The sequence below is a fragment of the Asterias rubens genome, chromosome 18 (genome assembly GCF_902459465.1).
Source record: "Asterias rubens chromosome 18, eAstRub1.3, whole genome shotgun sequence".
Classification (NCBI taxonomy): Eukaryota; Metazoa; Echinodermata; class Asteroidea; order Forcipulatida; family Asteriidae; genus Asterias; species Asterias rubens.
In genome coordinates this window covers 10728973-10799528 of record NC_047079.1, presented here as the reverse complement: position 1 = coordinate 10799528, position 70556 = coordinate 10728973, and the positions used below count along the sequence as shown (strand labels likewise).

General features: G+C 40.7%; 5 protein-coding genes and 1 long non-coding RNA gene across 15 annotated transcripts; 4 read left to right on the top strand and 2 right to left on the bottom strand.

Moving 5' to 3' along the window:
- Positions 1-11630: 11630 nt before the first annotated feature.
- On the bottom strand, positions 11631-18903 carry LOC117302345. The gene is made up of 3 exons (XM_033786260.1): positions 18776-18903; positions 16798-16881; positions 11631-15289 (listed from the first exon to the last, which is right to left on the bottom strand). Exon 3 carries the CDS (start codon positions 15252-15254, stop codon positions 11652-11654), a length of 3603 nt encoding a protein of 1200 aa, XP_033642151.1. The 5' UTR covers positions 15255-15289; positions 16798-16881; positions 18776-18903; the 3' UTR covers positions 11631-11651.
- Positions 18904-19393: 490 nt separating this feature from the next.
- LOC117302456 (ribonuclease Oy-like) lies at positions 19394-27061 on the top strand. The gene is made up of 8 exons (XM_033786411.1): positions 19394-20069; positions 20910-21000; positions 21545-21621; positions 21902-21974; positions 22239-22306; positions 24973-25086; positions 25982-26108; positions 26634-27061. Exons 1-8 carry the CDS (start codon positions 19972-19974, stop codon positions 26799-26801), a joined length of 816 nt encoding a protein of 271 aa, XP_033642302.1. The 5' UTR covers positions 19394-19971; the 3' UTR covers positions 26802-27061.
- A 4123-nt stretch (positions 27062-31184) lies between these two features.
- Positions 31185-37961, top strand: LOC117302662 (sulfotransferase 1A1-like). The gene is made up of 6 exons (XM_033786645.1): positions 31185-31338; positions 33472-33686; positions 34716-34842; positions 35380-35474; positions 36506-36665; positions 37744-37961. Exons 1-6 carry the CDS (start codon positions 31185-31187, stop codon positions 37863-37865), a joined length of 873 nt encoding a protein of 290 aa, XP_033642536.1. The 3' UTR covers positions 37866-37961.
- Positions 37962-39309: 1348 nt separating this feature from the next.
- LOC117302746 (sulfotransferase family cytosolic 1B member 1-like) lies at positions 39310-47829 on the top strand. Of its 7 annotated transcripts, none has more exons than XM_033786761.1 (8): positions 39310-39567; positions 41032-41075; positions 42504-42692; positions 43515-43729; positions 44126-44252; positions 44827-44921; positions 45502-45661; positions 46527-47829. In XM_033786761.1, the coding sequence occupies exons 3-8, from the start codon at positions 42539-42541 to the stop codon at positions 46646-46648; spliced, it is 873 nt and encodes a 290-aa protein (XP_033642652.1). In that variant the 5' UTR covers positions 39310-39567; positions 41032-41075; positions 42504-42538; the 3' UTR covers positions 46649-47829. The 7 variants fall into 7 exon arrangements, with proteins under 7 accessions (XP_033642652.1, XP_033642654.1, XP_033642656.1 ...); XM_033786765.1 differs by having other exon boundaries at positions 39311-39567; positions 42625-42692; XM_033786763.1 differs by lacking the exon at positions 41032-41075.
- Positions 47830-48050: 221 nt separating this feature from the next.
- Positions 48051-52808, top strand: LOC117302256. 3 transcript variants are annotated; one of them, XR_004520409.1, is made up of 3 exons: positions 48051-48128; positions 49303-49405; positions 52744-52808. It is a non-coding gene; the product is annotated as an uncharacterized LOC117302256 (long non-coding RNA). The 3 variants fall into 3 exon arrangements; XR_004520408.1 differs by having other exon boundaries at positions 48052-48135; XR_004520407.1 differs by having other exon boundaries at positions 48057-48203.
- LOC117302254 (phenolphthiocerol synthesis polyketide synthase type I Pks15/1-like) lies at positions 51251-65401 on the bottom strand. Of its 2 annotated transcripts, none has more exons than XM_033786108.1 (4): positions 65296-65401; positions 62153-62321; positions 54136-61022; positions 51251-53519 (listed from the first exon to the last, which is right to left on the bottom strand). In XM_033786108.1, the coding sequence occupies exons 2-4, from the start codon at positions 62223-62225 to the stop codon at positions 53184-53186; spliced, it is 7296 nt and encodes a 2431-aa protein (XP_033641999.1). In that variant the 5' UTR covers positions 62226-62321; positions 65296-65401; the 3' UTR covers positions 51251-53183. The 2 variants fall into 2 exon arrangements, with proteins under 2 accessions (XP_033641999.1, XP_033642000.1); XM_033786109.1 differs by lacking the exon at positions 65296-65401 and adding an exon at positions 62735-63283.
- Positions 65402-70556: the final 5155 nt, after the last annotated feature.

The window sequence follows — 70556 nt, the reverse complement described above, 5'->3', positions numbered from 1 at the left end:
CATTCTCTACGACTAAGGCCCAATTTCATAAAGCCTGTAAGCACACAAAGTTGCTTAGCATGAAATTTCTTCCTTAATAAAAACAGGATTTCCAACAAAATTTTACGTGATTTTCAAGTTCAGCAAACAACAGCTGAATGCCAGTAACAAACAATTTATGCAACAAATTAAAATTCGGTTGGTAATCTTGTTTTTTATTCCAGGAAGAAATTTCACGCAAAGCAAAATTTTGTGCTTACAGACTTTATGAAATTGGGCCCAGGATTTGGATTGTCATTCGGACTTCTCGTTGTTGTCGGCTTCAAGAACCGCATAGACCGGTGGTTCACATGAAATAGATTGCTGCTGGCGATTAGAACTCGACGCAGTTGGTTTCCCTGGTTTATCAGGGACAGCATAAATGAGCTCTGATTTCTTTGAAGTTTGAGAACCCGAGGTAGTCCCACGATGTCCCTTCTTTGCTTTCGATGAATCTCCAATTAATGCAGGCTTTTGGGGTTTGCATTGTGGCTTATGTGGGACAGCGTACAAAACATCCTGGCTCGAAGGTGTCATAGAGGTTGATATCCCACGATTCATTAAGTATCGTGGTGGTTGGCAAAGAGGCGTGACAACACACACTTTCTTGTCGGAGTACCCACTTGCTCGAGAAGGGCTACCTGAAGAGGTGTGTTTCTCTGTCTCTAGATCCTGGTCTAAGATATCATCAATGCTTATGGAAGCATAGCCACAGTCGACTTGAGTTATTCCACCTGCTGGATGCGACTTGTTGACGGTCTGAGATGATGACTCTGGGTTAATCAGACAATAACCGTAGTGCAGAGGTTCGGATTCAATGTCCTTCTTAGAGCCGCCCTCTCCTGCGTCTTGAACTGCATCCCAAATACCCCACTGTTGATCTTCTCCAAAAGGTTCTCCAAAGAGAGGATCTGATTGAAGAGGTTGACTCGAATCCTGAAGATCATCATCCTCTTGGTGCGTGGTGATTTGTTTCCGATTCCTTTGGCATGATCCATGACAGGGTTTGTTTGAAGCACCACGTGCGTCCAGCAAAGTACTTCCAGCTACAAGGGCGCCACCACACTCATCACCCAGCTCATCGTTCTTTTTACCTCCTTCCCCGGGGTTGCCGCGTCTCTCTTCTTCCCCCTGACGGCTTGGATGCAGAGGGAGGGAGCTTCTCGGAACTTCCGGTGATGATACGTCAACTGGGGATTCCCCACTTCCAACATCCATCATTATGATGGCATTGTCTTCTGAACTTCCAGTCAAGACGTGGATATCATTGACGCAGAGCCTACGTCGTTGTCCCGAAGACCTGCCTTGTCTATCGCTCAATTCTACCCCATCAAATTTGCCTCCGGATGTCTTCCTCCTCTGCAATCTCATGAACCTCAAAATCCAGATGCACGAAACAGTCGTGACTGTGGTAATAATCAAAACCGATAAAACGATCACGACAAGTTTTTCTGTGTCACTCATGTCGATATCTATGGGCGATACCATTGTCGGCATGGCGAGTGTGGTAGGAACGCTTTGATTCGGGACAAATTGATACTTACGCGTATCTGACCCAGTCAATCCCAGTTCATTTGACGCTGTGCAAGCAACTAATACAGGCCTTGAAGCAATGTTCCCGAGTGAGATGACCAGGACAGTGCCATTGTCCGATATTCGTTTGTCGTCACCTTGAAGTTCCACCCAATTATTATCCGAGGAGCTTTCAGCTTCTAACACGCCCCACACGTAAGACGTATGGCGAGGTACGGCTTCTGCGTAACATTTAAACGCAATGGTGCCGTCATCTGTTCCGTTGTCCACAATACGAAGTGTTACGTTTGTTGGAATCTGCAACGGAGTTAACGAGCAGTTTGGCCCGTGGTTATCAGGACCAGCAACACAAGTGAATTCCCGGTAGTTGTCCATTTCAGTGAAAAGGTGGAATGCAGCAAATGATGATGATTTTTCCTCCACACGAACACTCCTCGTGAAAAAAGACCACTTTAATTTTACACTTTCATTGCCTTGAAAAGACTTAATTTGGCATATTAATTGTGCCGTGGTGTTTATGAAGACCTTGGTTTTAACCCTGCAAACTGGGGTTGGAATCGTCAACAAACCGGCTGTGTCTTCAAATGGGCTGCTGCGCTGTCCCAATACATCCATACATCCAACTATTAAAAAAAAGCATATCAACCGAATATAAAGAGCCATGACTATCCAATGCGTGTCCTGTTGATGAATGACCGACTTGAGATGTTGTCTAATTGCAAATATTATGAACCAATAGTAACAATTTGTAGAAATTGTGAGTGTCCATAACTGTTAAAAAAACACCAGAATGTTCACCACTTCAATCACATCGAATAAATTGGCCGTGTTCCCTGTGTCTTGCTTTATATACGGAGGCACATTGTGTAGTGATACATACTAAGAATGTTTTTCTTTGTATCAGATCTACAACACGTGTGAACCTATCCAAGTTATACGTAGTATGTTTCCTGAGTAGAAACTACTGCTAGAGTTTAGTACTCTATTGATGTAAAACAGTGAAAGTTTCACTCTCTTGTCCGAGTGGTGTCAGTTCCACTCTTTTGAACGAGTTTCACTCTAAATCGAGTTGAAAGCAACCGTCTTTCATTCTAAAGAGTTGTCCACCATAGCTCTTTTCAAGTGAGTGGTGTGGCGGACAAAACGAGTGGTTTGCACTCTTTTACATGTACATTAAGAGAGTATGTAAGTTAGAATCAAGTATACGTCACACACACTGTCATGTGGCCATATTGTGTCACAAATGATAATGCGTACAACGTCCTCTAGAGTATGAAAAAAAGGAAAGAAAAACACAGAAAAACAACAAAAACTCAGCAAGGGACTTGTATAATAAAAACTGCAAGCAGGAGAGTGCTCACGTGACTGTGGTGGTGATTGAATGACATGAACCGAAAAGCGAAAGTTGGCATTGTTCAATCCATCATCAAGCAAAACAAAAATATATATGGTTGCATTTTTGTTTCTTTACTTGTGTTAACATTCACAAAGCGAAACGTCAAGATTTGAATCAGCCCTGGTGGCCTTACACTTTCGTATTTTATACTACAGCACAGCAGAGGAAAAGTCCTACCATATAATTGGGCTAGAATTGAATAGGCTTTTGTTTCATTTGCGTGGGAATCCTAGCCCTCCGAATTCTATTCTTTTGGAGTGCAGAATTACGCAATTTTTTTATCACTGATATTTTTGCTGTGCCTTGTAATTGTAAGCTCACCAAATCAAACTCTTAATGTTGCATTGTTGAGAAGACGAATAAACAAAAGACAGGAACAATTCGGTATCATTGTTGCTTCTATTTCGCATTATTTTCCTTTTGTTGATAATGATCAGCACTAAACTACATGGAGTATACAAAACAACATGTGACATCCTTTGCGGCGAACATTGGCAATGCCTATTATTCCATCAGCACGAATATTATGGTACATAACTTGAAATCCCATGCTTACACAAGCAAACCTATCATACTTCCTAGTCACTACTCACGGAACTTAACAGTCCAAATAACAGATGCATGCTCGTCACTTGAGCAAATTCGTGCCAAAAAGTCACATTTTTAATCCCTGAACACGTGGTTGCGCGGCTTGCCCCCCCCCGCTCTTTTAAACACGAGGGGTTATATTAGCCAATAGCCTTTACTTCATCTGACGTCACACATCGAGGCTCGCGATAACGCCAGAGAGTGACCTCTGGCCTATAGGTCAATCCCCGTCCATAATCACCTTCCACCTACACCCATCGAATCCTATACCAACATTAAGTGCAGACAGCTTAAATTGCAAGTAGACGACCGAAAGTTTGATTGGTCCGAGGTGATGTTTGTCAGCTGCACTCACATCACCTCCAGACCAATTAAAACACAGGCATGGAAAGCTAGTGATTCACTGCATGTTTATCCAGTGACATCATTGTATCCAATGAAATACTGGTTCTGAAAAGCAAGTACTTGCCGTTACCGTTATCCTTGCAGATAAAGAAAGGATCGACGTGGGGCGAGGGGGGGGGGTCGGACACCACTGTGTACCGGTGTCGCATGCAATTATGTCCGCTATGCAATACTATCCGGAGGACATTTTTGCATATGCCATTATGTCCGCCGGACGGTTTTGCATATGCAATCGTGTCCGCCCGGACGCTGCTGCATAATGCAATTGTGTCCGCCCGGACACATTTGCATATGCAGTTGTGTCCGCCCCGTGCAAAACCGTCCTTGCAGTAAATTAAACGCCCTTGGTCGACGGAACACGTTCACCTTTTTTTTACAAGCTAAGTGCATGTCATGAATGACATGGGAAATGTCCGGCCGTTGGGTATTTGCTGCAACCATACGTGAATATTCATGCTGCATATACGTAGGTTCAGTGCATGCATGCTCACTTACGTGCGCACATGTACAGTCATGTAAATGTCCACCGGACGGTTTTTGCATAGCCTCGGACATTATTGCATATGCAAAAGTGTCCGGACCGGAGAGTGTTGCATGGCGGACACCAGCACAGTCTAAAAATAGTACAGGTTACCAGCCCAAATATTATGTCACATGTACAAATTTATGACTGGTATCCTGCTCCATTTTGCTAAAGTAGAAAATATTGTGAAGATATTTCCTGCTTCAGCAGCTGTATGAAACTGGGCCCCGTTCTTAAAGAAAGTAGAATTAATTTTGATGAAAGTAAGGTATCCCACTGTGCCGAAAGTGATGTTTGTAATCTCACACACGGGTTCAGTTTCGTCAGTAAAAGGAACTATCCATTTATTTTTGACACCTGTTAATAAGTGAATGTAATACCAAGTACAGGAGAACATGGCTTTTGAAAAGTTATGAGGATATTAATACACTCAATTATAATAATTGACAAATAACTTTTAAAGGTGCACTCTAGTCAGTGATTTTATCGAACAATATTTAGTCAGAGTTTATAAGCAACCTTTGACCACACAAATTTAAGCCTCTCGATCGGGCAAACGATTGATGGGAAATAGAAGTGCAAAACTATTTCGGTAATGAGCTTTTATAATTAAGAAATGTTAAATTGTGTAGACCTATGATATACACCGTCTACAAAAAAGTAACGAATGAACTAATGTACCGTTTGAATATCCACCCGGCACACCTCCGGGTGGTTCAAAATGGACCATAAACAAGTGTACGTTGTAATCTATATACATATAAATTGAAAAGTATTTACCATAACATTTATAAATAATTATACTCTCAATCAATGTTATAATGTGATACAAAGACTAAACGGTTTGTAAACATTCACTTTCACGTCATGAAAACTGCTTTGCCTTTTGCGACTGCTCCTGGTTGCTGAAATGTTTGTATAAAATAAAACCTTGTTTTTGCAGTGCATGGCCCACACTACATTTTGTTCACAATTGTGTCTTTCAGACAAAGTGTACCCACGAATCTGGCTGGTGTGCATATTTCTTTCTCAACGGGTACAGTTAACTTATACAATATATTTCATGGCGTCACACCAAGCGAGTCATCATCAACAAAGTGTACGAGTATACAACTCTGCTCCTTTAAAAGAGAAACGTTCTGCCCTTTAAGGCCACGCGTAATTCCCGATTCGGAAATAGGTTAATCATAAGGAAATGGTATAATTCTTCCGGATGAGATTCTTTATCTCTACCTGTCACAAAATGTCACAGTCCAATTCAACTGATCGTTCTATTAGAATAAATATAGACACTTTACCAACAATTAAGACAACAGTTCGTCTCAGTATACTTCATTCGCGAATTTCAGCGGAACCAATTTAAAAGAAATACTTTTAGACTAGTCGAGTTTTAGGCCTATATACAAAACAATACTTCTTCATAAAGCACTTTATATTTAAGCTATACAACTTGAATTTATTACGGCACGAAAAAAAACAAAAAAAAACAGCGCTATTTCTGTTTCGATAAAATATCATAATTATAACAAAACAAAAAACAGTGGCACTGGTTTTGATTTAAATCGTACAATTATGCAGCCAGGGTTTTCGTAGAGCTCATTAAGCCCCCAAAATGTGCTTAAACTTAAAGTTTGATTGAGGATTATTAAAGTTTTTTAAAATTAATTTGAATGGAATTAACAATTGCCTATAAGCAGAAATGACTAGGCCACCAGCCACAAATTGAACGTACGACATCGTAGTTTGGATGGTATAAAATAATGTTTGTTGTTGAGCTTAGCTACTTGTTGCCTAGCTCTATGGAATCGGGTCCAATCTCTTGTGAAAACTATATACATTATTTTTTTCAAATAAAAGAGCCAACATGCAACTGTGAAATATTATGTCTGTTTGCTCTGGCAGTGTACAACCAGGGGTTACACAAAGAGTTACCAGTCTTATCTCGAGTTGGGAACTTAGGGCTTAACATTAAGTTTTTAATATCTCCTACAGGGCTAGTCCTATAGGTTGGTGAAATTACCCCCGGCTCATATTAGTTGGTTAACATTGAATATTATCCAAATATCGGATGCAAATGATATAAGTACAATATAGCAGAATATAATCACGATGTGAAATTTAGACAGTTCCATTTTTCATGAGGTGAATCCAATGATCGAAGTATTCGACGATACACAAGCATCCGTCGACCGAATATTATTCGAAATGCAAATATTGCGTACATTTGAATCCTTAGAGCAAGGGAAGAGACATTGCTCTTTAGTCCTGGGCCAAATTTTATAAAGAATGAAGCACAACAGTTTGCAAAACACATGAAAGTACCGCTTAACAGAAACATGTTACCAGCCAAAACTCCGTAAAGTTTACATAGTGGCAACTTGTGCCTTACTCAATGTTTGCTAAGCAAAGACATTTGTCAAGCAGTATTTTCTGCTTAACAGCTTTATGTAATTTTGCCCTTACCGCAAATAAGCGCAGGTTAGGCTTGGAATGAGGTAGGTGCATTCTGGGGCCAATTTCATAGAGCTGCAAGCACGAAAATAGCTCCCTTATTTTACACATGTTACTGGCCAAAATGTCATGCCATATACACTGCTTGTGACTGGTATTTAGCTGTTGTTTACTTAGCATAACAGTTGAGTGGAGTCTTGGTCGGTAATCTGATTTTACTAAGCAAGGATTGTTTTGCTTAAGCACAATTTAGTGCTTAAGCAGCTCTATGAGATTGGACCCTGGTTTAGCTAGCGATCAAGTCTGATCGCTAGCTAAACCAGCATGCGCCTCATACAACAGATAGCGTTTGCGCAATGGCCATTTGCGAAAAGGTATGTGCTGATGAGACACACGAAGGATTCATACTGATATTTTCAGACAAATCCAGTCGGGTTTTCTTCTATTGTGAACCCTTTTCAAGCACTGCGTAGATCGGTATACTCGAAGAAGTGTCTACTTTCCGAACGATGTCTGATTCAGCAGGAACGACAGAGGGCGTGCTTGCTTCCAGGTTGTCCTCAGTTGAGGAACTCCTTGAAATAGATCGTGAATCGCTTTGTCTTTTTATAGAATCTCTCAAAATCTTCGAGCCAGCAACTTTGGAACTAGCAGTGCGGTGTGGTTTCTTTGGAGTTATGGAATTACTCCGATATAAAGCTTGGTTTTGGATCTTAGATGGCAAGTCCTTTTCTGAGATTGTACTCCTCAAGTTGGTGGTATCATCTCTTGCATCTTGAGGGTTCACTGATGAGGAAACTGATGATCTGTTTTGTGACTTGTCCGGCATCGCGTAAAGACCTTCGGGAACATTTGTGGTCTTGATTTGATAGAAGGGTTTGAAGTGTTGTCACTATTAGTGGACTTCTTCCTATATTTTTCAACAGGCTTCTTGTGCTTTTTATCTGGCTTGGCGTAGACAATGCCAGCCGGAGGTTCCTGGTCGGTTTTGTTGTCACCATTGTCCATTTTGGACTTTCGCTGTTTGTCTGGCATCGCATATACAACCTGGTTATCAACACCATCCTTCAGGTGACAAGTTGGTGAAACGACACATACTTTCTTCAGCGACGAAGAGTCTCGAACGGAAGTGCGAACTTGAGAGATGTTGAGATCAATAGACTCATATGCACAAGGTTGAGTGGCAAGCTCTGGTGGGATTCGAACCTCATCATGTCGGTCGTTACCGACTGACGCATATGTACTGTCAACTAAGTCTACCTCTGAAGGGTTTCTTCGTGTACTTCCATCAAAGCTTACAGACTGCTGAAAGATATCTGGTCCAATTGTATCGTACCCATCGTGGCTCGACTTGTGAGGACCTGAACTTAAATCCCCTGCTGAGTGACGAAGTCCTGATTGATTGGGTCTCTGTGGTTGGTGAAAATTATCGATTGATGCGTAGGTTTCTCCGTACCCAAGCCCGTCACTCGACGAGGGTGCAACGATCCGAGGAGAGTTGTTCCCGGTTGTCTGCTCGAGACGGTTATCGAGTTGTTGTAAAGATGAATTGGATGCTGCCAGAACAACTTCAGCTTCCATCATGAGCGCGTTGGACTCTGATGTACCGGTGTGACTGCGAAGATCAACCGATCCCATGTCGGTATTATACACTACCCCCGTATCAATGAGATCATTGTCTGTTGCTTTCTTGCTCTTACTTGTTCGTCTGTACCTAACCAAGAAGATACAGCAGATAATAGCGACTATCACCAATAATGCCACTGCAGCTACTATGATCCAGACATAAATACCAATACCATCGTCAGTTCCTTGAGGACGACCTGTTCTTACAGAGCGTGTTGATTTCGCAGTAGTTACCATAGCTGAGGTAGTCTCAGGTAGGTCTTTGCAACGGGTCAACTCTGTAACTATCACACCACTGCTGCACTGAAGTGTACTAACTGGGGCGCTAGACTTGGTTAACCCAATGCTATTTGAAGCTGTGCAGGTGGTCGACAACCTAAGTCCAATGTCCCTTCCAGTGGTCAATACAAGAGTTGCACCCTCGTTTTCTATATGACTGCTATCTATCTGGATATTTGTCCACTCATTGGAAGAACTGTCCATCTCCTGAACACTCCAGTGGTAATTTGTAACAGGGGGTACGGCATCCGCATTACAGACAAACTTGGTTTGAGCTTCACCGAGGATGGGGGTTATCTCAACCGTCATGGGAATCTGCAGTGGGGAAAGCGTGCAGTTTGGTCCGTTGGTAAAGTCTGTACCAGCAACACAAGTAAACACCTTGTAGTTGTCACTTTCGGAGAGTGTGAGAGGTATACTGAAGGTCCGTCCACGTTCGACTATCACGCCTCGTACTGGGCCAGGGGTCTCATGCACCCACGTTAGTTTGACGGTTTCCATAAAAGCATCACGCGGTACCCCACAAATTAACTGCACCTCGTTGCCTATAGACACAACCTCCGGGGTATACCTACAAAGTGGAGTTGGCACGGGCGAGAGGACCGTCAGAAACGCTACCGCCGAGTACTCACTAATTGCGTCGCCTCCAACAGCCTTCGTCACCCAGCAGCTGTAGCGTCCACTGTCTCCGTAACTAACGTTTGTAATGTGCAACCCAAATCTTCCATGTTCGAACGACTGGGTCAGGCGTTGATTCACAGCGCTATCCCAGTAATTTGGGGTCCTGCATGTTCCGATGGTGCCGAATGGATCACCTTCAGTCTTCGACGGTGTAAACACCCAGTTCATGTTAACACAATCAAAAGAGTCTGCAGTTTGGCACCAGAAATGTACGTCTCCACCGAGTGTCACCTCTATGGACATAGGGTTTTCCACGAAGAAATCCTCCGCGTCTGAGGTGTACAAAACTCCAACCAGGAAAAACACAAATCGGCACAACGTCGCCATACTTAACAATTGATTTCTTGACAGTAAATTTTCTAAATGCCAATCTGAAAAGATTTCCACGCTAGAGTTTACAAGATATCCTTGTTACCATGACCATTCGACTACTGAAACTGCGACACAGACAAAATGAATCTAATGATCTTTGCTTTTCCTTATTAAAAGTTAATCCTACAAAGGATGTGCAACTGGTTGAACAAAAAAAATGAACTCTACCCTTTTCCGGCCCAAAACAAAACAAACTGTTTTAACAACGCTTTCCGCCCACGTCATACACTTTATAACAAGTCTGCTGGAACAGTTATTTGAGGGAAGGTTACGGGTTGATTTTGTTATCCTTTTTTTTGCAACGAAAACAAATTAAGCAGATTCATGGCTTCTGTGTGAAAATGCACCGGTGGAAACCAGTGCTTGGCCTGCGGGTTGCGTAATACCATGGGTGTGCCGTGGCCTTGCCCATTTGGCTGTAGTGTTAGAGGGTGATTAATTGCTATTCGTGGGAAAGACTTATACTCTTCAATGTAACCACTTGATTAAAATTATTTAAACACGGCCGTCATTGTGTAATTTGCAAACTCATAGACCGTTTGGATGCACGTGTTAGCTGTGAACAATAAACCGGTGTACGTAATGCTTTAAGGAAAGACACCCCGTCGGTATTGCTTTTACCTTTGAAGAATTATTGTTCTCTTCTATAAAGTGAGAAATAGCTATCTATACATTCATATGTACAAGCATAACAAAACTTAAAATATATACTAAAGTAAGGCCTTGTCACACTAATGTAATTGTGTTGGGATAAATAGGTATTATTTAAACACCCAGGTGTATATTTTCACTCTTGTTTTGGTGTAAAGTAATGACAACACCAATGGTGTGTCATTTTAACACCCCAGTTTTTGCATGAGTGCACTCAGTATACAGTTCTCCTTCAAACAATAATCACAACACCGTACTTCAGACTATTTTTGTTTTGTTTAATAATTTTTTTTTCTTCTTTTTTGTAGACAACCGGGGATGGATGAGTCATATGTTTTAAATGGCATGCCAGTTTCCTCCTTTTGTTTAACGCAAATCAGTCAAGTACTTCCTCAGACCCATAATAAGTGCATTATTTCAGTTATCCACACATAACCATTGACTGACGTGTTATAGCGTGGCAATGTATTGTCCAGCTGCATCCGCATCAGATGCCCTTGGTTTTCTTGACTGAACCACCACTTCCTTCAAATGAAGCCCCTCGATAACCAGAGTTTGGTAGGTTGTATTTTTTGTTTTACTATTAAATGAAAAAACCGGGGTGATCAAAAGTACACCATGGTGTTGTCACATGATACCGATGAGATAATCCAGTTTACACCAAAAAGAAGGTTGATAAAAGTTTACTTGTGTTTGGAGTATAAAGGGAACTTTGACGTCACATGGGTAAACTTCTTACCCAACTGTGCTGTTAAGATGCTGCACCTGTCACTTAAAGACACTGTATACTATTGGTAATTGTCAAAGACCAGTCTTCTCACTTGGTTTATCTATGATGTTTTTTGCTTTATACTTTGATGTTCTGCAACAATTTTACCGCAAGTGAACGGCCAATTTCCCTTTATAAAGCGAAAGGGCAAGAATCTTAGCCAAGGTTGAGCAGTTTTTTTTTAGAGTGTGTCCATACTCAGCTTCTGAAGATGCTGGTCATAAATGCGAAGAATTGTTAAACAAAAATGTCTGCACTCGTTGTTTTACAGTCTATATAATTGCTTAGTGTGCCCAACCCCGCACCCTCTCACTCAAGTAGAGTGTAAGCTCAAAGTTCACACAGTACACGCTTATTAGTTAGTACAAACTTTCGTGAAGTTTTATGCAGCATATCCCACTCAGGCCATCTGTGAAGTACAGGTACCATACTCCCCGATCCCCATCGGATCCTTTTCCTACAGATACTTGCTCAACTCTTCCTGCATCCATGTTGTTTGGTTCATTGAGATGTACAGCGTAAAAGCCATGTGGCCCCTGCCCAATAAAAGGATGAATGCCTCGGATGTGTCCATTTAGGTCAAACCAGTACAGGTTTTCTCGATACAGTGGTAGTTTAGAGCTTTCAAATATCGAGGCTGTAACAATAAAACCTGCCATCCGATTGATGAAGCACGCCTCTGTGGGGACACCAGGCACAAGTACTTCAGTTACAAGTGTTACTGGTCCGGGTGGAGTGCTTATGGGGCATTCCTCATCAGGAGCCTTCGGGGACTGCTTAGCCCGTTGAAGAACAAACACATGGTTGGCAACTCCAAGTATTACCCTGAAGTAAGCATCTGTAGTGGAGGATGAGGAGGGTTCGGAGGAGCGGGTAGAGGAGGCTGTGGAGGAGGGGGCTGAGGTGGGGGAGGATGTCGAAGCAACCTCGTACTTGTACAGGACTTTCATGAAGCTCCTCTCCCCAGTCAAGAGAACACCAACTCCCCGCTCTACATGACGCTGGGAACCAGCCTCATCGGTAAGAGCAGCGTCTTGTACAATTTGGACAGGCTCAAGTGTACTCGAATCAAAAACAAGAATCCGGTCCCTGAGAGAGACAAAAATCATGTCGAAAACAGCGATAAAATGTTCAACGATTCCAAGCGCGCCAATCGGTTTGGTTTGGTGGTGCACAGTTCCTTTGGTGTCCGTCAATATGAGCTTTGATCTGCTACGGTTGGTACCCACCATCATGTCATCATTTCCCGCATTCGTTTTAACACAGACATTTGATACTTGACTAATCTTTAGTTCATCATAGATGTGTACAATTTCTCCTTTATTATCGAAGACATAGACCCTGTCTTTGTCGTGATCATAAATGGAAACCTCTGAAACAATCAAGATATTTCCATCGTTACTTTTGAATCCTTCTTTAACTGGTATCTTCCAGACTGTATCAGGCCTTTGCGGGTACTGAACAACTGGATTCTGAAACGATCCCATATTGGAGCAGTCCAAGAAAACTAATGCATCGATGGACTGAGAACGGGACTGTTGACACAAGCCTGTCGAAAAGGCTAAAACAGCTGTCGACTGTCCAACCAAAACGACCCTCTTGAGATTAAAGACTTCTGGCTCAAGCAAATCATTAAGCTGGTTCTTAGTCATGCTACTCAGTTTGACTTTCACATCTTGAAGGGGATTCCTCTCGTTGGATTCTGCAGATTTGAAGAAGCTGTACTGCATGTTCTTTGTCTTAGAGATACATAAATCAAGAAAATCTGAAGCATCTTTCATCCTTTCTTGATTCTGATCGTTTCCCTCATTTCTTAGAAGCTGCAGAATGACTTCCTTCTTGGCCTTCAAAACCACCTCGGCTAAATTGATTTCACAAAGACCGTCACAACCAGAATACACAAGCTTCGCTGTAGAGCTTTGTGTTTCGGCAACAACCGGAAGGCCATCATCATTAACTGTGGTGTGTCTGTTTTGCCATGTCAGCAGAGAGACTGATCTCCCATCTTTGGAGTCATCAAATGTCAAAATGGGCGTTGGAATAAAGGTTTCAAAACTAAAACGGTCTTTCCTGGAATCACTTCTTCCACCGATATCTTGGATGTCACCGTAAGTTAATACTGTGTCTGCCTCTTGAAACTGTTCAGGCAGGTACAACGCCCCTGTAAAAGGATCTAGAGATACTGAGATCAGTGGGGGTAGATTTTCAGAGAAGGATCCAATCAATCGTCCGTCTGGGGTAAGACGAAGGTAGGGCAAGATACTTTGCACCTCCGCTACGCGACATGAGGCTTCCCAGCTGCTGTTGAATTGGTTTCCATCAAATGTCTCCATATCACAACTACAATGCCTCAACACCCTCCTCCAATGTAAAGGTAGCACAGTGAGATGTTTGTTTGCTGTCATTCTCCCAGATCTCTTACCTGCCCAGTTAGAAAATACCCACCAAGGATGATTCTTCATCTCTGCACCAATAAACATAGACACAGCTCCTGGTATCTGCTGCTGAAATGCTGGGTGATGAGATGCATACTCCTGGACATACGTCATGTACGCATCTTCTGCTGCATTGTCATCACCAAGTATCGCAAGGATCAGCGAGAGATGGAGGCTCACCTTAGGGACTGAAGTGGCCAGAACTTGTAACCGAAGCCTAGCTTCCAGCAACCACGCGGTATTTTGGTCTTCTTCTTCTGTTGTTGAATTATACAACGGGTAACCTGCATGGCAGTGCAGGAATGATTCCGCAGCCATTTGGACTAAATTGGGGTTACACCCCGGCTCTGAAGTAACTCTATCCCACAAACCTGCTGCTCGGGTAGCTTTTAAGGTATCCATCAATCCTTGATCGAATGCGTTGGCTTGGAGCACCAAGCTCTGCATTGTGCAATCAGGAAATATTTCTTGGCAGAAGCCTGAGATCAAATCCACTGCTCCTTTGTAAAAATTTGCAGCTTCCTGTGGTTGGTTGAAGTACGAATGCATACGTCCGATTTCATTCAGGTACAATGCTTTCTGGCGGGTCCATAGGGAAACATCTCCAGCCATATCTTGTCCAACCATGATATCAGATTGAGTAAACAGGTCATTCGGAATCCGGTCAATAATCCTTAGAAACATCCCCTCAGCTTTATTAACATCCCCTCTTCCCCACCATACGTATGCTAAGGCGGGATCCAGGCAGAAGTAGACAAGCTTTGGGCAGATTTTGACAAGAGCAGATCTAACTCGAGCCACAGCTGCTATCAGTTCTCTGTTCAACACATCCTCCACTGTTTTAACACCTCCAGGTAGTACCCTATCCTCTTGGATCAAGAATCTATGTGGAAGCATTAGCTCAACTGTATGAGCTAAAGCAGCGATTGGCCAGTTGCTCGTGTCCCTTCCTTCGACAGCTACTGGGAGGAAGCACCAGCTCATCCCATCATAGTCTTGAAACATCTCGCCATCGTTGAAATTATCATGTGCCTTGACATCTGTTTCCCATGCTGAACGGCAGTTTCGAGGGAATACATTTGTGGTTGCCTGAGTCACTTGTGGTACTTTTGATTGAACATGAAGCCTGGAGGCAAGGCTAGCCTCCTGATGGAGTAGCTCTTTCAGAAGCCATTCAAGTCTTAGGCGCTCAAGGCGTTTCCTTTTTCTCTGACTTTCCAAACGAGGAATGAGCCCAGGAGGTACCTGTTCAAACCCTCCCACGTCATTGGGCAGTCCGAGTATCCTATCAATGCATAAGTTCACTAAGAGCGGAACCTTCTTGGATAAATTAATTCCTCCAATAGGATCATTTGAGCCGATAGTAGAGAAGCTAACCTGCTCATCGCTTATGTGTAGATGCTGAAAGGTTTCTCTGCTCTCAGGGAGACATATAAATTTACCAGAATAAAAATCCTCTTCCCACCACAATAATAGATCCGTTGGGATGCTAGACAAAGATGACTGTGTTGTGGCCACGCGAGACATCTTCAGTTATGAGAACGACTCATCAAGAAGTGGGCCTATACAAAAAACGGATATAGCATCCATTAGATTCAGAATAAAATTTTGAGTGCCTTACAATAGTTATTTCAAACCCCCTTCTCCCCCCCCCCCCCCAAAAAAAAAAAAAACCCACACATTACAGCGATGTTGGTAAACACTTCATCAGTAGATTACATGCTTGCTAATCAAACATACCACCAAACAATGCTCCTGCACCACTGTAACCTTGACCTTTGGTCTTGTGACTTAAATTACCACTGTGACCTTGAACTTTGACCTTTTAACCCCCATCAATTCAACTCAATTCAATTCCTTAATAATCCAAGAGCTACCAGTCATTCAGGTCAGAAGCACAACAAATGTCATTTCTAACTGGAGTTACAGTCCGGAATGGCTGTAACTCCAGTTAGAAGTATAACCTTTGACTTTTCAACGCAAAAACAATCCAAACTTTCCTGTCACCAAGGGCAACTTCACCCAAGTTAAATGGTACTTCTATCTCAAGTTACAATCCGCAAACAAAAGTGCCCAGCTGGATAAACGACAAATGCCAAAGGCAATGAAAATACACTTCATTGGGTAAAAGTACAATGACCTGTTAAAAGAAATAGCTGAGGTCTTATTATAGGTCCTACCACAAAACGCATTTAGGTCCATTTCCAAGCTGTTGCCATTAGGCTAGCACTTTGCATTTTATGTTTTAGTGACACATTGAAATAGGGGTGTTTATAGCATATCTAACTATTCAACCATATTTTACTGGTAAACATCCAACAAGAGAGGTCGCTATACACAGATTACTTCATGTAATAAATAGTCTCGGTGGTGAAAAAAACAGTGTGGCTTGATGCCTGAGGGGCAAAGACATAGCAGGTGTATTTGAAATCAGAAGTTAAAATATTTTGAAAAAAATGCTTAGGCCCCCTACTGCACAAAACCTTAAAATTCAACTATTTAAATTGTACTACGGGATGCCTGTTAAATTAATACTAAATATTAATGCACTCTAAGTCAAAGACGAGTCATATGGGGATGGGGGTGTATAAAGTGATATAAAAACCGGCTCTGTGAACTCGCTAAATCGTGTAAACCGTGTAAACAAGCATTCATTGTGTACATTTTTATATACTGTTATGTGGGACTATCAAATACTGTTACCGCACTGTAAATGCCATGTAACACCTCATTTTGTTTTCATACATCTATACCATTTCATATGAAAGAAATTAAATTAAGCCCTCTCAGATTTTCAGGGGGGAGGCATACTCATCTAATTAATGTTAAAAGCTGTTTCCTTGTTGACTTGAGCCGCCCCCCCCCCCCCCATCTCTCCCTCCCCTATTAAAGGTTATAAACCAATGACGTAATTTTTACGTAGGCCTACTAAGGCAATTTACAGTTAATGGGTACACATGGCAGTGTCTTTGAGTGAAAACGGTAATAGATTCCTGCAAAAAGTTTCAACCGAGTATGAAATCCAGTAAAATTAAGTTTATAGGGGCCTAAATAAAGTATTCACACTCACCCAATCCAGATTCTACGACTTGAATGTGCTTTTATAAAGACTTGGCAATGAAGACTGGGATCGCTGTTGCAAAGAAGAAGGGATCTGCAGAGCAAAAGAACATTAATCAGCCTTTAGAAGTTGAACATTAATTTCATTTTTTTCAATGTTTTGCCAAAGCATTGAAGAATGCAAAGAGAGATGGAAATTAAACTCATTGTTGTACATACAGTGCAGTGGACACTATTGGTAGATGTCAAAGACCATTCTTCTCACTTGCTGTATCTCAACATATGCATTAAATAACAAACCTGTGAAAATTTGAGCTTGATTGGTCATCGAACTTGCGAGATATGAATGAAAGAAAAAAACACCCTTGTCAACACGGGTGCCGTTTCTCACAATGTTTTATACCATCAACCTCTCCCTATTACTTGTCACCAAGAAAGGTTTTATGCTAATAATTATTTTGAGTAATTACCAATAGTGTCCACTGCCTTTAATGAACATACCTTTATAAAAGCCCTATCTTTATAAGGTTTTCTCCTTCCTTATGAACAGCAAAATCTCATATCTGAAGTAACGCAGTTTTCGAGGAAGAAGTAATTTTCCACAAATTTGATTTTGAAACCTCAGAATTAGATTTTGTGGTCTCGAAATCAAGCATCTGAAAGCACACAACTTTGTGTGATAAGGGTGTTTTTTTCTTTCATTATTATCTCGCCAATTGAGCTCAAATTTTCACGGGTTTATTATTTTGTGCATATGTTGAGATAACCAAGTGAGAAGACTGGTCTTTGACATTTACCAATACTATCCAGTGTCTTTAATTTGAATTTGCACCAAACAGGCCGCCATGTAGCTTATATGTAGGTGAGACCCAATAACTAACTGATGGGACTCGTGTTTGAAAATGTTGACGCCTGCAGTCGTAATATATCCTTTTTCATTGTACGACTGCAGGTGTCAACATTTCCCAAATACGAGTACAGTTCCTCAGTTACTGGGTCTGCACATGGAGGTAGAATTACATATAATGCGCTGCTTTGCTCCAATGCCGAGTGTATCTTTTGCCACTTTTTCCAAGATGAAGTCATATATCTAGCCCTCCTTGCTTGTTGGGCTTTTTAAACGGCTCTCTGCTGAGCTCTTGAAAGTATTTTTTGTATTATTGATTGTATTATAGTCGCCATAGGCATGATTGATACGGATTGGAATCATCTGTTGCACCGAGTTGCAAACAACACAACGAATGGAGTTCAGGGCTTAAAAGGTCGCCTACCATTGCGAAAAATATATACCCCAAATTAATGCTGTTTCATTGTTGAAAAGGCTATACCCAGGTCCAGGAAGCCAGTGCAGGGCAACAGACACTGACATCCAGAAAGATTTCAGTATCCCTGACCCTGCCACCACTTTTTTGTACAATACTCGTACATAAAAATACATAGTATTAGTATAGTAGGGATAGTATAGATATTAGTAGGGTAGAAGTAGGCCTAGAAGCAAAATGTTTACCCCAAAATGGGATTATACTCATGTATTGAGCAACCAGCAAATTAATTAGTGTGTTCCTCTTCCTCCACGGTTTCATAGATACTATTTTCATATTTATAACAAATGAAAAAGGTGGTGGCATGATACGGACATTTGCCCGATCCCCTGACCGTGTGACTGTGACTGTGAGTGTGACGTCCAAGAAGGATAGCCATGCACATCACCAGGTGAGTTTGCATGGCATTGGTGTATTAATTTAACTTGGCATTAACTCGGACCTTACAAACACTTATACAATCTATATTTACCATACAACATCCACAGTCACGACTGACAGAGTGACAGACAAAATTTCAGTGTGTCTCCAGTACTACAGTAGTCTAAAAATGTAATTAGGTACGCTGCCCGCCAAATGTGAACCGTATGTATGGAATTGGAATGGTACTTACGAGTACTACCCGTTGTTTTTTCTTTTTATTTTACCTTAATGTACATAACTTACTTGTCTTTCATATGAACCAAATGAGCACATCTCTTGTCATTCAGAATTGTTTGAATTCCCGTCTCTTTTCTCCCTCAAACAGCTGAGTTTTGCTTCCAAATTTGCAGCCGAAAAAGCAGACGTGCAAAAATGTGTACATTATTTACTTTCATGGTTTGGTCAACTGAGGGCGCCAGTCTTGTTTAACTGTGTCCCAAACACGACAAAAAAGCATGACGATACACGTACAAAGGCCCATCCTCGAAACCACGGTTTTCGCTCACAGACTCGGCGCAAGCTAGCTTGGCCCAGTGGTTGTTTAGACAATTATTGCGCGTGCTTTGCGTACGCGCTTAGGGTTTCAGACTACACTGTATTCTACAGGACTGCGCCTCTATGAAGCCGAATCCAAAGCTGAAGCCGTGGTTTCGAAAAGGGCTAAAGGTTGAGGTGAGTGACAGTTGGAACAATTCACCTTTATTCTTACGGGAAACAAGGGCAGTATCGAAGAGCAAAAAACAAAACCAAGTAAATAAATAACGAGAAAGTTTCGTCTTTGATATTATTTGGAAAAAGAAAGCAAGAAAATGGTCACGTGTCACGTGCCGATTGTCGTCTGCTGCTGCTCCCCGCCCATCTGTTACGACAATTTGTTGTAGAAATCTGCAATCCTCCTCGATTTCATCAAATTTTTCCGTTTTCAACAGTTAAAAAAACACCCAACAAGTTCTACAATACATTCAACTTATTACTGAACACTCTTGTTCGTTGTTTTGCTGGTTTTTATACTCAAGTTTTCCTTTCTTTTGGATTGTGTTGCTATACAAAATAATTCAAGTTTGAAGGTTAGCTATTGAGGGCGCTGTCTAACTAAACACAGCTGCTGAAAACAAAAGGTCAGAGAAAAGTCAGGGACAATTTGTTCAACAACTAGTAGTACGACACAATTCACAACAACAAAAGCGATTGTGTGACTTTGCTTTGTTTAAATTTGATCAACTGGGATGTGTCCTTGCCCAAGGACCTTTGTTAAACACCTTTTTTTGCTGGCAGAATCGAATTAGTTGAACTTACTTACAATTACATGTAGCTTTGTTGTTTTGCGTCGGCGAACAACACAACAAGTTTCCGAACAACACAACAAGTTTCCTTGTTCCTCAGTCCATCAGTCAGTGCTATTTTATTTTGCATGCAATTGCGCATCAAGAAAAACAACCATGGCTGCAACTTCTTCTTTTGTGAAGTGGACTGTTTTCCTCGTCATTTTTACTTCAACATTTGCCCTCAGTTCTTCCAAACCAACAAAATGTGCTGGGTAAGTGTGTACGATAGTGTTTATTTTACAAACAAATTAATTGTTGTTTTATGTGGTGAAGGACTGAAGGTGGAGGAAGTGAACCATTTATAATAAAAATTGTATTGTTCGTTAGGTTAGGGCCTACTTAAAAGTTTTTTTTTAATTTTTTTTTTTAAAGATTATTATTAAGGTGCATTCAGCAGATACACAGTTCACCGTTTAGTTAGTAGGGGGGGGTACTTCTTAGTTCTAGAAATGTGAGGGGAGCCGTGCCTAGATAGAAGCAGGAGGTGGGCGGGGGCGGGGGGGGGGGCAAGAAATCTCCAGGAGGATAGTTATCTCCAGGAGGATAGTTCTCTCCTACCACAGTGACATTAATAATAATTGTATAAATTATAAGACCCGAAGAGCTGTCTATTTACATGATATGATTTTGCCACGCTATTTTTCATAGAACAATTTTTTAGACAGAACATTCCCTTTAAAGGCAGTGGACACTATTGGTAATTGTCAAAGACTAGCCTTCACAATTGGTGTATCTCAACATGTGCATAAAATAACAAACCTGTGAATTTGAGCTCAATCGGTCATCGAAGTTGCGAGATACATGTAATAATGAAAGAAAAATAACCCTTGTCACACGAAATTTTGTGTGCGTTTAGATGGTTGATTTCGAGACCGTTTCTCACAATGTTTTTTACCATCAACCTCTCCCCATTACTCGTCACCAAGAAAGGTTTTATGCCAATAATTATTTTGAGTAATTACCAATAGTGTCCACTGCCTTTAAATATAAACATAAGTAATGTTTTTGCCATGTAGGCCTATTAAACATTCTAAATGCTTTTGTTTTTACAGGGAGACCTGCAAGGGAGTTGAGGCAATCCCAGACTGGGACTACCTTCTGTTTGTCGTCCAGTGGCCGGAAAGCTTTTGCCTCTACTATAATGTACGTACCTGAAATTATCATGACTTGGAAATCTCCTTCTTACTTGTCAAGTGCAGCCTTCAAATGATTGAACATGAAGCACTGCTGTGGTCTCTTTCTCCTCGATTTTACCCTCAGAGATGCCCCAGTTAAAGACACTGGACACTCTTGGTATTTGTCAAAGATCAGTCTTCTCACTGGGTGTATCTCAACATGCATAAAATAACAAACCTGGGAAAATTTGAACCCAATTGGTCGTCGAAGTTGCGAGATAATAATGAAAGAAAAAACACATTGTGTGCTTTCAGATGCTTCATTTTGAAACCCTCAAATTCTAAATCCGAGGTCTCGAAATCAAATTCGTGGAAAATTACTTCTTTCTCGAAAATTACTCCACTTCAGACGGAGCTGTTTCGCACAATGTTTTATACTATCAACCTCTCCCCATAACTCGTTACCAAGCTTTTATGCTGATAATTATTTTGAGTAATTACCAGTAGTGTCCACTACCTTTAAATAAATAACTAACGTCTACTTTGTGTCTTTTTTCAACATGTTTTAACAGGCGTCCCGTTCTACAAATAGTGATCAAAAGTGCATCATACCACGTGGGGTCAGGGACTGGACTGTCCATGGAACTTGGTAAGAATGTTAATTGTCATCTGTGTCCCCCCCCACCCCTATCCGGGGCGGCCCACCCCTCCCCTGCACCCCTGTCCTGTGCCTCCCCCCCCCCTTGTGTGACTGGAATTATTTAGAGGAGTGTTCTAGGGGGGGGGGGGGCTACTTCTGTTCAAGAGGAAACTGGTGTGTTCAAGTATGGGAACATCTAGGGAGAAGGGGATACCATCAACCTCAAATTGGGCATGGTATAAACAATTGGTTTTTTTAAATCAACGATATATTTTTTTATTTATTTTAGGCCGACAAAGATTGGAACTGAAGGACCTACCAACTGCAACAACACCTGGACGTTCGATTTCAGCAAAGTTAAGGTGAATAAGCACGTATTCCTTTTGCAAAGGGGCACTTCCATTGGAAAATCTTTAAGCCTACGGGAAACCTCTTAAAGGGGGCACCAAGGTCAAGACCAGGGGAAACCGGCAAGGTGCCATGGCCTTCGTGATTTTTCAGGCCTGGTAGGTACTCTGTCAGCATTCTTTTTTTTTTTGACACCAGACTCTGTAGATCAAATATCAGACTAGATTGGAATTTGTTCTTTCTTCCCTGAAATGTGTTTTGGGTTTTGTTTTTACTAGGATCTTGAGAGCCAGTTGCAAAAAGTGTGGCCAGATTTGCTCTCAGGCAGTACCTATGATAGCTTTTGGTAAGTTTTGAATTTGTACGAACTTTGATGTTTTTTTAATTCAAATTTTTAATGAAAGTGTTGTCTATGGATTTTGTTTGTATGTTTATTTTTTGTAATTATTTGTTAAAGGAAGGTACACTATTGGTAATTACTCAAAACTGTGGGCTTCAACCGCATCTCTGGTCTCATCATTTGTTAACGGACACAAATCAGAAATTATAAAAATGGAACATGCATAAATCATTTCTCAGATAACAATGTGAAAATTTGTCCAAACCGCATTACTTTGAAGGGAATCCTTTCTCAAACTAGTTTATACCATCAACAGCTGCTGTGACTAAAGAATTTTGTATATGGTCATTATTTTTTAGGTATTAACCAATCTATGAACTTACATGAAAGACCTCATCACATACTCTGTATTGATCATCCTCAAAATTTGCTGGAAGTTTACAAACTAGGAATCCAGTTTTGTTATTTACAATACATTTTGGTTGTTCACACATTTACATTAAGAGAGTATGTAAGAATGAATCTTGATTGATTCCAGTCCACTAAACAAAACCAAAAAGACAGCGATCTGTTTATAATACCGATAAAATTGTTATGGGTTAGAGTCATGCCAGTAGGAGATACACTGACAATACAAGGTTTTTACTGATAAGATGTATAGATTACACACATTGGATTCTTCCTGCTTTATTGGGCAAACATTGCAACACTACTCATACTTCCTTCCTCCTATTGTGTATTGCATGGTGTCATGCGTGGTATTATGATAATAAGCCCAATCGTTTCCTTGTTTTAGGCTTGGAATGCCATGGGCAGAGAGTTACATGTAACTTCCCTGCGAAAAAAAAAAAGAATCTGTATTTTGGGGGACTTTTTTTTAAGGTTCCCTCTTTTATTATTCGTTTTTAGAAAATTTACAAATTCTACAGTGAGCAGTTTCATGGGACGGTTATTAGGGAAAGGACATAGTGTTGTATCAAATATATTATATTTAGTAGGATTTGAAACTTTGCATGGTGGGAGTATAGCTAATAGAGGTTTGCAGTAACACCATTTGAATATATTTTATTTTTAGTAGTGGTCGTTCTGAAAAGAATTGGTGTGAGTGTGGATGAGTAGATAAGAACCCAATGCACTTATTGAAAAGAATTGGTGTGAGTGTGGATGAGTAGATAAGAACCCAATGCACTTATTGAAAAGAGAAGGGGTACGCCCCGGTGTTCTTGGCTGTGGCTGCTGTATGCGCCGTAGCACCTTGTAAATTCTTATAAGGTGCTAACTAACTGGGTCTCAAAATTCATCACTGAAATAACCTATCTTTCTGGAAGTTTGTTTATAACTCATCAGCGCCTTGAGTACCATGTTTGGTAGACCCCTTTGCACGCGCCTCACACGCGGCGACTGGTTTCACGCTCACCATGTTGGTGGGCAAGTTAGGTTTACGTGTATTAACGCCTAAAATGCACACTTCACTGCATAAGTGATATATGAAAACGCACAGTGAAATTGCCCATTTTCTGATGATGACGTCAGGTGAAATGGGTCAATATCATAGAGCTATATATATTGACTAGAGCGCTAACACCCCGATATACACACACTAAGGTTTTGAAGCCGTGTCGGCGCATCCATGTTTATGTACAAACCAATACAAAGCTTGAAATTTTGTATGGCAATTGTACGGCTATTTGCATGATAGTGCGTTTGTTCTTTTATTTGTGTCATCGAACCAAAAAATGCAGCAAATGTAAACGCACAATCCGAGTTGATGAGCGTACAAACTGTGAGCGTCATGTGCGTCATGTTTAAAAGGCGCGTATACTTTTTTTAGTCTGTCAACCAAGTCGAACTTACAGTTTTCATGGCGCGGAAGTACGCAAATGGACAGTCGCGTATGTAAGCGCCCACGCCGAATGTAAAAAAAAATCGCGGCAATGTGTGTTCTCCTTAAATTAAGATCGTTCTGTAATCACGCAACACATCAAACATGTCTGCGCCCAGGGTGGCTTCAAAACGCAGAGCAAGTTAGCGCTCTAGTCAATATATATAGCTCTATGGTCAATATAAGACTTTGATATTATGTGGAACAATAGATAAGAGTGCTGCAAAGTCTATGTTATCTGTGATTAAACTGTCACCAAAATAGGCTTCAGGAAACTTGAACCTTGGCTGTTTTATTGATGATGGGAACAGTGTTTGTTTTGAAGTACTTATGTTTGATATGGCTACATTGTTAACCCGTAAAAAAAAAAAAAAACATTGTATGGCATTTTATTGTTCACTTTTAAAGGGAAGGTACATGTATATTTCTAGTAACCTCTCTTAAAGGCAGTGGACACTATTGGTAATTACTCAAAATAGTTATTACCATAAAACCTTACTTGGTAACGGGGAGAACTTGATAGTATAAAACATTGTTAAAAACGGCTCCCTCTGAAGTAATGTAGTTTTCGAGAAAGAAGTAATGTTCCACAAATTCGATTTTTTTTTCGTTTACTATTATCTCGCAACTTTGATGACCAATTGAGCTCAAGTTTTCACAGGTTTGTTATTTTATGCATATGATTGTCAAAGACTAGCCTTAACAGTTGGTATGAATGTTGAAACACAATTGTGCTGCAGTTGTTATTAACAAACCGTAACACACGCTTTTCATGTCTTGATTGTTTTAGGGCTCATGAGTGGGACAAGCACGGCACCTGTGCCTCGTCTCTTCCAGCGCTCTACGGGGAACACAACTATTTTGGATCCACGCTTAAAATGCACTCACATTTCAACATTGACAGGTAGGTCCTTAAGCATAGTTTTCTCATGGGTTCGAATCCCACCTGTGGTGCTGGTGGATTGTCCTTTGAAATGTTGATTTCCCCTCAGGAGCTGCGTTCTACACGATATAATTATTGCATGCTGTGACAGAATCCATGATGTTTGGTAGACCCGAGGGGGGAAAAACGCCATCCGAGGCGAAGCTTAAGCTGTGTCCGAAATGGCGACTTCGACTACAGCTTTCGGCTAGATCAGCGCATCTGCCTATACTTCAACACTGGCTGATCTAGCCGTAGCTGTAGCCAAAGTCTGTTTCTGACACGGCCTTAGTTGGATGCCACGGAGACCATGGCCTCTGTTGCCCTCGTCCTGGGTTTGATGCACCGTCAAAAGTGTCCCTATAGACTTCTAAGATTGTAAAATGCCCTTGCCCTCTCAAAGATGAAATCCAAGGCCTGTATATACCCAGGGCTGTATGCTTCGTTTTTGAAAGGGAAAGGGCACCGAGGCAATTTTTCTTTGGCAAAGGGCACCCTATGAGGAAATTTTGAATTTCTACTCGAGCATTTCAAGGGCACCAAGGCAATGGCAAGGGGCAACGGAGGCGATTGCCTCCGTGAAGTATCAGGCCTGTATACCCAATGAACAACGCACACACACGCGCGTCTCCTGTCTGACTTTTTTTTTGTCAGAATGTGCACAAAAGGAATAGATCCCCCAAAAGGCTCAAATGATTGACGCGCTTTGTTCTGCGGTGCCTAAATACATGTACCATCCTTTTGTGCACGTTTTGACACTCAAAAAGGCATACAGAAGATGCGTTCAAAGTGCGCTGCACGATTATAGGGTCTTTTGAATGACTTTTTATCACCTTCAGTTCAAACCACTGAGTTATGAATTTGTTTTATTCCCTAGCATCCTCAGCGCTGCAGAAATTGTACCGTCCAAGACCAGTAATTACACCCGGGATGCCATATTCAATGCAATCAAGGCGGGAGCAGGCGGGATGCCAGACCTAACCTGCTACCAAAAAAACCTACACGTAAGTCTACCCGTTTTACCAAATTGCCTTTATCACAAACTATATGCCAATTTTACTCACGCAAACACACACGCACTAGTAAACGCCATCAAGTTGTGCATGGGGGGGTTAAAATGTTTGCTCAAAATGTTTCTGCTTAGAAATCACAAGCAGGAAACTTGTGTATTTAAACCGTTTAACCGTTTAGCTCTTTTTGTAGAAGTTTGTACACTGTACATGTTCTAGTGCAATTCAACCATGTCGGTTTTCATACCGTTCATTCCTTTGTAATGATTTTTTTGAAATAATCAATAAATATTAACATAGTTAAACTTGTCACAGTTGTTACATGTGCCATAGTATGTTTGGCTGGTAACCTTCCCGTAGTAAGCAAACTTGATGTGTGCTTTGCTTTTCTCTGTGCTTAAGCAGCTCTATGAAATGTTGGTCCTGGACAGCAAGGTGAACACACAGTGTTCAATCAGACATACAACAGTGTATTAACAATACATCAATATTTATGGATGTACTTCTGTTTTCTTTCAGGACGGGAGTGGGATCCAGCAGTACCTAGCAGAGGTAAGGCTCTGCATTGACAAAACGTTTAAACCCATGGATTGCCCGAAACCCAGCTCCAAACATGTCGCCAGGACAGCGTATTATGAACCCTGCTCCTCCAAGGTCCCTATTATGTTACCGCCTATCACTACTTAAAGACAGGAGGTGTACTACTCTGCTAGGTTGATGACCATAAAAACTTACTTGGTAAAGAGCACTGGATTGAGAGCCGTTGTATGATACAAACAAATATTGTCAGAAACGACCCCATCTGAAGTACTCAAGTTGTAGAGAAGGAAGTAATTTTGTAATCAAATTAAATAGAAAAATACCATATGGGAAGGTTTGCGGTAACACCATGTAATGGCTATCTCTAATGAGTTGGGGTGGTTCTGAAAAGAACCGTTGGTTTCAACTCAACGTTTCGATCAGTATGCTCTGAGCGTCTTCTTGAGAAAAATGCAAGAAAAGTCATGTGTGAAGATTTCAGCTGAATACAGTGAAAGCGGTCAGCAAAAATCTGCCATGAAGTATTTTCACAATAGTGTCAAATTCAACCGTAGCATTCATGGACGGACACCAGTCCCCACCAAGCCTCAGAAATCTGAACAACAATTTCAAGCATGAATCATTTCTCACATTCAAATATTTGTAGGTGAAAAGTTCTCCACCTCGTAAGCAATCCAGTCTTAAAGAGGCCGTCTAAGAATTACTAAACCAGTGAAGTTTACACATTTCTGGAAGGTTATGTTATAAAGACACTATATTTAATTAGGTTGTTAGCCTTTGAGGCATGGTATTTATTTTAAATGTCATTTATGTCCAACCCGCATGAGTCCTGTTTTAAGAAAAGCGAGAGGTCATCTTTGTTTACATCTTAAGAAGTTTACTTGTACTTTCAACAGCTGCAGTGCTTCTCACCATTGGTTTTTGGAATATTAACCAATTTATGACACTATCTTTAAATTGCAAAGGCTGCCATTTTGGAAAAGTTGGAGTTTGCATTAAAAATTCCGGATTTGTTTGTTGTATAATTTATTTTCAAAACACAGAATGAAAATAGTAAAGCACTTTCAAAAATGACAAATTCCTAAAGATGTAAACAGAAATAAATTGTTTACAGTAATTATGTAATCAGATGCAAACTTGCTGCTGTAAAAGCTTGGAATGCATTATTTATAACCTAAAAAACAGTAATTAAGGTGCTTTTCTATCTTTCTATCTTGTGGTTTTCATGAATAACCCTCCTGCCCACCACTTTTGAATTCGGTGATAGAAAACGATCAATTTAAGATCAGTTTGTTTGAAGGATTTGGGTACTTTTTGTAACACAAAACACCATGTCCACAGATTTACATTATACTTACACCGTTTGAAGATAATGATAGAAGAAAGTGTACCTTAACATATTAGTTGCTGGGGTGCTATAGTTTTTGAGAAATAAGTTAAACAGTGTCATGAAAATACTTTTTTTATATGCTGAAATAATTTTCGTCTCATGATCACCGAGACGAAAATTAATTTCATGACATTGTTTTACTCATTTGTTTTTTTAAACTACAGCACCTCAGCAAGTAATATTTTCAGAGAACTTTTCTACTAATATTATCTTCAAACTATGTAAGTTTAGTGTAAATCTGTAGACATTGTGTTTTTGTCCTCAAACAGTACATAGATTCTGTAAAATAAAATAAAAACTCACATATACTCAGATACTCGCCAGGTTCGACAGCTTGTGGTAAAGGTATTAAAGACAGTGGACACTATTGGTAATTGTCAAAGACCAGTCTTCTTACTTGGTGTATCTCAACATATGCATAAAATAACAAACCTGTGAAAATTTAAGCTCAATTGGTCGTCGACGTTGCGAAATACCAATGAAAGAAAAAAATACCCTTGTCACACGAACTTGTGTGCGTTTAGATGGTTGATTTCGAGACCTCAAGTTCTAAACTTGAGGTCTCGAAATCAAATTCGTGGAAAATTACTTCTTTCTCGAAAACTACGTCACTTCAGAGGGAGCCGTTTCTCACAATGTTTTATACTATCAACCTCTCCCCATTACTCGTTACCAAGTGAGGTTTTATGCTAATAAATATTTTGAGTAGTTACCAATAATGTCCACTGCCTTTAACTGCTGCTGTGATGGGCATTGATTTCTGGATCATTTAATAGAATAACTGCCAATCTTAGAATTATTATACCAAATGAAGTATTATTTAGTACAACACTGCATTGGTGAGCTTTGCTGGTGGTGTTATGTTGGTGTTTGCAGTTTGGTTGATTCTGTTACTTGTTTTTGTTGATTTCAATTTCCGAATTTGATTAAATTATTCTCATGTTGGTTTATTTTGTGTTTGCTGTAAACTGTTTTCTTTGGAGTTGTTTAACTCCCTTCAAAAACATGTGATGAACTTGTCTATGTGAAAGGTATTATTATACACATATTGACTGGCAATGAGGTAACTAGTACAGTACGTCTATTCCCACGAGGGACTTTGAGTGACCAGAAGAGCGACCTATTTCCCGAGGCCGAAGGTCTCTTCTCGTCACTCACAGGCCGAGGGGTAATAGACGTACACTAGTTACCGAATTATGCCAGTCAATATGTGTTTTATAACACAGCTCGGTCTTAAAATGTCAAACAAGAACAGAAAAAGGAATTTCGTGGTTTGTTCACGGTTCAAGTCAAGAGAGGCGCTGTTCCCGCGGGCACTATTTGCAAAGACTAGTGCCCGCTCTGGTACTATTCCAGCAAAACGCGCGCGCGATCACTAGCCTATATTAGTTCATCCCACGTGACCGTGCTTCAGCCAACCAGAATACAGAATAAGCAAGAGGTGTGTTACAAACAAGGTTGGTAGAGCTGAAATAAATAGTCACATACAGTGTTCATGTTTTAAGGCACTATTTCTTCTATTGATTGAGAAGCACAACAAAGAAATAGACAGTGTCTCCTGTATAAGATTTTGTGTTATCTTCCATCGGGTTGTATACACATTGTGCCTGCAGTAAATCCAGGCTCTGTGGCTCTGGTGTAAAATATGATGTCACGGGTTACATGCATGCGTTATACTGCATTTATATATCGTCAATATGACTAATTAATTTTAAACAATGGTTTTATAAGAAGGTTTGGGTTATTTATAATGACAAAAATAAAGAAAATGGGGGAGTCTTTTTCCCACATGTTTTGGTAATATTTAGTTGGTTTGGCTGCGTTTTTGGTTGTTATGGAGTTATTGTTCGAGTTTATGTTTTAAATCAATGCATAGTTTGGCAACTATTCGTCAAGCGTGAAGAATCACCATAAAAACTTATTTGTTAAAGAGCACTGGAGAGGGTGTTGGTATTTTAACTTTATCACAAACGACCCTCTTTGAAGTAGTTTTGAAATAATAACAATTTATTAATATTCTGTTTTTATATTGCGCTTTATTACCCAGATCACTGGGCAATTTCATTCCTTAAACCATCTCAACTCCATGGGGGATGGGGAGTATACAGCCTGTGCCGCCGAACATATTGCGCACTAAGCTAAACCAACCACAAGAACCATCTCTGCCCTCACAGGTACCCATTTACCCCTCGGTGGAGAGAAGCAATTACAGTAAAGTGTCTTGTTCAGGGACACAAGTGTCACGACCGGGATTCGAACCCACACTCTTCTGAAGAGAAACACCAGAGCTTGAGTTCGGTGCTCTTATCCGTTCGGCCACGACACCCCACCAAAGAGGTAATTTTTCACCGAAGAAAATTTCTTGCCACTTTTTGATGAAAGTGAGCCAAAATATTCACAGATTCGTTATTCTGTGGCGTAATGTTTGATACACTGAGTGAAGAACTAATGATTCTTTGTGAAATCGGATGCTTGGTCTTTAACCATTAAGAAGGAGGCTGGATAGTTTTTGGTTAATCATTTGACAAAACAGCTTTGTGGTTTAATCAGTTATTAAATTTCGATCTTGGCCAGTTAGGTATTTTTTAACTTCTTCGATAATTAGGCCGGATAGTATTTTGGACTTGGCACTGAACTAAGGTGTATATATAAACCATCAAAGAAAACAACATGTAGATTTGAGGTATTATTAGGCTTGCAGTGGTTTAAAGGGGCAGTCTTGTCGTGATCAAAGCAGGCCTGTTGCTGTACTTATTATCGCTATAGTGTATCCCGTACTGATTCTTATTGTGACTGTTTTTGCCTAGCAGTTAATAATTGATAAGGTCAAAACTGATGATTCTCTGTGAAATCGGATGTTTGGTCTTTAACCATTTAAAAAGATGCTGGATAGTTGTTTTTACATCCTCCGACAAAACAGATTTGAGGCATCAGTAATGCAATTTTCGATCTTGGCCAGTTAGGTATTTTAAAATTGTTTTATCTTAAAGTGGAAATCAGATAAATGCTGTATTATATTAAGTGTAAAGTACAGTTTTTCCACGGCGTGGTTATCTTTCCGGACCCGCTGACAAACAACATTAGATCTACATTCTGGATTTGCAGTATTTGGGAAAAGATCTACAAGTTTGAAATCTAAAATGGCCGGTCCCACTCCTCATTCCGATGAGGTATTGTACCTTCATAAAGGTATTCCTTTTGACGAAAGATTCGTCCCGATGAATAGCTGGAATGCCATCGAGAGGTTCCAAGCTCGTCCAAATGACATCATCATCAATACATTTCCAAGAAGCGGTAAATATAAAGTCATTATAAAGATGGGTCGCAATCATACACGTCATCGACCGCCATCTTGTATGCATTTTTACACGTGAAAGGTGGACGAGAGTTACGCGCAGCGCGTACACGCGTGCACTTTTTCTCGGACATGAAAGATGGCGGTCGATGACGCGTATTGCAATCCATCTAAAATTTCTAGGTTTCAGAAATACTGAATTTGCTTTCGTTTTAATGTTTTCTAGTGTGGTTTTTATGCGTTTGGGTGCAATCTCATTTTTATATTATATAGGGCCTAATTTTATTTGTATCGTTTGGCAGAGGTCAGGTTTGACACATCTCTAGAGGACAGTGTTTAGACTTCTGTATAACCTTAACAGCCCCTGTGGCACCATACAACCTGTGCGTACCAAAATTATACTATCGGATCTATTTTAGATCCTGAAGAAATACAGAACAGCTTTTGGACCAGAAAAGTACTCCGAAATTGCCCAAGTCATCGAAATAGAAAGGAAGTACAATAACCAATACCACATTATTAAGTTGAAATAAATGAAGACATACTACTTACGAAATCGGCAATGAAAACTAACTGGAGTTGACTACGGAAAATACGGCGAAATTTACCAAACGGAACGAGAAGCAGAAATGACCTATAGAAATACAGGCACCCAGGTACCTGCGTCTTGCCACACCCTAAAACAACATTCCTAAGATGCCAGCAGGCGATTGGCAGTGGTCACTGAACTGTGACATCTGCACAAAAGGGATAAACCGATAAACGTATGAGAGACGTTCACAAAATTTGCAACAGTGGGTGCGTTCGTTTAGCTTCCCTGGGTCGACCCCGGTGTGTGGCGTTTTATTTCCCAGGACAAACGTGGATAATTATCTGTACACGTTCGTCCTGGAAAAAAAACACACACCGGGGTCGACCCAGGGAAGCTAAATGAACGCACCCAGTATGTACTCACATCACCGGTGGGAGATGACAGCCCCTGTCCAACTAGTAATCATTGTGTATGTCCAATGATTTGTGAAATAAATAATTAAATAAATTGCAATTAAAGGGAAGGTACACGTTTGCCAACATAAGCATAACATAATAAGCCTGTGAACATTTGAGTGGTCATCAAAGTTGCGAGAAAATGATGAAAGAAAAAACAGCCTTTTTGGACGAATTTGTGTGCTTTTAGATATAGCAATAAAAGACTTCTGGCTATAGAAGTCTTTTATTATTTTAGTGAGCAATTACCTCTTTCTCAAAATCTGTGATACTTCAAAGGGAGCTGTTTCTCACAATGTTTTATACTATCAACAGCTCTCCAATGCTCGTTACCAAGTCAGTTTTTAAGTTAATATTTGTTTTTAGTAATTACCAAAGTGTATAACTTTCCTTTAAAAATCGACACCGCGGATAAAGTTGTCACATATTTTGACACGGAAGAGAGAATCTAAATTAATACCTTATATAGCGGTGTAAAATAATCCAAAATGTGACTGTTGTTGCAGAAATTATAGTTTTATTTTACACTCGAAGGCACTGGACATCTTTGGTATTGTCAAAGATTAGTCTTCTCACTTGGTGTATCGCAACATTATGTATACAATGACAAACCTTTGAAAACTTGAACTCAATTTGTCGTCGAAGTTTCGAGATAATAATGGAAGAAAAAAAAACCATTGTCGCACCAGTTGTGTGCTTTCAGATGCTTGAATTAGATCAGCTAAAAGGTCTTAAATCGAATTCAACTATTTTAGTGAGTAGGATTTGAAACTTTGCATGGTGGAAATACGATATAGAAAGGTTTGCGGTAACACCATGAAATGACTATCTCTAATGAGTTGGGGTGGTTCTGAAAAGAACCGTTGGTTTCAACTCGACGTTTCGATCAGTATGCTCTGATCGTCTTCTGGAGAGAAAAAGAAAAAAGAAAAAAAAGACGATCAGAGCATACTGATCGAAACGTCGAGTTGAAACCAACGGTTCTTTTCAGAACCACCCCAACTCATTAGAGATAGTCATTACATGGTGTTACCGTAAACCTTTCTATATTTTAGTGAGGAGAAATGACCTTTCCCCACTATAACTTCAGAGAATTGTGTATTCCCAGGTTTCACAGGTAAACTTGGAATTATGTATTTACGTAGGAACCCACTGGCTACGGCGAATCGTAGAGATCATTATGGACTATCCCGCGACTCCCGTAGTCGACATGGTTATTATGGAGATCACAATGCCCGGCAGTGCCAAGCCAGTCTACAAAGAGCTTCAACAACTGAGGACAGACAGACCACGGGTTATCGTTACCCATCTACCACTCACGCTCTTCCCAAAATCCCTCTTAGAGACGGATGGTGTTAAGGTACTACACACAATGGATGCGTTCGTTTAGCTTCCCTGGGTCGACCCTGGTGTGTGGCAATTTTTTTTCCCAGGACGAACGTGGGTAATTATCTGCACACGTTCGTCCTGGAAAAACAAATCGCCGCACACCGGGGTCGACCCGGGGAAGCTAAACGAACGCACCCTATTCGACGTTGGAGTAACTATAACATATTATTATATAAATATGAATAGTCAACTTGCGGGTACAACCATGTGTAAAATCTCCTTTGAATGAGAGTTGGCTCTAAAACGAGCCGGTTTGGTCTCGACGTTTCGAACAGTATACTCTGCTCGTCTGCAAGAGAATGCTGGACTACTGGTGGTGGTTAAAGGAACACGTTGCCTTGGATCGGTCGAGTTGGTCTTTGAAAAGCGTTTGTAACCGTTTGTTATAAAATTCATATGGTTAGAAAGATGTTTTAAAAGTAGAATACAATGATCCACACATATTTGCCTCGAAATTGCGTGGTTATCCTTTTACTGTGCTAACACGGTCGGCCATTTGGTGGGAGTCAGAAATTTGACTCCCATAAATGGCCGACCGTGTTAGTCGACGAGGTAAAAGGAAAACCGTGCAATTTAGAGGCATGTTTGTATGCGTTTAGATGGTTGATTTCGAGACCTCAAATTCTAAATCTGAGGTCTCGAAATCAAACTCGTGGAAAATAACATCTTTCTCGAAAACTATACGTCACTTCAGAGGGAGCCGTTTCTCACAATTGTTATACTATCAACCTCTCCCCATTTACTCTTCACTGTATGGTTTTATGTTAATAATTATTTTGAGTATAATTACCAATAGTGTCCATTGCCTTTAATTTGTGCGACATAGGTGTTTATCCTATACATACTCGCAACTTCGACGACCAAGTATATCCGAACTTTGAAAGGTTTGTTATTTTATGCAAATGTTTAGATACACCAAGTGAGAAGGAAGACTGTTCTTTGACAATTACCAAAGTTGTCCAGTGTCTTCAAGTCTTAAATTATTCCATTTTCTCTCTAGATAATCTACTGTATGCGGAACTTTTTGGACGTAGTCGCATCTTCGTTCGAGTATGGAAAGAAAAGCTTAATTATGACGGACGTGCTAGACTACTCCAAGTTCGTCAAGTTTTATGCTGACGGCAAATGTGAGTTCAACAACTGTTTTCTTCCTCCATGCTCTAACCCAAACAAAACTCACCAAAATACGCCAGGTTCAGACTAATTCTGGCGTGTTGTGCAATATTCTTGATCAGTCTAGTACGTCGGTTTTCTCGGTCAGTTTCGGTAAAAGTACAGCACATTTAATTTCCATGCGTTCGAATTAAAGCGAATTTGCCAACGATAATATTTTCCTGTGTTTCAAATTCAGAGTTCGTGCATTATATTTCGTTTTGTGTCATTCGAATTTCTATATAGCAATGTGTTCAATTTTAGCTTAAAATTTAATTTATCCAAACTGGTTGGACTATAGAAAAGCCCCTGTGAATTTGAATGATGTTTATTTTTGTTAAATAGCATGACGCAACATTTACTAGTGACCAGGCTCAAAACGAAATTGTTAAGCAGCATTCAATTTCGCGCGAAATAGAATGGTTTAGTGGTTTAATTAGCTTCTCATTTGCCGAAATTTACCGAGAAAACCTATAACATTTTTTAGATAAATAATTGTTTTGGTTTTATAGGTATGTTTGGGGATTGGGCTGAACATATCAAGTTGATGTGGGCTCGAAGAGAAGAAAAAAACACTCTTGTGATCAAATACGAGGAACTGAAGACGGTGAGTGACTTGGCAGTTAGGTTTACGTGTATTAACGCCGCGTCGCCTAAAATGCACACTTTCACTGCATAACGCGCAGCATAGAGTTAATATAAAAACGCACTGTGAAATTGCCCACCAGTATGGCGCATTCAAGATTGTTCTGCTGATGACGTCAGGTGAAATGGGTCAATTGAAAGCTTACGTCACTGCACGTTTATCCAATGAAATTATTGGGTGCGTTCGTTTAGCTTCCCTGAGTCGACCCCGGTGTGTGGTGTTTTTTTTCCCAGGACGAACGTGGGTAATTATCTGCACACGTTCGTCCTGGAAAGAAAAGGTCGACCCAGAGGGAAGCTAAACGAAGGCACCCATTGGGTGCGTTCGTTAAGCTTCCCTGAGTGTACCCCGCGGTGCTCACTCGGGTGAGCCCCTGACAAGAGCTAATCGAACGATCACACTCGCCCTCTCGTGGTGACGGCATGCACCTCAGGTCACCCCAAGTGACCCACCCCACAGGCAGGACACTGGAGGCTGACCTTGGTGAGCCCCTGGAAAGACGTCAAAGCTATTTGAACGTACCGGGGCAGACCGGGGTCGACCCAGGGAAGCTAAACGAACGCGCCCAGGCTGTGATTCTCAGAGGTCACTGATAGACCATAGATCGTTTTACAAATGCCCTTTGCGCAAGCGCTAACTGTTGTATAAGGTGCATGCTGGTCAAACTATGGGCGCTATAGCTAGACCAGCATTAGCCTTTAGTCAAGGCGCACGCGTCACCCCAATATGTCAAGCTTGCGCTGTTTTTTTCCCGTGCGTGATATCTTGGGGTGCCACCGCCGCGTGCGCCTTGGTTAAAGGCTAGACAAGCATGCACTTCAACGCCTACAGTGCACGACCGAGTATTCGCGATAAGGCCTATGTAATAGAGGTAGTGACATTAATACTCAAAGATATTCAAACAACAAAACCGACGCTTGCACATTCCCCTCAATACTTTATTGTCATACAAGTTTTCTGTTGACTTCCATTTTTCACACCTCTTTGTGTAGGATTTCGAACAAACAACTAGAGCTATTGGGGACTTTTTAGGGCGCCCTCTGTCATCAGACAAACTTCGGCAGTTGGATGAAGGTTCCTCTCTCGAACGGATGAGAGCGGACCAGGAAGATGGTGGTGAATGGGTTAAATACACCAAGCCTGTACAAAAAGGTTTGTTTTAACACAAATATCACAGTATTTATTAATAATATTTCTCTGGAGTATACTATTAAGGGTTTGAGGTCACCGTGGTCCATCAGTGGTAGTTTTTAGATCCATCGATTTCACAAAACTCGTCCTAACTTAAGACTAATCTTAGGACTTAGGACGAGTCCCAACCATGCACTGTAGCATGCAGACCTTAAGATTAATCCTAAGTGAGGGCAAGATAACACGAGTCCTAACTCTTTGTGAAATCGACGGCAGGTCTTGCAATCGAGGTTGTGGATTCGAATCCCGGTTGGTCGGTCTGGTCAGTCAGTCGGGTCTGTCAGTCGGGTTGGTCAGTCGGGTTGGTCAGTCGGGTTCCAGTCGGGTTCCAGTCGGTCGGGTTGGTCAGTAGGGTTCCAGTCGGTCGGGTTGGTCGGTCGGGTTGGTCAGTCGGGTTGGTCAGTAGGGTCAGTTAGCTTGGTCAGTCACGTTGGTCAGCCGGGTTGGTCAGTCGGGTTGGTCAGTAGGGTCAGTTAGCTTGGTCAGTCACGTTGGTCAGTCGGTCGGGTTGGTCGGTCGGGTTGGTCAGTCGGGTTGGTCAGTAGGGTCAGTTAGCTTGGTCAGTCACGTTGGTCAGCCGGGTTGGTCAGTCGGGTTGGTCAGTAGGGTCAGTTAGCTTGGTCAGTCACGTTGGTCAGCCGGTCGGGTCTGTCAGTAGGGTTGGTCAGTCGGGTTGGTCAGCCGGTCGGGTTGATTAGTTAGCTTGGTCAGTCGGGTTTGTCGGTAGGGTTGGTAAGTTTGGCTGGTCAGTTTGGCTGGTCACGGGTTGATCAGTCGGGTTGGTCAGTAGGGTAAGACTAGCTCGGTCAGTCGGGTTGGTCGGTTGGGTTGGTGAGTTGGGCTGGTCAATCGGGTTGGTCAGTTGGGTTGGTCAGCAGGGTCAGTTTACTTGGTCAGTCGGGTTGGTCAGTCTGATCGATTGGGTCGATCAGGTCAAACTGTCTTTTAGGTCAGTCAGGTCAGGTAGGTCAGGGTCAAAGGTTAAACATAAGGTATACGTTCTATTTAATAATGCGGTGTCCTTGTGATTTGTTTTTAGGTGAGGTAAGTTTTGGAAGAGGGCTGTATTCCGATAAAGATTTCGCTTTATTGAAGAAATATGTGGATGAGTCTCTAGCTGGAACTGGAATTCACTTTCCAACGGGTGACGATATTAATTAAAGGCATTATTGATGAATAATTGAAATGCAGTGGACACACTAGATAATTACTCAAAATAATCTGTTATATAAAAACTTACTTGGAAATCAGGCAGTATAAAACGTTGTGAGAAACGGCTCCCTGTGAAATACTTTTTGAGAAAGCAGTAATTTTCCACGAATTTGATTTCGAGACATCAGAATTAGATTTTGAGGTCCCGAAATCAAGCATCTGAAAGCACCCAACTTTGTGTAACAAGGGTGTTTTTTTTCTTCCATTATTATCTCGCAATTTCGACGACCAATATTAAGTTCAAGTTTTCACAGGTTTCTTATTTTGAGCATATGTTGGGAAGCACAAAATGGAAAGCCTTGTCTTTGACAATAACAGTAGGACTGTCCAGCGTCTTAAAGAGAAAAGTCACACCTCATGGCTTAATAGTTTGAAGAAAAAAATATATCCCTAGTGGTTATTTTTTTAAATTTTTTTAATTTTTTTTTTTTTTCACCTTACGAATTTGATGAAATATTTTTCTAAGGATGGTTGTAATTACTGAAAACCGTTGGCTGGGAATTATTTAACCCTCTTCTTAAAATCTATGATAAACTTTGTGATTTAAAAAAAAAAAACACCATATAGCTGACAATTATACTCACTGACTGTGTTCATGTTTTGTGCAAACTTGTGCTTAATAATTCGGTGAGAAAAACCAGCTGAATCCGGGAGTTGTTTAAAGGCAGTGGACACTATTGGTAATTGTCAAAGACTAGCCTTCACAGTAGGTGCATCGCAACATATGCATAAAATAACAAACCTGTGAAAATTTGAGCTCAATCGGTCTTCGAACTTGCGAGATAATAATGAAAGAAAAAACGCCCCTGTCACACGAAGTGGTGTGCGTTTTAGATGGTTGATTCCGAGACCTCAAGTTCTAAATCTGAGGTCTCAAAATCAAATTCGTGGAAAATTACTTCTTTCTCGAAAACTATGGCACTTCAGAGGGAGCCGTTTCTCACAATGTTTTATACCATCAACCTCTCCCCATTACTCGTCATTAAGAAAGGTTTTATGCTAAAAATTATTTTGAGTGATTACCAATAGTGTCCACTGCCTTTAAAATGATTTTGTGTGTGTTTTATAACAGTTTTCTAGAATATATAAGACTTTAGATTGTAACCACTGACTCTCCATGGAAGTACCATGGAGCAATAGACTCCATGGGAGTACCCATCAGTTATTATTGATTACGTTGTTATTTTAATTCATCGAATTCCTTCCTGACAAGTACCCAACTCTCGGAGTAACTCCAATTTATAAAGAATACTTGCAGTTCGCTGAGGCGTGTAAAGGCCGAGTTATAGTCGGTCGCGCGATGGTCGGGCGTCGGAAATATTAACGTGCGATCATAAAAAGACACAGTTTTTAGACATCAGTCTTAGGATTGCGCGCAAGATTCCCGTCGCGCGACCGACTATAAACCGGCCTTTAGGGTGTGGCGCGGAGCTTTCATACTTTGGCATACGGGCAGACTTGACTCAAATAATTCCTGCATATGAAGCGCGACAGCGGCAAGACATGTTAACTTCGTCTGTCGTTCTTTCTGTTATTTTGGTTAGCAATTTTCAGTTGACCTACGTTATAATGTTCTGTTAATGAAATTAATGACACATGGCTCCATACACAGCCCGACGAAACCCGCTAGCATCACTGCATTGAAGTTCCAGTAAGTTGCAAATTATTATTATTATTTTATGGTAATCGTTGAGCGTGCAGACTTTCATTGCTTATCATTTGATAATTGTACATGTTGCACGGGCTCTCATATTTTGCTCCACTAATTATACAAATCAGACCTTTTCTGAAGACAGCCATTTTGGATTTGCCGGTAGGCCTACCGTTCTTTTTTAGTGATGTGTTAAAATGAACTCGTGTGTAAAATTGACTCTATTTCTAAGGTTCGAGTGATATTTTTGCTGAACAAGATTTGGAGTTAATGTCCACCACAGAAATGCAGCATTAATTACTAATGATAACGTTACTTAAATTTCCAGCTGGTGTATCCATTTTGATGTCTCCTAAATTGTAACCCTCTAGCAATAGATAGAACCCGTCCTTAGGTACGAGTAATATTCGTTGTGTTTTCTGTAAATTGTTTTTAATATAGAAATGTCTTTATTATATGCACCGTCACAGATATAATATGTTGATTTGTTGTTATTCGACGCCGGTTTTCGTCTCTCTAACTGCAAGTTTCTGAAAGTGAAATATTCATTTAATCGAAATGCAATTTTGGGGGAAGTAGTACAGAGAGAGAGTTGTAAAACACAATCATTTGTAACAATGTAATTATTCCCGTAATCATGTTATCCAATCCCTTCAGTGCGAATGGAGCAACACCATGCCCTTTAATTACGTTAGCCTTATTTTAAGCAGTGGCCACTATTAGTAATTACTCAAAATAGTTATTGTCATAAAACCTTACTTGGTAACGAGTAATGGTGAGAGCGGTTGATAGTATACAAATATTGACTGCTTCGAGTGCTATGGTTAAAACTATGACTCCCGAGGTGATCCCCGGAGCGTTCTATTATCCCGAGGCGAAGCCGAGGGAAAATAGAACGCTACGATCACCGAGGGAGTCATAGTTTTTAACCATTGCACGAGTAAAAGCAGTCAATATTTGTTTTATAACACCCCAAACATTTCTTAATACTGTACTATTATTATGAAGTTACAGACCTGAATGCTACAATCCACGGACGACGCGAATACAGATTGCAAACACTTTTACTGTGCTGCATGTAGTGTCGTGCAATCCGAAATGGTTACAGACTATTAATTTATCTTCCTCGTACACGCAACGGACGTCTGGGTACTGCACACCGTGTGCTAGTCTTCGGACTAGCGCACGGCAAACCGATGCACTATCACACGGCCGTCGTCTAGCAAAACTAAGACATGTCATGTGACGCACTCTAAACCAATAAGCAGGCAGAATACGTGTAAGGGATGTTATAATATAAAACATTGTGAGAAACGGCTTCATCTCAAGTAACGTTTTCGAGAAATAAGTTATTTTCCGCGAATGTGATTTCGATACGTCATAATTAGATTTTGAGGTCTCGAAATCAAGCATCTGAAAGCACACAACTTCGTGTATAACATTGGTGGTTTTTTTCTTTCATAGTTATCTCGCAACTTCGACGACCAAATGAGCTCAAATTTTCACAGGTTTGTTGTTTTATGCATATGTTGAGATACATCAAGCGGGAAGACTGGTCTTTGACAATAATTGTATTACCATGGTGTCCAGTGTCTTTATATGGCTTATAGACTTTATGCTAACAGCTTTTATGACTTATAGGCCTATAACTCTTGTAGCTAAAACCTTACTATTTTGTCTTGCTGTTTTAATACCTCATTGGTTCGTCCGTACAATTACTTATTGGGACCAATAATTTGCGATTGTTTGGATACTTTTGAGTTATTGTTTTTGTAACAAATTTTATTTTCATGACTAGAAAATATTTCAGGCCCATTTAATTATTCAGATGAATATTGACCAAGCTTTTCAGTTAGCAGTAACAATCCATAAAGTACTTTGATTTTTTTATATTGTGACATCTTTGCTTAGCAGCCTTTTGGTCTTTGACAGTTTAAAATTAGGCTGGATAACTCTGCACTGATCTCTGTTTAAAATAAAAATCATCCGACAAAACAGTTAATAAATAATAAGGCCGGATAGTATTTTGGACTCGGCTCTGAACTTTTGTGTATATATAAACCATCAAAGAAACCAAAATAGATTTGAGGTTTGATTTCTTTATATTGTGACATCTTTGCTTAGCAGCCTTTTGGTCTTTGACAATTTAAAATTAGGCTGGATAACTCTGCACTGATCCCTGTTTTAAAAAAAAATCATCCGACAAAACAGTTAATAAATAATAAGGCCGGATAGTATTTTGGACTCGGCTCTGAACTTTTGTGTATATATAAGCCATCAAAGAAAACAACATAGATTTGAGGTTATATTAGGCTTGCAGTGGTTTAAAGGGGCAGTCTCGTCGTGATAAAAGCAGGCCTGTTGCTGTACTTATATGACCACCTGTTGAAACTTTGCTTCTCTGTAACAAATCCAGCTGATTTCCTCTTTTTTCTTTACAAAACAGTGCCATAGAAGACTGAAAAACATTGTGTTCAAAAGTTCAGTGTGATCGGCCGTTTCCTCAGGATAGGCCATACTGATGTGTGTGTTGTGACCACAGAGTTATATATAACTCCATGGTTGTGACATCTCTGCTATTATTAAAGCATTTAAAATGGTGAAATCGGTCTTTGGTCTTTTACCTTTTATAATTAGGATGGATAGGAATGTTCAATTCTGCACTGACCTCTGTTTTGTAATAACCTGGCAAAACAGCCTGGTTCAGTAATACAATTGTCGTTTTTAAACTTTTTCAATAATTAGGCCGGATGGTATTTTGGACTCTCAATCTATAGATTTGTGGTATTTTTAATTTGTAAACGTTTTCTTAGCGTACAATGTGATATCAGATAATATTGTGCATTGTGTCAAGTATAAAGTACAGTTTTCCGCGGCGTGGTTAACTTTCCGTACCCGCTGACAAACAACATTAGATCTACATTCTGGATTTGCAGCATTTGGGAAAAGACCTACAAGTTTGAGATCCAAAATGGCCGGTCCCACTCCTCATTCCGATGAGGTAATTTACCTTCATAAAGGTATTCCTTTTGACGAAAGATTTGTCCCGATGAATAGCTGGAATGAAATCGAGAGGTTCCAGGCTCGTCCAAATGACATCATCATCAATACATATCCAAGAAGCGGTAAATATAAAGTCATTTCTAGATTTCAGAAATACACTGCATAAACTGGGGTGTTAAAATTGACACCAAGGATAAAATTGTCACATCAGTAACACGGTAGACTTGTGGACAAGTCGTTAAATCGATTCCACGCGGTGAGATAGTCGAGTTGTGTGAGGAGTAGAAATCGGGGAGCCAGCAGTTCCCACGAGAGCATTGATTTCGCTAGAGCACCGCCACAACTCGACTATCTCAACACGGAAGAGAGAATCAAAATTACTACCTTACGGTTTTAAAAGAACACCAATTTGATTGTTTTTTTGCAGAAATTTTAGTTTTATTTTACACTCTGTGTTAAAGGCACTGGACACCTTTGGTATTGTCAAAGACATAGTCTTCTCTCTTGGTGTATCTCAACATATATGCATACAAACAAACCTGTGAAAATTTGAACTCAATTTGTCGTCGAAGTTGCGGGATAAGTTATGGAAGAAAATTACACCCTTGTCGCAAATTGTTGTGTGCTTTCTGATGCTTGATTTCGAGACCAAAATCTAATTCTACGGTCTCGAAATTTCGAGACCAAAATCTAATTCTACGGTCTCGAAATCAAATTCAAATATTTTAGTGGAAAATTACTTCTTTCTCGAAAACTACATTACTTCAGAGGGAACCGTTTCTCACAATGTTGTATACTATCAACAGCTCTCCGTTGCTCGTATACCAAGTTAGTTTACATGCTAAGAATTATTTCGAGTTGTTACCAATAGTGTCTAGTGCCTTTAAAAAGATTGGTTTTGTGAAAGTTTTCACAGGTAAACTTGGAATTATGTATTTACGTAGGAACCCACTGGCTACTTCGAATCGTAGAGATCATTATGGACTATCCCTTGACTTCCATAGTCGACCTGGCTATAATGGAGATCACAATGCCCGGCAGTGCCAAGCCATTTTACAAAGAGCTTCAACAACTGAGGACAGACAGACCACGGGTTATCGTTACCCATCTACCACTCACGCTCTTCCCAAAATCCATCTTGGAGACGGAGGGTGTTAAGGTACACTCTTTGACGTTGGTTACAAAATACTTAAAATAATTGTTAGCCTAACAATAACAACAATTATTAAAGAGCAATAGAGAGCTGTTGGTATAAAACATTGTGAGAACGGCTCTTGAAGCAACGTAGCTTTTTGATGGAAAAAAATTCTTACTCAACATTTGAATTTATTGTGATACCTTAGTTAGTTTAAAGCATCTGAAAGCACACAATTTGTGCGACAACTGTGTTTATCTTCCAGATTCTCTCACAACTTCGACGACCAATTGAGTTCACAATTTCACAGTTTTTTAATGCAAATTTTGAGATACACCAAGTGAGAGGACTGTTCTTTGACAATTACCAAAGGTTTTCAGCGTCTTTAAGTTTCTTGTATTTATTCCACTTTCTCTCTAGATAATCTACTGTATGCGGAATGTCTTAGACGTCGTCGCATCTTCGTTCGAGTTTGGAAAGAAAGGTATAAATACGATCGACTTGCAAGATATCTCCAAGTTTGTCAAGTTTATGTCTGACGGCAAAGGTAAGCTCTACAACTGTTTCTTCGCTCTAACCCAAACAAAAGTCGTCCAAATACCCCAGGTTCAGACTAATATTTGGGTGGTGTGCAATACTCTTGATCAGTCTAGCTACGGACCTATGGGTTTTCTCGGTCAATTTTGGTAAAACTTATAAAATTACAGCCAATTTAATTTCCATGCGTTCGAATTAAAGCGATTTTGCCAAACCTTATTATCCTGTGTTTAAAATTCAGAACTCGTGCATTATATTTCCTTTTTTCGCTTTCGAATTCCTTCATCAATGTGTTCAACTAATATCAGAACATTTAAAACTGGTTGGACTATAGAAAAGCCCCTGTGAATTTGAATATTGTTTGGTTGAATGTTAAATTTGATGTTTATTTTGCTAAATCGAATGACACAACATTTACTAGTGACAGGCTCAAAACGAAATTGAATGAATTAAAGCAGCACTCAATTTTTGGCAAAATAGAGTGGTTAAGTGATTTAATTGGCTTCTCATTTGCCGAAATTTACCGAGAAAACCTATCATATTTTTGTATAGTTCGATAATTGTTCTGGTTTTGTCTTTTACAGGTATGTTTGGGGATTGGGCTGAGCACATCAAGTTGATGTGGGCTCGAAGAGAAGAGATAAACACTCTTGTGATCAAATACGAGGAACTGAAGACGGTGGGTATCCTCGCCCCCCCCCCCCTTCTGAAAAAACACCCCCAACCTTGTGACTGGTACTCTGTCTTTATCCGCAAATGATAAAGACTTGCTTTTCAGGACACGTGGTTTCATTGGATACAATGATTTAATTGGTTAAAATGTGCAGTGACGTAAGCGTTATATGTGTTTGGATCGGTCCGAGTTATTTGCCAGATGCACTTGTCATCGTTTGCATATCAAATCAATGTGGATATGCATTGGAATATGTATTGACGAAGATTGACCTAAGTAGAGGCCACTCTCTGACGTTCCCGCGCCTCGAAGTGTGACGTCAAATGTGCAGGCTCTTCCCGAACCTAGCCTGAACATCTGACGTCACATTTCTAGGCTCGTGAATAACGCCAATCAGGTCAATGATCCGTCTTCACCTTTCACCTACATTCTATTATGCAGGCGATCGAAAGCTCAGCTGCCAAACGTCACCGTTGACCAATCATAACAAATCTAGAATGCTCGCGTCACTGCACATTCGCCTCAATACATTATTGTCATAACAGTTTTATTGACTTCTTTTTTTCAAATGCGCCTTTTTGTCTAGGATTTCGAACAAACAACCAGAATTATTGGGGACTTTTTAGGGCGCCCTCTGTCGCCAGACAAACTTCGGCAGTTGGATGAAGGCTCCTCTCTCGAACGGATGAGAGCGGACCAGGAAGATGGTGTTGAATGGGTTAAATACACCAAGCCTATACAAAAAGGTTGGTTTTAACACAATATCACAATATTTACTCACAACATTTCTCTGGAGACAAGCACTGAGGGTTTGAGGTCACCGTGGTCCATCAGTGGTAGTTTTTAGATGCAGCTCCGTCGATTTCACAAAACTCTTCCTAACTTAAGACTAATCTTAGGACAACCCTGCACTGTAGCATGCAGACCTTAAGATTAATACTAAGGACGAGTTTAGTTCGTCGAGTTTTAACTCGACGAGTAACTCGTCCTAAGTTAAAAGTTAAGACGAGTTACTCGTCCTAACTCGAGATACGACGAGTCCTAACTCTTTGTGAAATCGACGGCAGGTCTTGCAATCAAGGTTGTGGGTTCGAGTCCCAGTTGGTCGGTCTGGTCGGTCAGTCGGGTTGGTCGGGTTTGGTCAGTCGGGTCTGTCATTCGGGTTCCAGTCGGGTTCCAGTCGGTCGGGTTGGTCAGTCGGGTTCCAGTCGGGTTCCAGTCAGTCGGGTTTGTCAGTTGGTCTTTTGGGTTGGTCAGTAGGGTCAGTTAGCTTGGTCAGTCAGGTTGGTCAGCCGGTCGGGTCTGTCAGTCGGGTTGGTCGGTTGGGTTGGTCAGTTTGGCTGGACACGGGTTGATCAGTCGAGTTGGTCAGTAGGGTCAGAATAGCTTGGTCAGTCGGGTTGGTGAGTTGGGCTGGTCAATCGGGTTGGTCAGTTGGGTTGGTCAGCAGGGTCAGTTTACTTGGTCAGTCGGGTTGGTCAGTCCGATCGATTGGGTCGATCAGGTCAAGTTGTCTTTTAGGTCAGTCAGGTCAGGTAGGTCAGGGTCAAAGGTTGAAAATAAGGTATACGTTCTATTTAATAATGCGGTGTCCTTGTGATTTGTTTTTAGGTGAGGTAAGTTTTGGAAGAGGGCTGTATTCCGATAAAGATTTCGCTTTATTGAAGAAATATGTGAATGAGTCTCTAACTGGAACTGGAATTCACTTTCCAACGGGTGACGATATTAATTAAAGGCATCATTGGTGCATGCTGCATCATTAAGTTGAGAGAAAAATCACACCTTGGCATAAATTTGATAACTAATCTCTGTTGACTTCTTTGTGACTTTTGGTGTGTGTTGTTTTCACCTTCCGAATTCGGTGAATTTTATTTGTTTAAGACTGTTGACTGGAAATTATTTAATCCCTTCCCAAAGACCTTTGATGAACTTTCAGAAATGTCTGTTTTTATTTAATACAAAATAACATTTATTTTGTAAACTTTTCTGTTAAAGGTATTAATAACTAAAATAAGATTGATAGTCACTGACTGTGTTCTAGCCTTGCTCGAGGCAGTCCAATTATTCACTCCGAATAAAATATAAAGACCGCCACTGTAAAAGCCCACCCCTATACACTGTGCGTATGTGTGATCCCGGTCACCGCACATCGCACGACACGACGCCCCCCACGATGCCCCGTATGCTATCCGCATGCATCGGCCGTTGTCGGTACGAGTGCGGATGACTTGTGTGCAGTAGTCGTACAGTGGCTAAGCACAGTGTCTGCGTCCTTTAGGAGTGAATGATGCGACTGCCTTGAGCAAGACTAACTGTACTGTGTTCATGTAATGTGCAAACTTGTAAACATTTTGGGCTTAATTCAGCGATAAAATAGTGAAATAATGTCTACACTTTCAGACAAGATCAGCTGCACCTCGGGGGGGGGGGTAGGATATTTTATGGTACGTTTCATAGCAGTTTTCTCCAACTTGTCTATACCTTCATTTCAGAGGGAAACATTAAATGTAGAAAAAAATGTTCTAGTAAGTATGAACTTCATGTTCAACAGGCCAGTGTCAGACTAAGATTTAACAAGTATGTTTTGTGTGTGTATTCTTGTCCATATTATCATATTATTTAATAAATTAATATTGAAATCACCCATTATGTAGCATTTTTCCATACTTTTTTTATGGTTTGTGAAGTTTAACAGCAGTGGTATATGTGTACAATTTCAGTTAGTATATTACCGTGAGAGGAGTTAATGATCTCAATAAAGCAACCCTTCCATTTCTGAGTTATTAATACACAGATCTTTACAAATTGTGTACACAATATAATTTCAGGTGCAATGGATTTACATCGTCCATACGACTAACACAATTATAAGAAGACAGAAAATAAAAATAAAGAATTTGTGAAGTCTCTTCCCACATGTCTTGGGTAAAAGTTAGTTGGTCTGCGTTTTTGATTGATTTATTGTTGAGTGTTGAGTTTATTTCTTGCGCATCTAGCCAGTGCATGTTACATCAGAGTGCAAAACGCACCACGCAGCCCCCTTCCCTCTCCTACTGTAGCCCACCCCCTTTTCCCGGTCCACCTTGATAGAGGGCGCTTCATGATAATGAGTCACGTGTGGTCGTCAAAAGATGTGCTCGACCTAGCTAGCTGCGGATGAGTTCTCTGCTGTGCTGTGATTATCAATATCATCAGGATCATACGAGTTCGATAGTAAGAGGTTTGTCATGCTGCACACTCCCCAAATGTTTGATACACTGTGAAGATACATTGACACTCTGTCACCTGGTAATGTATTGACTTTTCATGTTTAAAACGGCACCTGTTTGTGTAAGATTTCGTACGGACGACCACTAGCACTACACTATTATTTGGTGACTTCTTGGGGCGCCCTCTGTCGCCACATACAAACTTCTGAAGCATCGATATGAGATGAAGAAAGCGAACTTAGCACACGCTATTATTTTTATCAATGGTTGAAATTCTGCAATTTTATTTTAGACAAAGGTTGGTTTAAACCTCTTTCCTTTCACAAATCGATCAATGTAATTAATAATCAAATGGGAACGTTTCTCTTGAGACATTTTTTGCACTGAGAATAATTGTATCGTATTATTATTGTTATTGTAATTTGTCTTGAATTTTAATCTTAATAACAAATGATTCCAAAACAACGTTAGAGCATCCGACTCGACGAGCTGAAAAATCTTGCTGAAAGTTTTGGCCCATGGTCATAAATGATGATAAACACGATGCATGAAACCACCTGTCTGGTCAACCAATGAACACTCGCGGTTGCTGGCTTAATTAAAGCCCATGTATGGCTTAATTAATTAATAAATTAGTTCATTTAAACAATAAATATGAAAACGGTGCCTTGTTGCAGTAAACAAAACAAAATTTGCGGAAAATTGCATGCTTTATTTGAACTGTTTGAAAGACCACAATAAATCTGACACAAATGTGCTAGACATTATTAAAGACACTGGACACTGGACACTATTGGTAATTCAAAAACTTACTTGGTAACAAGCAATGGAAAGCTGTTGATAGTATATAATTGTTGAAACGGCTCCCTCTCGAAGTAACATAGCTTTCAAGAAATAAATAATTTTCTACAATAATGTGTTTTTGAGACGTCAGAATTAGATTTTGAGGTCCCGAAATCAAGCATACTATGAAAGCACACAACTTTGTGTGACAAGGGTGCTTTTTCTTCCATTATTATCTCGCAATTCTGACGACCAATTGAGTTCAAATTTCACAAGTTTGTTATTTTATGCACTATGTTGAGATACACCACCAAGTTGAAAAGACTGGTCTTTGACAATAACTTTATTAAAGGTCCCATTAATAATAAGAATTATCCTTAATTTATCTCTTACAGAGGCGAGAGGGCTGTTTTCTGATGAAGATTTTGCTTCTGTGAAGAATGGATGAATCTGTTGTCGGAACTGGAATTCACTTTTCAACGGGTGACGATAGTTAAGGTATGACATTTTTTAACAGAGGGCAATCCAGTGTATAGTGAGCATTATAAAGTTTGGTTGATAATGCAGTAGCCACTACTGGTGCCTTTTTTTTACCTTTCCAGAGTGTTTGCAACTTCTGGGAAAATAGCTGTTTTTTGGGGATAAAAATATGAAACCATTTGCAGGTAACTATTACCAAACATGAGGTATGCAGTAGTCCTGTGAAATAGAGCATTAACTAAAAATCAAATTCAGCTGATTCAATTACCCTGCAGCTGATTTCATGAAACGTTAGGACTAATCTTGTCTCGAGTTAGGACGAGTAACCAGTCCTAACTTAGGATGGGTTCAATGGGTCCTAAGGTAGATATGGAACTGAACTCGTTTTAAGTCCTAAGATTAATCCTAAAGTTAGGAAGGGTTTGGTGAAATCGACAGCTGGCCTTTTAATGTCCATCCATAGAGTAAGTATGGTCTACCTAGCCCAGAGGTTCAACGAAAGTCCCAATTGAGACATAGAGTGCGCTATGACTATACATTGCAGGAATTAAACGCAGGCCACAGAGGCCATCCATGGCCTTCGTTGCCCCTGGGCTTGGCCTTGGTGCCCCACCGAAAGTTCACCATTGCCCTTCCAAAGATGAAATTCCAGGCCAGCAATGATTAATTCATAGCCATAAAACTTTTAGAACAGTCATTAGTTATCTTCAGACATTATTGTAGTAAACAAATGTCCAGTTCTTAATGTTGTTGATAAAAACATGAATATTATTCTTCCTTGTTAAAGGCAGTGGACACTATTGGTAATTACTCAAAATAATTATTGGCATAAAACCTTTCTTGGTGACGAGTAATGGGGAGAGGTTGATGGTATAAAACATTGTGAGAGACGGCTCCCTCTGAAGTGCCATAGTTCTCAACCAACCGGAAATCAACCATCTAAACGCACACAACTTCAGGTGACAAGGGTTATTTTTCTTTCATTATTATCTTGCAACTTCGATGACCGATTGAGTCAAATTTTCACAGGTTTAATAGATGTTAAATTTGCATCAGGGATAAAGAATATTAATTTTGGTTTTTACCCATCTCACAGGTTTGTTATTTTATGCAAATGTTGAGATACACCAACTGTGAAGGCTAGTCTTTGACAATTACCAATAGTGTCCACTGCCTTTAAAGACACTGGACACTATTGGTAGTTGCCAAAGACCAGTCTTCTCACTTGCTGTATCTCAACGTTTTGCATAAAACAGCAAGGCTGTGAAAATTAAATTTTGTGCTCAATTGGTCGTTGAAGTTGCGAGATAATAATGAAAGAAATAACACCCTTGTCACACGAAGTTGTGTGCTTTCAGATGCTTGATTTCAAGACCTCTTATTCTAAATCTGAGGTCTCGAAATCAAATTAGTGGAAAATTACTTCTTTCTCGAAAACTACCACACTTACAGAGGGAGGCGTTTCTTACAATGTTTTAATCTACCAACCGACCCCTCCTCATTACTCATTACCAAGTAAGGTTTTATGCTAATAATAATTTTTTGAGTAATTACCAATTGTGTCCACTGCCTTTAAATCTGATTTCCTGTCTGTTTTCCTTTGGAAAAATCACAAGATTTGTGAATGTTACTTTATAGCTGAAAAGTTTATTAAGGCCTATACCACATAAACCATGGAGGAAGAAATAGAATTGTTTTCTTCCTCCATGCATGAACAGAATTAATCCCTTGAAGGCCCAATAAAGTGTCCCTACTTTTTTCCCAAGGAACATTATTATGTCTGTTAAAAACAAAATTCATAAACTGCGCTCTAATGTAACACACTAGCTGATAGACAATAATTCTTAAATGCAAGTTCGATCGTCTCTTTTTATAGTCTGTTTTATTTCCCAAGTTTTTCTATTATAAGCTATTTATAACAATATAAATCACCAATTTGGCAGGATATTAATAACATAAAGCGGTGACTTTAAAGTTGTTGTTTTTGTTACTTTTAGAGATAACTTGGCTTAAATAGACAATATTTTTAAGGCACAATATATAAATCAGTTGAATATTCTTTTAAGAGTGGAATATTTGTAGTTTATCACTGGTCCAGTATATATTGACCTTGCTGTTGTATCAGTATTAAAATGCCATTTTTATAGTACTTTGATTTCTTCATTGCAAACAATCAAGAGCTGTTACACAACAAAGTGAACCTTTGGTTATTGGAACTGTTCACATGAGATATAGGCCTAACATACACAGGGGCTTACAACAAAACTAAACTTTGAAAAATTCATTTCAAAAGGTGATATGTTTTTTTAGAGTATTGTCTCCAACAAAATATCTTGAATATCATGTAGTATTGACGGTTTTTATGCACCACCTCTATAAGATATTGTACCAATGAGTACATTCATAGTTTTTAAGGAACGTGCTAGTCTAATTGTTTGTAATTTTTTCAAAATCTCATGCAAAACAATGTAAGGGCCATGTCACCAGATTAAAATTTACAGGCAGTCAGTTCCAGGCAACCTCAAAAAAAAACAAATCATACACAACTTTTTTTTTTTCTTCACTTGTCTCGGAGACAGTCCAGTGTGAAACACTAAAAATGTCTGTTGTGCTCATGGAGTGGTCATTTTGCTTGCAGTGATATTGTTTTCCTCCAAGCTGCCTGTAAAAATTGGCCCGGTGTGACATGGCTTTTAGAATTATAACATTAGGAAGACTATTATTTTCAATCCACTACCATAAAACAATGTACAGTACAAAAATACAGTTTAAGCTCTAAGGAATGACTATAGTTGAATTTGCTTAAAAATATGGATAATATTCATAAATAACATTTTTAGTTTAGAAACATTTAAAAGTTTGAAAAATTCAGATTTTTTCCCTGTTTCATCTGTTACGTAGGCTGTCATACAAAATTAAATTGGGTCGTCACTCGTCAGTAATATATTATTGTTGAATAACATGTTTTTATGTTTGTATATTTACAAATTTTCTGACAGATATTGTCTGGTTTCTTATCTACCAAACATAGTTTTCAGTCCTGGATTAATATTCGGCCTTGATGCCCCTCAAATTGTTTAAAGATTTTCCGATGGCAGTGCCCTTTTCCAATATAAAGATGGGCTTGCTCTCCAAAACACTATATTTTACCCTCTACAGAGTTCATGATAAATACTTATAAATATACACAAAAATAATAAATGTTTCTTTTGTTTGAGCACACATAGAATAAAATTTTGTTATATTTTCATCAAAACTTAGCCCTGATACCTATTGGTGTAGCCATGTAGAAAATATAGGGCAAAGCAGTGTTGCTGTAAAGTTCACTTTCAGAAGGGAAATTTATATATTTACAGGACTGTTCAACGGATTGATATGCATCAACCAGTAGCTAGTTCCTCAATTGGCCCCTGTGTTGCAGGTGAGCAGTTTTCTCCAAGATGTAAATACAAAAATGGCACATCACAAAGCTTGTGTTTAAGAAGTTACAGCAAAGACTTTTGAAATCCCTCTGTCAACTTCCCCACCCACCTTTTTCAAGTTATTGCATTTCAGAGTTCAAGTGCAATCTTTGAAACCTTTTGCTCAAGAAGTCAGGAAAAAGTAGCTCAGAGTGATCACTACAGAGTCAACATAGTGAACACCATAATCACAGAGCAGTGGGACCGGACCTTTAGGCGGGACCTGAACCCCATACCGTAAAAGCCTCAAACTTTTGCTCATTGAATTCTCATAAATGGATAATCATAGAGTAATGCATGAATGGAAGTAGAAAATGGAATTTTGAAAACTAATCTCATCTTGCTTCTGTTGCCTTCTCCAACAGAGCTGCCGTTGTAATTCCACCCAGAATGTCCAGTTGCGATATTGTCACTCCAAGCTGATTGGTCGCCCAGTTCACCATCTCCAGGGCAACCAATGAATCCACACCGTAGTTCACCATCGGCTGGCTGACGTCGATTGCATCATCTGACATACACAGGAGGTCGGCCATCTTGGATTTGATGCTGGTCTCTAAGTCTGCGATGTCCATGCTGCTAACATCGCTGGCTGATGATTTGTTGCTGAGTGCGGCCAAATGGTGGAACTTGAGCATAGATTTATAGCAGAACTGCTGAGTCGCTCCCCATTCCTAGTGAAGGTAAACAAAAATAGAAAGAAACATATTATAGATCTTGTTGTTACAGCTTCCTGAAGGTAAACAACAAAAAAATAAAAAAATAATATACATGTAGATCTTGTTTAAAAACCAAGAGTAGTAGTCTTGGTTGCAAGATGCTGCTAGAGGGTTGTATAGGTTGTAAACAAAATCACAGAGGGTGCGAAAAAATGCCGTCTGTGAGCATCGTTTTTTTCCTCAACTAATACAACAGTAGCATCTTGGAACCAAGATTAAGTAAAGATGAAATGTACCTCTTTTTTATAAGAGTGTGGCTTTTCTTACAACAAACAAATACTTAAAACTCCACTTCTTTCTCTCACATGGTATAGAGTGAATTATCTAGAAAAACTGTATTTATTACACTAAGTGGTCCTCACATTATTTTCAAATGCTTCAGAGATTCCCTAAATTTTTCATATTCAGCTTTCGAGGCAGATATAATGTACATGTAATTGTAGTTGGTACTTTGTAGGTTGGATTAATTGATTGATTGATTGATTGATTGATTGATTGATTGATTGATTGATTGATTGACTTTTTGTACAACAAGTCCTTATGAATCTAAAAGGTATTTCAATAGACATACCTGATTGGCTAGGCAGACTGTTGGGAGGTCGCCACGTGACAGCAGTTGACCAAGTACTTGAAGGAACTCATCTACATACAGCTGGTGGTTTCCCTTCATAGCTAGAACCTTGACAGTTTGACCTTTGTCCTCCAGATACCCTGCCCCTTTAACAGGTGCCAGTTGCACAGAGAGAGCTGGTAGTCCATCTATGTGTCTTTTCTCGGCTAGAGCATCGAGGTATGCATTAGCAGCACAATAGCATGGCTGTGCTGGATGTCCCCAAGTAGTAGAGATTGAGGAAAGCATGAAGAAGACATCAAGTTGATCATCCTTGGTCAGATCATGGAGGATTTTGGCTCCAGTTGCCTTGGCACCCAGGATTCTGTTCATCTGATCGGCCGTGACGTCCGGAAGGTTCTCCTCCTCGATGACGCCTGCCAGATGAAAGACACCTTTGATTGCGGGGGTACGTTTATCGTCACGAAGGTTCTCTAACATCTTGTTCACACTCTGTCTGTTTGAGATGTCTAGTGAGTACTCCTTCAGGTTGACTTTGTTGCGTTTGAGGTAGCTCACGGTCCTCTTGGCAGCGGCTGTCTTTGCCCCTTTCCTGGAGACGAGAACGATGTGCTTGGCCCCGTTTTGGCACAACCATCTTGAAAGAGCTTGACCAATTCCTCCAAATCCACCAGTGACTATGTACGTTGCGTTTGATTTGAACTGACTGAGAGGAAGTTTAATCTCAGCCGGCTGGAAACCCTCTGGCACCTCAAAGACGATCTTGCCAATGTGAGCTCCCTTTGACATCATACGGAAGGTCTCCTTCAAGTTGCCGAGCGGTTGTACGGTAGTTGGAATCGGCTTCAGCTTGTTGTTGTCAAACAGTTTAACAACCTTTCTCATTATACCTTGCACCGTGGCTGGTCGTTGTCGCATCAGGACATCAACTTGGCAGGAATTGAATGATTTGTTCTCCAAGAAGAAACCCATGGGGATGTTGGAGCTCTGCAATATGTCACGTTTACCAATCTCACAAAACCGTCCGCCTTGCCCCAGAAGTGAGATACCTGTTTGAAGGAGCTTTCCAGAGAGCGAGTTCAGAATGACATCTACTCCTCGGCCATTGGTCCATTCCATGACATCAACATGAAAGCGGTCAGTACGTGAATCACTGACCATCTCAATGCCAACATGTTTCCTCAAGTAGCTCCTCTTCTCCTCTGTACCAGCGGTGCAGATGATCTTGGCACCAATCATCTGTGCAATCTGAATGGCTGCAAGTCCGACTCCTCCACAGGCAGAATGAATAAGAACTGTCTCATCTTTCTTCAAGTTGGCTCTTTCAATCAGGCTAAGGTATGCCGTCACGAAAACTACTCCGATGCTAGAACTTTCAAGGAAGTCAAGATTATCCGGCTTGTGGACAGTGAGTTTAGCATCACAGATTGCATGAGAGGCAAAGCAGCTTTTCCCAAATGCTATCACCTCATCACCAATCCTAAGACCAGATACCCTTGAACCAATCTCTACCACAACACCTGAACACTCAATACCGAATGAGGGATGTGTGTCATTCTCCAATCCTTCAAGAAGCCCCAACGCCATCATGACATCTTTGAAGTTGAGCGGTGCAGCTTTCACCTTGATCTTCACATGACCCGAAGGAACTTCAATCTCCTGAACATCATGGAATGCCAGGTCATCAATGGATGCTCCTTTGCCTGCTTTACCTTTTAGATCCTGCTCAACTCGCCACATTTTGGAGTTGATGCTTTTGATGTTGTTCAAATCTTGGTGAACAACACGGGGGACGTACCTCCCCTTACGCAGGACAATCTCACGCTCAGCGAGGCTGCTGTCGTCCATCAGTCTCAGTAGTTCTTGGACATTTTCAGCAAGTGAGTTCTCGGGGTCGAAATCTACAGAACAAATTGACATCCCTGGGATCTGGTTACTGACAGCTCGAGTCAACCCAACGGCCAGAGAACCACTTGGCCTAGTGCAGTCCATGTTTGCACCTTTCGTCAAGATCCACACCCGTTTGACTGCTTCTGGATAGGACTCCACTGCCTGAAAGAGTCTCAGGAGCGCAACAGCCTTGGAATCTTCATCACTGTAGATGTAAATCACCTCCATCGGAGAGTCGGAGTGTTCACTAAAAAGACGGTCCAGTGACTTGGATTCAGAAAAGGTACTTATGTGAACCTCACCATGATAGAAAGGGAGAAACTCTGATGAGAACCTGTTGCTTTCGTCTCGAACAATTATCATCTTGTCTTGCTTGATGACCTCCCTCAAGCAATCCCGTTCTGAAAGTGATGACTTCCGCCCAGCAAAAACGCAGTGGAAGAATTCATTCGGTGAAGATGCAGATTGAATGTCTTTGAGGCCAACTTGAGTCATTGTGTCTAACCAGCCCTGTCGATCCATCCAGCAACGCTCCTTACGGAAGTCATCAAATGCCCAGCAGACATCCAAAGCTCCGAACCACAGCTCAGTCAGGTAGTGTGTGTTAGTACCCTCAATGATAAACATCAGGCCATCAGGGCTCACTAAGTTACTCATGTAAGCTGTGCTGCGTTGTACGTTCACTGCTGCATGCAAAGTGTCCAGACAGACTATCACGTCAAAGCTCCCTGGAACAAACCCTTGTTCGTCAATGTCGCTTTCAATATCTATCTGCTTGTATTGAATGAAGGGAAACTCCTTCAAATTTTCTTGAGCCTGCTGAAAGAAAGTTGCAGTCACGTCTGTGAAAACATACTCCATTCGCTTCTCTTCTCCCAAGTCTTTAAGTTGGTCGGCAATGAAGCGTGTCAATCCTCCAATACGAGCACCGAGTTCCAGAACTCGAACAACCTTCTTGTGTTTAGCAGCTTCCCTGATTGCACTGACAACTGCTTCTGCCCCAGCTTTGTAGTACAGCCTAGTACTTAGTGAGTCGTAGAAGTACCTGTCAAGACCTTCTGCACAGAACATGATAGGAACTGCAGTTTGTGGGTCCCGTAGTGTGTCAGGAAGAACATCTCCAAGGCTCTTGATCAGACTGACCTCAGAGTCAAGCTCAGGAACATGTTCAAGAATCTTGTCCAAGACTGATGGAATGTCGTTGAATGGGATGGATTTGCTGGATTTGCTCTCGGCAATGGTCTGGAACCGATCCATGTACTTGGTGTAGCTCTTCCCCTGAGCACGCTCTTCAAGAGGGACTGTGTCGATTGCATGTCGGATGTAGGAGACACAGACACCTTCAATATCATCAAGTACATCTTCAGCTCGATTAATGGCATTCAACTCATCCCCATATTTCTCACGAAGATTGCTCTCCTTGAAGACTTCGGTAACAACTGATGTCGGCAAGGTGTTAGCTGAGACTGGTTGCCACTGTGTTGTGTAGATACATGACTCGATAGGAACATCGGACTGATTGCCATTGAAGTTTTGTGCTTGGAATCCCTTTACAGAAGCAAGACATTCACCATTCTCAGTTGCAATAGTGATATCTGCTGAAAGGAGCATGCTGTCACAGTCGATGATTCTAGTGTAGGCCAGAAGCTTCTCACCAGATGGAATAGACTCTGTAGACATCTCAAGTGAATCGATATGTACTGGGAGGTACATAGCGCTGCTTGAACCTACTGCAGAAAGAACAAGCTGGAATGTAGCATCAAGATGGGCTATTTGTATTCTCTGCTTGTTGTCTGGAACTGGATGAAGGATAGCTAGTGCCTCACCATCACCCAGAAACATCTTTTCCACCATCTGGAAAGCTGGTCCGTAGCTGAGGCCGACATCTTGAAGGCGCTCATAAAAGACCTCACTGGTGACCTCAGTTGAGCATCTCTCTGTGATTTTCTCAAGTGGAAGACAATTGTTCTTCTCTTTGGAGCTGGTGCTGGTCTGGCCATTGCTGTGCTCATTGCCTTCACTTGTTACCTGCATCACTGCTCCATCTTTCTCCAATCCAAGCTTGAGAGTGCACTTCTTTGAGTCAGATTCTTCAGGCCATGGTAGAACACGGATGAAGTTGATGTTCTTCAAAGCCGGTGTCTCTGTCTCAGAAAATGTCATCTGAATCATGTGTTCGATGTAGCCGGCTCCTGGAAAGACAACCCGGTTTCCAACTACGTGGTCGGCTAAGAATGGGAACATCTCCAAAGTAAGGTTGCCACTCTGTCCTTTGAATGTCCGGTCATCTAACCCAAGACGACGTTTCTGCCTCTCTTCAGTTTCCAGCCAGAAGGTTTGGTGTTGCCATGGATATGTAGGAACTGGTGCCCATTCTGCTGTTTCGTGAGTTAAGCAGGACCAGTCGAGAGCAACTCCACTAGTGTAGAGAGTACCAATGGCACGCTGGATGCTGTGAAGGTCATCTTTGTCTCTCAAGCTTGAGTTGATGGTGGTAGGTGGGTGTTTTGGGTCCAAGCCACGGGCGATCTGTTTGACTGAAGACAGAAGTGTGTTTGATGCAGCGATCTCCAGGAACACATCAGCTTTCGTCTCTTGGAGAATTGCTTCGATAGCAGGCTGGAAAAGAACGGCGTTTCGGATGTTGCTCCACCAGTAATCTGTTCCAAAGCTTGCATCATAGTAATCACCTGTCACTGTTGAGTAGAAAGGAACAGTTCTCTTGCCAACCGCACTTTTAACCACACCTTCCATTGCTGTTGAAAAGGGTTCTTTGATTGGGTCCATCTCAGGAGTATGGAAGGCACAGGTTACTCTAAGTTGCTTAGCCTTTCCTGGGTTTTGCTCCACCACGGTAGCTACAACTTCACAATTGCCTGCAAGGGTAATTGCACCGGGTGCGTTGACTGCAGCGATGTAGAGATGCTCATGCTCCAGACACATTTTCTCAGCTTGCTCTCTTGTAGCTCGTAGTGCAGCCATTCTTCCTGTACCTTCCTGCTTGGCTTGTGCATGGCTACGGTGATAAATAACAGCCACAGCTTCCTCTAGTGTCAGACCACCACAGGCATATGCTGCAGAAATCTCACCAAGACTGTGTCCAACAACAACATCGGGTTGAACTCCCCAGTGCTGCCACTGGTGAAAGAGTGCCACCTGGATGAACATTATGGCTGGCTGGATGACCTCAACTTGACCCAAGGCTTCTTCTACGGAGGTATAGGGTGACGAGTCTGTGATACTGCCTTCTTCATTGAACAAGCCGCAGTGTTCCAGCAGAGACCAACCAGACATCCTTTGGAAGATTTTGTCGCAGGAATCGATAGTCTCTCTGAATACACTCTCGGAGCTGTACAACTTGCGGCCCATATCTACCCACTGCTGTCCCTGTCCTGGAAACACGAAACAGACCTTTGGTTTTCCTTGAGGGGCTGTTCCAGTCACAGCAGCTTCAGATCCAGCACCTTCAAGAAATCCCTCCAGGGTCTGTCTGCAAGAGGAGCTTGAATTAGCAATGATGGCCATACGGTATGGGTGGTGCTCCCTTCGTGTTGCTTGCCAAGATGCTACATGAAGAGCATCAGTGTCACAGTTGAAGTCTAGCCACTTCTTGGTGAGGTCTTTTAGGGCATCACCAGATTTAGCTGACAACGGCAGAACAATTGGTCTTCCGGCATTTTTGTCGTCTCCAAACTTCCAGCCAGCCGTCTCTGCAACTATGGCGTTTGTGGTTGGTTTTGGAGCATTCTGAAATATCATGTGAGCAACTGCTCCTGCGAAACCAAAGCTGTTCAGTCCAATGGTGTACTTGTCAGTATCAGTCTCATCGTTGGTGCTCTGCATTGGCTCCAGGGTCGTTTGAACTTTCAGATTAAGTTCTTGCAGATCAATATTTGGGTTTGGTTCGTTGTAGTTAATGGTGGGGACCAGCATCTTCTTCTCAAGCATAAGGGCTACTTTTATGGCAGCAGTGATACCAGCAGCACATTCACTGTGGCCAAAGTTACTCTTGACAGATCCTATCTTGACTGGGCTGTCCTTCAGGTGACCAAATGTGCGACCGATGGCTCCGGCTTCAATGGGATCCCCGACTGGAGTTCCTGTGCCATGTGCTTCTACGTACTGGACGGATGACAATGGGACTCCACAGCGTTCATAAGCATTTTTCATTACCATCTCCTGGGCAGGTGCAGAGGGCATCGTAAGACTCTTGCTGAAGCCGTTTGCTGCAATTGCACTACCCCTGATGACGGCGTACACGTGGTCATTCTCAGCTAGAGCTGCGTCAAGTGGCTTCAGAATGAATGCCCCAAATCCCTCACTTCGGACGTACCCCTTGGCCGTATCGGAGAACGGGCAACACTTTCCCTCTGGAGAGAGGACACCAAGAGCGCTGAAACCCACAGTTACCTCGGGGAGGAGGAGTGTGTTGCAGCCTCCTGCGACAGCTGAGGTGCATTCACCATCCCAGATGGCGTTACAGGCTACGTGCATGGCTGTCATGGATGAGGCACAGGCAGTGTCCACTACGTAGGAGGGTCCACGAAGGTCGAAGGCGTAGGAGATACGGTTGGCCACTGCCGAATGACCAACACCTGTGTGGGTGTAGGGGTTGATGAGAGATGTCTCCATGATCATGATAGGGTAGTCCATCATCCCCACCCCGATGTAGACGCCACAGGTTTCGCCCAGCGTGCTTGGGATGATACCAGCATCCTCGAACGCCTCATAGGTGACCTCAAGTATATGACGCTGTTGAGGGTCCATGGAGCTAGCCTCACGAGGTGATATCTTGAAGAAGGTGTTGTCGAACTTGTCAATGTCTTTGATGAACCCACAGCGTTTTGTGACCATCTTGCTGTGGTTGGTTTGATCGGGATCGTGGAAGGACTCGAGGGACCATCTGTCGGAAGGCACCTCACTGATCATGTCTTCACCTTGAACGACGGCATCCCAGAATGCTTTCGGAGAGTCCACTCCACCAGGCATGCGGCAGCCTGTAATACAAGAAATTAAAAAAAAAACTTCATGTTATTTCAAAAATTCTGGGAGAAAAGTGGAACATTGATATTCTTTATACAGAAAGGGACTCTCTCTAAAAACCTTGATGACGTTATCAAAAACGTCAAACATCGGAGAGTCATTTTAAAACCATGAGTGTGTCACATATACCCAACAAAAATCAATTTTAACTTCATAGGAGAAAGGTGTTATTTTAACACCAACGTAATTGTTGGTGTCAATTTCAACGCCCCAGGTTTTGCAGTGAAGCAACTTCCCTTTCATTCATTCCAATTTGCAAGCAATGTGAATATTAAACATTTTCGTAGAAAAAGAAAAAAAGTTTTCAGATGTACCACATCCTATTCATCTGAGTGTAAAAGTTTATGAAATCTATTCCCTTGTTTTTATTAGGAAATACGATCAAGTGAGGTTTGCGGTGACGGTGACACCATACGCTTAATCTCTTTTGAGATGTAATGGTTCTTCTGTTGTTTTTTTCTGGAACCAGAAACCAGGAACTAAGCTACCCTACCACGGACACAGGAAAACAGCGCGATGGATCACAAATGCACTAGAGTGAGTAATATACTTTTCGCAGAGTGTTTTTTTAGGGTTCGGAAGTGGACGCTGCCACATGAAAAAAAAAAATCTCTCTTATGATAAACGTACACAATAACTTATCGTGTATGTACACAATAACTTATAGTGTACGTACACAACAAGTTAAGTTTGGATTTATTGTGTATGCAAAAGATTATTGTCTTAAATGCATGTGGCAGCAATATGCTTCCGTAATATAGTTTGTCCTTTTTCCTTTTAAAGTGCAGCCTTCAAATCATGATGTGTTTATTTTTGAGAATTAAATGAACTATTAATTGTACTAAAAAAACTAATGATTCATTATTGTTACCTTTAATTGTTTAAGAAAGAAGTGCTGTAAACCAATCTGAATTAATTGTAAGCTTCAAGTGTACAATCAACGCGTCATATGTTTGGTGTTACGGATAACTGCATTTAGTTTTGTTGTGGCAAATTTTGCAATCTGATAACAGTGCTTTTAATCTTCGTTACAAATTTTGATAATGTGGGATAACGAACATGAAAGAGTTAAGAGTTTTCTTACCAATTCCAACAACTGCTATTGGGATCTTGGCTGCACGAGACGGCTGTTGTGTGTTTGCTTGTTTGCTGTTCATCTTGCTGATGTGAAGTTACTATGACGACGAAAACGATGACGTACGTTGCTGAGTTGACAGTGCTCAATAAATAATGGTGTGAAATAAATAGTTTCTCTGTAACAGAAAAAGAAGAAGGATAAACAGGTTGTTAAATTTGTTGAAATATGAAAATAACAACCTATTTTATGAGACTAAGTGGTGATGGAGCTTTACCGAAAGTCCAATGGCTTTAAAAGATTTGAGTCATGGTTGTACCCGCAAAATTACTACTTATCGATAGTTCTTGTCTTGGTAAGACTGTTTCTGCATTGTAAAGGTTGCTCAAGACGAAAACAAATTGTGAACGAACATTCGAGAATCATAGACCCACACGGAAAATAAAAAGTGAGTTAGATTATTTCCCTTGCCCCATTAATGCCAAACTTAACATTTAGTAAAAGTTGCTAAAGAAATGAAAAAACTGCCGCTTTCGCACGTAAAATCAAAGCAAGTTAGGTTATGATGCCTGAAAGCCAAACGAAACACACCTTATACATAGACATTGGTCCCAAGTATTACGAACGGACGAAGTGTAGAACTCGTGCCACATAAAACAAAACTGACAGTCGAGGAATATTCATGGGTTTATATACTCTTTTTGTTTCCTTAAATAAAAACTGAAAAAGAAGTTAGAAAAACCAGTAGTGACTTCTGAGAGTGATTTTGTTTCCTCGTTCCGGAAAGTTGCACCACCCGACCGGAAGTTAAAACACATTAATTTAATTCGAAAGCATTTATTAGTTTCTCAATATTTCCCATGATGTCATGCCTTAACTTGTGTAGAATGGTCGTGACTTGCTGGAGAAAATATTGTGGATTTGGTCTATCAATTTGAAAACGCAGTTTAGGGAAATTTCATGCTCAGATTAACCTTTGATAGAACATGAACTGAAAAAAAAACATCGTCTTTTTGGTTTTGTAAGTATTTACTAGTTTGATCGCTAGCGAGACAAGCATGCACCATATTCAACAGTTAAAGCGCTTGCGCACGCAATGGGTATTTGCGAAAATGTCTATGTAAGTCTGCCCTTGTACTGAAAAGTGTCAAATTCTTTTTCCCAAGGGCGCTTAAATATCACGCCTGAATTTTTACGTTTTTGCTGTATTCGTTTGTCATTTGGCAGCCGGTGTGTGGATGGGGGAAAAACGTTCTCTGAGATTGAGTAAGCACGAGATAAACTTATATTTTGGTTACAGATGTTATTCGTCATCAATGTAGGCATACGATGTACGTAGTGCAAATGTAGTAGCGCTTTCGCTTTCTTAACTTTATTGCTTTAAAGAAAAAGAAAGCAGTTGCGAAATGATGTGACTTGAAAGCCAACACTTCCGGCTTAGTGCCTGACGTGGTGTGCTTACCTTTTTAGGGGATTCTGTTTTTGTTTTGTGTGTCATTACTATGAGTTTCGTTCTGTCTTTTAAAATTATTTTGTTTTAATCCGTAACTTTAGTTCCATTTGGAGGTGTCGGAACAAACCTAGTCCCCCTCTTGTGCTTCACGATACACTGAATAAAACTCGGAGAGAATTTCTAAAAACAATTTCGTTTGCCGACAAGGGTGGGGGAGGGGAGACAACAAAAAAGCGTGCCGATTGGTCCCTTTTTCTTGCTGAGGTCTTGCATTTTAACTGAGTTAAATTAACATGTTATTATACTATACAGCAGCGCCTGCTAGTACATTGTCTAATAGTTTATTGATCCATGGTCTAAAAGGCGACGCTAGGCCAAGTTAGTCACCGGTGAGGGCGCAGCATCCACTTGGCAATGTTTTATCATAAGATAAACAACAGGCAACAAATGAGTGCAGTGTGGATAAAAACATTCCCGTTACTTTAGAGGACTAAAACTTTTAGCAGACAACGCAGACGACAAACCAACAGAAAAAATCACCCTATTCCTTTTTTTACTTTGTTATTATCTGAATAGTATGAGGGCTTCCTTCATGGTTTAAGGAGTTTCTCAAGTTTTTAAATTCTCGTTTAATTGTCTTGTTTCTTGCTGTTTAAAGACACTGAACACTATTGGTAATTGTCAAAGACCAGTCACCCAACTTGGTGTATCTCAACTTATGCATAAAATAACAAACCTAGGTGAACATTTGAGCTCACTTGGTCGTCGAAGTTGCGAGATAATTATGAAAGAAAAAACACCCTTGTAACACAAAGTTGTGTGCTTTCAGATGCTTGATTTTGAGACCTCAAATTCTAAATTTGAGGTCTCGAAATCAAATTCGTGGAAAATTACTTCTTTCTAAAAAGTGTGCAGTGTCTTTAGCCAAAACGAATGTCTCCAATCTATAGGGACTAGCTGATCGGTGCATGGGGTGTAGACCACGTAACCAATGACGTCACTGATCTTAGATAGAATAGTTTTGCTGTTGTGTTTTAATGTTTTAATCAAGTTGTCACAATCTGTGATAATGACACAGTGAATCACATTTAGTTTTTATATCCTTGAACATGGATATACATTTGTTATATTTACTTTTTTTTATGGATATTTAATTTCTAGGGCATTCGTTAAAACAAGTATAGTTAAAACAGCAAAATCGTAAAAATGGAACTCCATATACAATAAATGCCATGTATACACAGAAATAATTCACATTTTTTAACTGTGCAGAAGAAATATAATAATACATTAAATACAAGAATTATATAAGCGCATGGACTCAGTCAAACATGGAGAAAATCAATTTACAAAAAGACACCTGACAAGGCCTGGAAGGTAGTCCCGGGCAAGACACTGGACACTCTTGGTAATTGTCAAAGACCAGTCTTCTCACTTGGTGTATCTCAACATATGCATAAAATAACAAACCTGTGAAAATTTGGACCCAATTGGTCGTCGAAGTTGCAAGAGAAGGATGGAAGGCTTTACTTGAACGAGAAACTATCTCTTTTTCTTGTCAAAAGCAATGTATACTTCAGAGTAGAGGGAGCCATTTCTCATCACTTATAATAACTCCCCATTGCTCGTTACCAAGGAACAAGTTAACATTGTATATACATAAAATGAAAATAAAAATAATAACAAAATAAACACTTACATGATTGCCGACTTCCTCTCTTTCGTCTTGCCACCAATAACAAAGTGTTTCTCCTGCACTAGTGATCTTCTGATTGTCTTACAAACTTTGAATTCTCTGGTTGCGATTTGTGCCTCTTTTATCCAATTTTATATGCAAATGAGAACCTGTGACTAAACAGGTTACACAAAGTCACCAAATCAAAGCGGATCTCCAGAACACCGATTGTGAGTTTAGCCAATGACCGATGGGTATATACCTGAGTGGCAGTTTGATATCAAAACTATGTGCGTAGGATTTCTTCATCAATCGGGCTGTCTGATTACACAAGTAGAGGGAGTTTCCCCCTCAATATTGTATCTTGCAGTGATAAGCAAAATCACGGATGTGTGCTAATTCCAAAGTTTGCGGTCCGAGTGCAGTGCAACAGCTCAAGTTACAGCGTGGACACCTCTGTGGTTACAGTAAACTTGAAAGCTTAAAGGGCAATTTCGTATACAAATATCATATTAGTTTATTGGCCATGAAACTTTTCAGCTGATCAGCCGATTTACTCTTTCTTTTCAAAACAGTGCCATATAAAATTGTGACACTGTACAAAAGTAATAATAGTGTGAGCGGCCATTCCTTTTTTTTTTTTTTTTTTTTTTTGCAATATAGAAAGTCTGTTTTATGCGACCGTGCTGGGGTATCAATCTGCCAGAGAAAATGTCCGCCTCTACTCTGCTCAAGGCAGGATACCTTTGGGAATTTTCATCAGTGGTGATATTGTTAGAAGCAAGTTTTCACAGGTTTGCTATGTATGCATCAGTGTGTAGTCTGGGCGTATATCAGGCGCGGATCCAGGATTTTTTTTACCGGGGGGCACAACTTTGTAGTCATAATACTTTGGTAAAAGAAATTTCAGGGGTGGGGTCCAGGGGCCGGCCATACGGCCCCTGGTGGGGTCCAGGGGCGAAGCCCCGGTGGGAGTCCAGGGGGAAAAGCCCCCGGGAGCTCTGAGCTTTTGGAGTTTTTTTTTTTCTCGAAAAATCAAGCCTCCGTGTGCCTAAATACAGAGTTCAAGAAACACTTTCATTTTACTGGAAAATGTATGTAAAGTAACATGGGACTCCTAGAAAGTTTTAATCACACACCTTTCTTGAGTCTTTCAGTGAAATGCTTCTCCCTCTTGTTGACAATAAACTGAATTTACGCTGTACATCGTCGCCAAGCGTTTTTCTTATAAGATTATTAATAATAGGCCTATACTACTGACGTAAAATTCTGGGCAATGTAATACCATACATGTATTGGTTATCTGATGGGCGGCAAATTCCATGAATATAAGTGGGCAGCTAACCCAGATCCGCCGGATAATCGTATGTTGCAAGCAGGGTTCTATAGCCAGAAGAAATTATAGACGATGTGCCCTCTGACGTCACACGAAAACCATAACATGATCCGCGTGCATACCGCCGGGAAAGCCTTTGTGTTTTGGCAGAAGGCGTTTTTAATGTTAACATAGGTCACATCGTCTATAGGGTAGAGGCATTAACAAATCTGAAGTTGCGAAGTGCGACGCCATTACGGCGTGGTGTCCGGGGCCCGCTTTAGGGCCCCGGGAAAATTTGTATGTCGTAGATGCTCTCTGGTGCAATCTAAGGCCTTCGCAGAGACATTTCTTTGACCCTTTACCTTCATCTGATCACTTAAAAGTAATACAAATAATGCAGTAAAAGTTTGTTTTCGGTTTTTTTCCCGGCGGGCACGTGCCCCCTGCCCCCTGCCCCCCCCCCCACCCCGCCCTTGGATCCGCGCCTGTATATGACCCCGTTTTTGAGAGGTCTCCCATCCTCCGCAGTGACTGGTAGATCAATCACACCGTTTTGGTTTTATTCGGGTTTTTTTCCCGTTTTTTTTTTGCTGACACACTACGTTTTATATTGAGAGATATTGGACAATTGTCACATAATGTTTGTAGTACACAGATTGTTTAAACAATGATGTAAATGTAGGCCTACACCTTTCGAGAACGAACTCAAAAATCCAGTCCCTTTAACGATAAATAAGCGGATTACGTCCAGACATGATAAAGCAAAGAGGCTTTGCTAACACGATAACCAAACACACGGCCGCCACCCCCCCCCCCCCCCTATGCAAATGGCACTACTTCCACCAGGAATACTCTCTATGATAGCGCTGGCAACGTCATTTCTAACAGCATAAGTGGACACCCGGAACCAAACCTCCACCCCTCACCCCAACAAATGTAAAAAGTAAAAAGTGTGTCCTCTGCTTCCCTTAATGTTTTATAACATTAGATATGGTGTGTAATTCAATCTTGTGTTTATTGTATATCAATCTGTAGTAATTTAGACGTCCTGGACAATTCCTTGTCAAACAAATTTAAATAAATGAATATGGTAAATCATTAGAATTTAGTTGAAATTCTTTTTGCAGCGAATTTGAAAGATGACGTCATCGGACAAGTTATTGAAAAAGCTGGGTTTTATTTCTTTCATTAGTTCAGCAACTTCGATGACCAATTGAGCCAAAAATGTCAGAGGTTTGTTATTTTATGTTGGGATACACCATAACGAGTGATGGGGAGAGGTTGATAGTATAAAACATTGTGAGAATCGGCACCCTCTGAAGTAACGTATTTTTGAGAAAAGAAGTAATTTCCAAGAATTTCATTTCGAGACAACTTCGTGTGATAAAAGTGTTTTTTCTTTCATTCTACTCGCAACCTCGACGACTAAATGAGCTCAAATTTTCACAGGTTAGTGTTAGTATATGTAGATGATATACACCAAGTGAGAAGACTGGTCTTTGACAATTACCACTAGTGTCCAGTGTCTTTTACAATAAACAAAACGTACTCTGTCTACCTCCATGGTTAAAGGAACACGTTGCCGTGGATCGGACGAGTTGGTCTATAAAAAGCGTTTGTAACCCTTTTTTATAAAATGCATATTGTTGGAAAGATGTTTTAAAAGTAGAATACAATGATTCACACAAATTTACCTCGAAATTGCGTGGTTTTCCTTTTACTGTGCGAACTAACACGGTCGGCCATTTATGGGAGTCAAAAATTTGACTACCATAAATGGCCGACCGTGTTAGTCGACGAGGTAAAAAGGAAAACCGTGCAATTTCGAGGTATGTTTGTGTGGATCATTGTATTCTACTTTTACAACATCTTTCTACCCAAATGCATTTTATCAAAAACACAAACGCTTTTCAAAGACCAACTCGACCGATCCAAGGTAACGCGTTCCTTTAATCATCTGTCTTGTATATTTCCATGTGAAGTAGTATTCGGTCTGCCAGCTGTGATGGAATAAAATAGTCGGAATTTCATCGAAATTGCTCGGAAATAAGTGCTATTCGCACAACAGCAATTTTAACAGTGGTCCCTTGCTTAATTTTAGCATGGTTGCCAAAATAATGTAGCACTTGTTTAACAAGATTTTACAAGACAATTCTTGGATAGTACACAAGTTGTTGTCCTTTCACACGAGGTACATGCTAATATGTAGCTAGGGACCCTTGCTAAAATGGCTCTCGTGTGAAGGGACTATAAAGAGACATATACATTGACACGTACATGAGATTCTTCCTACTATGCTTTATAAGGAAGAGAAGGAGTTACAGCTATAGTCAAACTTAAAAGGTACATGCTAATTATGTAGCTAGGGACCTTTGCTAAAATGGCTCTCGTGTGAAGGGACCATAAAGAGACTATCATTTACCCGTTCATGAGATTCTTCCCCTACTATGTTTTATAAGGAAGAGAAGGACTCATTTCCAATATAGTCGAACTTAAAAGGTTCCATGTATGTTACCGCGGTCGGTTTTACGACCAGATTACTTTATAAACAAGCCCTGGAGGCATTTCTTGTATTCCATTGGGCTTTGTGCAAATCTTTTCCGCAGGAAGTCTATGCTTTCTCACACACGTCACATTGTTGATTGGAAAATGAATTATCTCAAGACTGAATTTGACCTTGCTCTAGTGACACTTTGACCCTGCGCACGCAATATGTCGCAGTTTGTGATAGACACTGTAATGTTGGGGTTCTCCACACACGAGGGGCTTTAATTAGGGTTGGTAATTACTAAAAAAATAACTGTTAGCATATTAAACTTGGGAACGAATTGAATGGAGAGCTGTTGAAAACATTGTGAGAAACGGCTCCCTCTGAAGATAACGTAGTTTTGAGAAAGAGGTAATTTCTCACTCAAATATTTGAGTTGAATTGAGAAGAAATGCCCCTGTTCTGTTTCTCATCCCTCAATCTTCTGTTTTGTCTTCCTCTTTTTCTTGTCCGGTTTCTTTGGGATTCAAGTAAGACGTCTAAAAGTCTTTACTTTGGTGTCTACGTGTATTTTTTTGTTATTGATTTTTTTTAAATATTTTATGAAGAGCACAAATTTACCGGAGTGACACACAGAAGGCCTTTTCGAAACCATGGCTTCGGCTCCAGATTCGGCTCAGGCTAGCTTGGCCCCGCGGTTGTTTTGACAATTGTGCGCGTGCTTTGCGTATACGTGCTCAGGGCTTCAGACGAGAGAACGTCAGACGAGAAGCCGAATTACAAAAGTAATAATAGTGTGAGCGGCCATTCCTTTTTTTTTTTTTGCAATATAGAAAGTCTGTTTTATGCGACCGTGCTGGGGTATCAATCTGCCAGAGAAAATGTCCGCCTCTACTCTGCTCAAGGCAGGATACCTTTGGGAATTGTCATCAGTGGTGATATTGTTAGAAGTAAGTTTTCACAGGTTTGCTATGCATCAGTGAGTAGTGTGCGGCGTATATCAGGGGGGGCACAACTTTGTAGTCATAATACTTTGGTAAAAGAAATTTCAGGGGTGGGGTCCAGGGGCCGGCCATACGGCCCCTGGTGGGGTCCAGGGGTGAAGCCCCGGTGGGGGTCCAGGGGGAAAAGCCCCCGGGAGCTCTGAGCTTTTGGAGTTTTTTTTTTCTCGAAAAATCAAGCCTCCGTGTGCCTAAATACAGAGTTCAAGAAACACTTTCATTTTACTGGAAAATGTATGTAAAGTAACATGGGCCTCCTAGAAAGTTTTAATCACACACCTTTCTTGAGTCTTTCAGTGAAATGCTTCGTTTCGGCAAAATGATGAACCTTTAATGGGCCAATGCTGGTTTTGTAGCGGTGCACCATTTTGGGAAAGTGGTAGAAAACCTGCAGTGGTCCAATACTGGTTTTGTGGCACACCATTTGGGAAAACAGGCAGAAAACCTCTCATTGAGCCAATACTGGTTTTGTAGCTGC

What these genes read in the sequence shown, in the direction of transcription:
- LOC117302456 (XM_033786411.1), top strand. Translation starts at nt 19,972, where the DNA reads ATGGCTGCAACTTCTTCTTTTGTGAAGTGGACTGTTTTCCTCGTCATT. An exon ending in GCTTTTGCCTCTACTATAAT is followed by an intron (nt 21,001 to 21,544) that starts GTACGTACCTGA and finishes ATGTTTTAACAG; the next exon opens with GCGTCCCGTTCTACAAATAG. An exon ending in TCGATTTCAGCAAAGTTAAG is followed by an intron (nt 21,975 to 22,238) that starts GTGAATAAGCAC and finishes TGTTTTTACTAG; the next exon opens with GATCTTGAGAGCCAGTTGCA.
- LOC117302345 (XM_033786260.1), bottom strand. Translation starts at nt 15,254, where the DNA reads ATGTCTCGCGTGGCCACAACACAGTCATCTTTGTCTAGCATCCCAACG.
- LOC117302746 (XM_033786763.1), top strand. Translation starts at nt 42,539, where the DNA reads ATGGCCGGTCCCACTCCTCATTCCGATGAGGTAATTTACCTTCATAAA. An exon ending in GTTTATGTCTGACGGCAAAG is followed by an intron (nt 44,253 to 44,826) that starts GTAAGCTCTACA and finishes TGTCTTTTACAG; the next exon opens with GTATGTTTGGGGATTGGGCT. An exon ending in AATACGAGGAACTGAAGACG is followed by an intron (nt 44,922 to 45,501) that starts GTGGGTATCCTC and finishes CTTTTTGTCTAG; the next exon opens with GATTTCGAACAAACAACCAG.
- LOC117302662 (XM_033786645.1), top strand. Translation starts at nt 31,185, where the DNA reads ATGGCCGGTCCCACTCCTCATTCCGATGAGGTATTGTACCTTCATAAA. An exon ending in AATACGAGGAACTGAAGACG is followed by an intron (nt 35,475 to 36,505) that starts GTGAGTGACTTG and finishes CTCTTTGTGTAG; the next exon opens with GATTTCGAACAAACAACTAG. An exon ending in CACCAAGCCTGTACAAAAAG is followed by an intron (nt 36,666 to 37,743) that starts GTTTGTTTTAAC and finishes ATTTGTTTTTAG; the next exon opens with GTGAGGTAAGTTTTGGAAGA.
- LOC117302254 (XM_033786108.1), bottom strand. Translation starts at nt 62,225, where the DNA reads ATGAACAGCAAACAAGCAAACACACAACAGCCGTCTCGTGCAGCCAAG. An exon ending in AATAGCAGTTGTTGGAATTG is followed by an intron (nt 61,023 to 62,152) that starts GTAAGAAAACTC and finishes CTTGTATTACAG; the next exon opens with GCTGCCGCATGCCTGGTGGA. An exon ending in CAGTCTGCCTAGCCAATCAG is followed by an intron (nt 53,520 to 54,135) that starts GTATGTCTATTG and finishes TACCTTCACTAG; the next exon opens with GAATGGGGAGCGACTCAGCA.